The following is a 61,849-nucleotide window of genomic DNA, read 5'->3' on the forward strand; positions in this document are numbered from 1 at the left end:
CAGAGTAATTTAAGAATATAAAATATGAAAATAAAATTTTTATTGGGGACCTCTGTAATACTTTCAACAATAAATATAAATTAAAAAATAAGGGGTTGAAAGTCAATGACAAAAATAATTTTTTATTGGGAAAAGGAAATTTTAGGTACAATTAAGTATAGAGGTGATGAAATGCATTACATTAACCACCTGTGTTTAAGGAGCAACTACAGATTTAGCAAAGGAATAAGTTAAAAGCTTAGAACAGGTTTCCATACACAATTTCCAAGCAGGTCTAAGGAACAAGATCCCAATTTGCATAAATTATACAGATCATTGAGGGAAAAGCTATTGGTGTGTGTCTATTTCCTATGATCAGTTCACTGTGTCTATAGATCTCTTTTACCATGATCCCATCTCTGGTGATGCTGATCCCATCCTAAAGAGATTCTCTTCATCCGTAAGTGCGCACTTACCAAGAGGTCACATTGCAAGTAGGATTTCTTTTTTGCTTTGTGAATTAAACAAATTCCAACATGCTCTTACATGAACGCCATGGTTTTAAAGACAGTTGCTTGAACCAAATCTGGAAGAGCCCTTCCACTTTGAGAAGTGCTTAATTCACATGTATATGTGTGTAGAGAGTTTGAAAATGGCATTGGAATATGTGCACATCTTTGTTAATAGAGTTTCAGGTCTCCTGTAAGCTAATAGAATTTGTAATTCTGGAGGCTATTAAGTGAAAGTATGTATCTGTGTGGTATGGAAACCATTTTCATTTGAAGAGTACTCGTTCTGCTTATCTATCCCCCAAACAGAAAACACCCAACAAGAACAATTTCATCTATATTTATTTCATTATAACAAAAGTAGAACAAGGAATACCAAATGGAAAAAGATATCCGAAAAAGATGATGAAAATGTTTAGAAACATGACTAATTTTGCTGAAGGAATTACCCAGGTGACATTAAAACACATTTGCAACTTATAATTGGTTATCAGTATAAATTAAATTTAGTAACTGAGTCCCAATTCACTAATAAAGGTTATCAAAAAATTTTTAAATGTTACATAAAAAATGACATCCATAAGTATTACATAAATACCAAAAAAAAATCATATAAGAAAAATAAATAAATGTATCCTGAAATAAAATACAAATCACATTTGCCATGCCAGATACACTCCCTTTTCCCTCACATATAATTGTGAGGATTCGGTATTTTGCACATTCCAAGATAAAGTGATGAAAATATATGTTGATGCAAAATTCTGCCATAAAAATAAACTACTTTGTATCTTAAATATTCCTACGATGAAACATCAGGACTCCAGTTTCACTAATAAAAACTTTATGAAGGCACAAATTGCATTTGGTTTGACTCCTCAAATCATGGCTGAAAACTCTCAGCAAAGCATTCTAGGCTTTTTTTTTTTCTCACACCAACTGACCCAGAATATATTTTAAGAAATGTTTATTTTCTGTGCATATTTGTTTTAAAATTATAAATTCCTGAGCACTTTTTCTTCTTTCTCCTCATCACTATCAGTGACGTTGACTTGCTGGATGCTAGAGGGAGCCGATGTAGGGGCCGTTAGGACGTTCTCCAAGACTCCGATGTCCAGCTGAGGCATGGGATTGAGGAATTCCTCCCCACTGTGGCCATGACTGTTATAGTACGAGGTCCCATCCATGCTCTCACAACTCCGAGAATCTTCACTGTGCGTGCGTTCATCTGGGTAGTCTCTGAAAGGATAATCTCTGTTTAAAGCTGAAAACATAGCCTCATGTTTTTGGTATCTGTCTTCATAATAACCAAGGCATTCTGGCATTGAACTTGGAAAATTTCCATAGCCAAAGGGAGGCCGACTATAAGGGCACGTGCTGCAGCAGAAAGACAAAAAAGGAATTAGATCATACCTTGCCTACATGTTGCCTTGCATACAGACTAACTGCTCAGGTTTAACTGCATCCTCTTTGGGGCCTAGAAAGTTCCCAAGACAACTTTCTGCTACCATGTCATGTACTCATTTGCTCCTTTACTACTGCTTAGCCCTAACATAAAATAAATGGCAAAGTAAGCTTGTGACTGACATACTCACTAGATATTATCTATTATCAGCCTTTGGTTTCTTTTTGACAGCCTTGATAAAGAAAAATTTTGCTTATCTAGGCCTTTCTCTCGTGATGCCTGACACTATGTAAGGTTTTGGAAATGCAGGCATGTGTGGTACCGTTTTAAAAATGGACACTTAGTGAGCAGTGCAACAATTGTTCTTATGAATATTTTAAACAAAGCTTATGAGGAAAAATGTATAATTGGTTTGAAATCAAGGGCCCTTAGGGAAGCCCTGAAACAGAGGATAACACCTTAACTTTTTAACTGACATTCAATAATAAAGTAAATTAAAAACAGTTAACACCAGAAAGATTTAGAACTGATATTAAACTGTGGTTTTAAAGATCTTTTCCAAAAAAATTTTTGGAGGTCAGGAATGTGAAGAATTGAAAAATTATCTGATTTATTTTAAAAGGCAAAAACACATAATTTTGTTAAAGGCACATCTAAAATTTCTGCCATTCAAATCCATTTGTCATTAAAAACAATTTTAATTTTAAAGTATTCTCCCTTTCAAAGGCACAGAACAGGAATCCTAGGAAGAGGTATATAGAAAGTCCAACCAAAACTTCCCTGGGCTCATGGACTCCATCTAGTGACAGATAACGTAAACATAATGATCACTCAGCAAAACCTACGACCAGATGGGTGTTTCATTTCATGCTCCCACATTTTAAAAAAAAGTCAACTTTGTTTCCTTCCTTTTAAAGACATAAGTATGATCAACATCCTAGACTATCATCTCAAACTCTTTGAAAATATGGTTATATTCAGTGGATTGGTGTCTCACCCCCACATCTCCAAGTGCTAGGGACCTTGCCCATGTTAAATATCACAAATATGAGGCAAAGTTTCTAAAACGTTTCAGGTTTCTATTCCTACTGCCACATCCTCATTTGGGCATTTTAAATTTAATTCATATGTCCTGAACAATTGTGCTTCCAGCTAGCTACTTGAACTGTTCAACCTTCAGGTCCCTCGATCCAGGGGGTGCTACCTCCTCTACCAAGCATTCACGTCAGCTAGAAACAATTCAACCACTATTTTTTCTAGTCTGAATGTAGGCAAGATACTATGCAAGGCTTGGCAGAGAATTTCTTTAAAACAGGTCTAAAATCTAGGTGTATACTAGGCATGTGCTAAAGTCTAAAATGCAAACATCAGATGGCTATATTGGTGTGTTAGTGTTATACTCAGAGAACAAAAAAAGATCAGTTAAGACAAGGGTAATCCTAGAAGGCTCAATGGATGAAAATGACTACCTATAGAAGCATCATGGTATAGTGGGAAAATCATCAAACAGAATTATCAGAATAATAATATTAGCCAGCATCTAATAAGCATTTACTATATTTTCTAGCAGTGGCTAAGGAGTATATATGTTATCTTAAATATTCCTTAGAACCACTCTATGAGATAGGTACTATAATATCTCCCACCTTACAGATGAGGGAACAGAGCCTTAAAGAGATTAGGCAACTTGCTCCAAGTCATATGATTAGTAAGCAGTGGAACCAAATCAGGCGACCTGACTCCAGAACTTGTTCTCCGAACCCCAAGGCACATTCCCTAGGTGCTAGTACTAGCTGTGCCAAATGCAAACCTGGTAATCTTTAGTAAATCTTAAGTTATCTGAGCCTTATGGCTTCCTTATATAACATAGAGATAATATTGCCTGTTCTGCCAACTTAAAAGGTCCGTTAAAGGAACTTGGAAGATGATGTATATTGAGTACTTTGGAAACTAAAAACACTTTTAATGTATGAATAATTAGCCTTATAAGAAGTTACATTTAATGATGTATTGGTAAATACACACATACATGTACATTTTGCTTTCATTTTCAAAAAGAAAAAATGTAAAGACAAAATAAAATCTAATTAAAATGGTTACCTATAGGAAGAGAGAAGAGGAAAGGAGACAGGAAGAAAAGCTACACTTCTCAACATGTACCTTGTATTTTAGTTTAAAAGGCAAAAAACATGATTTTTTTAAAAAGGCAAATGTAAAATTTCTGACTTTGAAACTATATAAATATGTTATATAATTTTAAACAAATTTAATTTTAAAAAAGTAATCTCTAAAAATTGAATTAATTTCATTGGAATATCTCTGCTTTGAAACTATTGATATTGTTTTGAAATATAGTCTCTATATGTGTATGTATATCAGAAAAAAACATGTTTGGTAGGATAAAGCAAGTAAGTGATGATTTTATTATCATTAAGAACCAAGATTTCTAGGGGGGAAAGATGCTAGGCACATAAAATTAAAGAACTTAATTTGAAACTCTACAATATTACATTTATTCTGGAAATAGCAATATAAACTCAAATTTTTTCACTGAAAAAAAACAAGATACCTTGTTAATTCAGTAGCAATAAGCATCCCTATTTCCCAAATTTATATTTCTAAATATCACTTTCAGTAAAGAAACTTGGACATCTGGGCAAAATGACTGATTCCAGGTCTGGTACAAATAAGGTACAAGTTGAGTCTGGGACATATTGGGCCAGAGAGAAAAAATGCTATCAAATCAAAGATCAAGGACACAGGAGCAAAGATGTAGCCAACTGGACAAAAAAAAAAAAAGGGGGGGGTGGAATTTGAGCATCAAAAGATATAATAAATAATGACTTTAAAGTATTAAAACATAACTAATATATAAAAAAACCCACTTGTTCATAATGATATTCCCAAAACAAAATAAGATTCATTAATATGTGGAAAGAGAAAGAGTTGATCTTATCCTTCCGAATTCTGGAGTAATCAAATAGTCGGTGAGGTAAAGTTTTTCTTCATAAAATAATTCCAGCTAATGAATGAAGGACTATCAAATCAAAAAATCACCAGTTTGCAATCTCATGGGTCTAGGTAAGAATCGTCATAGTTACTAAAATAATTACGCTGGCATTTCTCAACCTTAGGTGACCATTAGAATTACATGGGAAAACTTTTAAACAATACTACTGTACAGGTTCTAATCCCCAAAGGCTCTGATTTGTTTGGTCTGAGGTCTTCTTCAAGTGATACTATACAGAAAAGACTTGAGAAGCACTGCTTTAGGTAGGGAAACTTAAGATCAGGTTGATAATACCTGAACCTACAGATCACTCTAACATCACTAATAAAAAAGACTTTATGCACCTCTTGATGTGATTCAATACAAAGTACAAAGCACCACCTATGAGATATCATTGCAAAAAAACATTGAACCTGAATCTAATCCAGTTACAAGATCTATTATTTTACAGGAAAAAAATGGGTGATGGGGAAACATGTTAAATAATACCCAAAGATGTAATAAGCCAAATCCAGGATGTGGATAATTTCTTGTTTCTTCAATAAATACATGGTATTAAAAAGGCTTAAGAGACATAATCACATCCAATGTGTATTCCTTGCTTGGATCTTGTTTTAGAAAAAGCAATTGTGAAAAGGCAGTTCCGAGACAACGGAGGAAAATTAAACAATAAGGAATTATTAATTTTTTAGGTATGAAAATAGTAGGAGGTCATTTTTTCAAATCCTTAACTAGTAAATATACATACTGATATATTTATAGGTCAAATTATATAACATCTGTAATTCGCTTTAAAATACTTATGACACTTTCTCCCAAACGTAGGAGGAAATAAATAAATGAAGGATAGCTAAAATGTTGGTAATAGATGAAGTTGGGTGATGGGTCCATGGAGATTACTCCATCTGCTTTGCATATGAGAATTTCTATAACAAAATGGTAAATAAGGCAAAAATAAAATATTATGCATGGCTTCTCTGACTTAATAATATGCATGTAAGTTTCCTCCATGTCTTTTCATGGCTTGATAGTTCATTTCTTTTTAGCACTGAATAATATTCCATTGTTTAGATGCACCACAGTTTATCTACTCACCTTATGAATAAAGCTGCTATAAACATTCACACGCAAGTTTTTGTATAGACGTAAGTTCCCAATTCATTTGGATAAGAAATGTGATTGTTGAATCATATGGTAAGAGTATTTTTAGTTTTGTAAGAAACCACCAACCTGTCTTCAAAAGGGGTTGTACTCTTGTGCATTTCACCAGCAATAAATTACAAGTCCCTTTGCTCCACATCCTCACCAGCATTTAGTGTTGCCAGTGTTTTGGATTTTGGCAGTTCTGATACGTGTATATTTAAATTTGCAATTCCCCAATGATATATGTGGGGCATCGTCTCATATACTTAATTGCCATCTGTATATTTTCTTTGGTGAGGTGTCCATTCAGGTCTTTTGTCCATTTTTAATCAGGTTGTTTATTTTCTTACTGTTGAATTTTAAGAGTCCTTTGTATATTTTGGATAACAGTCCTTGGTCAGGTATACCTTTTGCAAATATTTTCTTCCAGTCTGTGGCTTGCCTTCTCATTCTTTGATACCACAGTGTTTGATATTGTAGTTTTGTAGTAAGTTTGAAATCAGGAATTGTGAGTCCTCCAATTTTGTTCTCTGTTTTCCAGATCGTTTCAACTATTGTGGGCCACTTACAATTCCATATGAATTTTAGGATCAACTTTTCCATTTCTGCAAAAAAGCCATTGGGGTTTTAAAAGAGATTGTATTGGTTCTGAAAATCACTTTGGGAAGTACTGCCATCTTAACAATATTAAGTTTTCCAATGCATGAACACAGAAATCTTTCCATTTAGTTAGGTCTTTAATTTCTTTCAGCAATGTTTTACAGTTTTGAGTTTACAAGTCTTGCACCTCCTTGGTTAGATTTATTCCTAAGTATTTTCTTCTTTTTGATGCTGTTGCAAATGAAATTGTTTTCTTAATATCCATTTTGGATTTTGCTCATTGTTAGTGTATAGAAATATAAACGAGCATCCTTGTCTTGCTCCCGATCTTAGGGGGAAAGCTTTGGTCCTTCATCATTGCGTCTGAGTTAAAGTGTGGGCTTTTGATAAATGTCCTTTATCGTGTTGAAGAAGTTCCCTTTTATTCCTAGTTTGCTGAATAAGTTTGAAATTAGGAATTGATTTTTATCATGAAAAAGTGTTGGATTTTATCAGGCGTTTTTTCTGCATCAATTGAAATGATCTGGTGGTCTTGTTCCTTCATTCTATTAATGAAGTCTGTTACGCTGATTGATTTTCAGATATTGAACCACACATATATTCCTGGGGTAAATCTCATTTGTTCCCAGTTTTTAATCCTTTTACTATGCTACTAGATTCAAGGTGCTAATATTTTTTGAGTATATTTTACATCTATATACATAAGATATGTTGGTCTGCAATCTTCTTTCTTGTGATATCTGTGGCTCTGGAAACAGAGTAATGCTGGCCTTAGAAGTGTTTCCTCTTACACTTTTTATAAGAGCATGAGAGCAATGATGTTAATTCCTCTTTAAACGTTTGGTACAATTCACCAGTGAAGCTATCTAGTCCAGGGTTTTTCTTTGTTGGGAGGTTTTTGACTACTGGTTCAGTATCTTCATAGAAGTCTGTCTGTTCAGTTTTCTGTCTTCTTAAGTCAGTTTTGGTAATTCACGTATTTGTCCATTTCATCTTCGTTAACTAGTTGGTGTACAAGTATTCATTATATTCTTCTATAATCATTTTTATTCCTGTAAGGTCAGAAGTAATATAACCAATTTCATAACTAATTTTCATAATTTGTCCTCTTTCTTTTTTTTCTTAGTCTAGCTAAAAGTTTTGTCAATTTCATTGATCTTTCCAAAAGACCAACTTTTGTTTACTTTTCTCTACTTCATTAAATTCCCTATTGTTTTTCTATATTTTATTTATCTCTAATCATTATTATTTCCTTCCTTCTGCTAGCTTTGGATTTTCTTGCTCTTCTTTTTTCAGTTCCTTAAGGTGTCAAGTTAGGTTGTTGATTTGAGACCTTTCTTTTTAAATATAGGCCATTGCAGCTATAAACTACTCTATCAGCACTGCTTTCATTATAAAATCCCTTAAGTTTTTGTATGTTGTATTTTCATTTTCATTCATCTCTAAGTGTTTTCTAATTTCCTTTGTGATGTCTTACTGACCATTGGTTCTTTAAGGGTGTGTTGTTTAATTTCCATATATTTGCGAATTTTCCAGTTTTCTTTCTGTTACTGATTACTAGTTTCATTCCATCATAATTGGAGAAGAAACTTTGTATGATTTCAATCTTTTAAAGATTTTGAGACTTATTGTGTGATTTAACATATGGTCTATCCTACAGAATATTATCACTTGCACTTGAGAAGAATCTATATTTTGCTGTTGGATAAAGTATTTTGTATGTATATATTTGGATCTAGTTGGTTTACAGTGTTGTACAGTCTTCTATTTCCTTACTGATTTTCATTCCATTTTTGGATGTATGGCCTTCTATCCATTATTTAAAGTTAAATATTCACAAATAACATTGAAAAGCTTAAACAAGACAAGGATGCCCACTCTTGTCACTTTTATTCAACATAGTCAGAGTCATTAGGCAAGAAAAAGAAATAAAAGACATCCAAATTGGAAAGGAAGAAGTAAGACTGTCTCTATTAGTAGACGGCATATTTATACAGAAAACCCTAAAGACTCCACCGAAACAGTATTAGAACTAATTAATGAATTCAATAAATTTGCAGGATACAAAATCAATATACAAAAACCAGTTGTATTTCTGTGCACTGACAACAAGCTATTTGAAAAATTAAGAAAACAATCCCATTTACAACTACATCAAAAAAGATAAAATACCTAAGAATAAATTTAACCAAGGAGATGAAAGACCTATACGCTGAAATTATAAGACACTAATGAAAGAAATAGAAGAAAACACAAATAAATGGAAAAATATTCCATGTTAATAGAGTGGAGTGAATAATAGTTAAAATTTCCACATGACTGAAAGTAAGCTACAGATTCAAGGCAATGACTATCAAAGTTCCAATGGCATTTTTTCAGATACAGAGCAAACAACTCTAAAATTTGTATGGAACCACAAAAGACCCCAAATAGCCAAAGCAATCTTGAGAAAGAACAACAAATCTGGAGGCATTACATGCCCTGATTTCAAACTATATTACAAAGCTACAGTAATCAAAACAGTATGGCACTGGCATAAAAACAGACACATGGGTCAATAGAATAAAATAGAGAGCCCTGATGTAAGCCCACATGTATATGATCAATTAACTTATGACAAAGGAGCCAAGAATATATGGGGAAAAATAATATTTCCAATAAATGGAAAACTACCACATGCAAAAGAATGAAACTAGACCCTGGATTAAAGACTTGAACATAAGAACATAAAACTCTTAAGAAGAAAACATAGGCAGTAAGCTCCTTCACATTGGTCTTGGTGATATTTTGGATTTGACACCAAAAGCAAAAATAAGCACATGAGACTACATCAAACTAAAAAGCTTCCACACAGCAAAGGAAATGATGAGTTCAGGTAGGTATTAAATTGTTCATATTTAAATTTCATATTTTTACATAGTTACAGCAGAAGGTATTCCATGTTAGCTAAGTCTATCACGTTTGTTTGGGGCCTTTAAGTTCTCTCCTCCATAAGATTTGGGCAAAATATTGTATATATCTATAGATGTGCATGATTAGGGGAAATCAGTCCACAATTTCAATCAAATTCTTAAATAGGCCTATAACTCAAACAAAAGTAAAGGATAATTGCTTTTAATCTTTGATATGTTGCTTAAAGTTTTACAGTTAACAGTTAAGATGCTCTATATTCTCATAAATCTGGGAATTCTTTGGACTTACCTTCCCAAATATGTGTATGTATGTATGTGTATACAGTATATATACATACATATATATATGATATTTTCTATGTATTTCACTCTAACAAATTCCCATTTGTCTTTCATATCCTTTCTATATACACAAATACAATAGACTTTTAAACATACTTATTTACTCAATGGTCAACAGAATAAAGATCCTAGATATCTCTTTGTAAAACTATAAATACTTCGAGGAAGGGGAGGAAGAGGAGAAAGGTGAGGGGAGAAAAGAAGAACTAAGAATTAACCTAAGAAATAAATGTAGTAGAGGAGAGATGCTTCAATAAGCGCAGTATGAAGATGGTTAGGATCTGAAGGGAGGAAGATGTTAGCTCTCAGAGCTAGGGAGCAGCACTTCCGAGTACATCTGTTTTATAAAATGACTCCTGATTAAACTAGCTAACCTCTTTGATTTTTATTTTAGATATAGAGGGCAAAATGGACTGCTTGAAAATATGTATATTTGATATATATTTATATAGTTGGTATGTATTAAATGTCATTTCAATTATGGTATTGAAATGATTGAATAATTCTACACATGAATGGATTAGATTAGAAGAGTATATTCTTTACAGAAGATTCTGTTATCAGTTGGGAGAAGAGACAATAGGAAAATTGGGAAGGAATCAATTAATTTTATAATTTAGCCAGGCTGAATTTTACTGAAATATATTATCTAATCAAGCATAAATAAGATTATCCATTTCCTTGGGGAAATTATCATCATATACACACAGGTAGAAGTTAGAAAAGCAATCAAACAATATTATAATTTATAAGGCTGGTCTTCTGTTTTGGAAAACTACGTCCGGCTTAATGTTTATAGCTGACAAACTGCTTTGACATTCTTAAATGAAATACACCAGACCTACCATCTCAGAATCTGCATTTTAACAAGACCACATGTGATTCATATACATATAAAATCTGAGAAACACAGCTCTATACAATAAGGGGAGGGTTCATGAGAAATTAATTATAAGGTCCCTTACGAATTTCTCATGAAAAATCAGATCTGGCAACACTGGCAATATTGGCACCCACATTTCATGTGGCAATAGTCAGCTGGAGCTGAATTGCAGTTGCCCCATTAGATGGGGCATGCATTCTCTTTGGCTCCCCCAGTCCTCATCTAGCCCCCTTCGTTTGTTTATGTTAACTGCATGGCCCCTATTCAGCCTCTAAGTTAGATTCCAAGCAGAAATGAGGAAGTCCCTTTTTCAGCAAAAAAGAGATGCCTTCAGAGGTAAAGAGATGTTACATGTTTTTAGGTGAAAGAAAATAAAAGGTCATTTACCTTGATGGGAAGTAGTGAGGTCCAGGTAGGAAGTAAGGATGATGAAAAGAGAATCGCGGCGGTGACCCAAATAGTGTGGCTGGGTGGCCAAGGGGAGGGGTCTGGTAGACGTGTGAGTGTGGAAGAGGAGGAGCCTGGGGGATTGGAGCACTTCTGGGACAAGTGGAAACGGTGGTATACTCCTTGGGAGGCTGGATGGGCGAGGTTGCAAATCTGGCATGGGCAGTACTTGTACTAGTTGGAATCCTATTGGTGCTCTCCGGAGAGACAGGTGTGGGTCTCTTTACAGAGTGATTGGCTCCAGAATGCAGCTGATGAGTGTCCGTTTGGGAGGGCCCAGCAAAGCGCTGGGGTGAGAGTGCTGGGCGGAGGGGCAGACTTGGAGCCTGGACAGCCACCTGGGTAGTACTGGAGACGGCTGCAGGCTGAAAAAGTGTGATGGGGCTCAGGCGCTGGACTGCAGGTGTCGGTAGCTGGATGGCAGGTGGGGCTTCACCTTCAGAAATAGAAAGAGAATAGGTCAGGCATTAATTGAGTCACTCCATGTTTTCCTTTTTTCAGTTGAATTTAATAAACTGTACAACCAGAAGCCTTCAGTAACCGCCTTCCCTAACAGCATCACCAATACTGATCCACTCTTATTTCCTTTATAGCATTTATTAGTCATCTTGTTTACTTATTTTATATTGTTTGGTTTCTTTTTCTCACCTAGATTTTAAGTGCCATGAGAGGAGAGACCTTTTCTGTTTTGTTCCCTGCTATTATCTCCAGGGCTCTAAATTCTGCTAGACACCAAATAGGCGATTGGCACACTGTTTTTGATGAATAAATGAATAAAACTATTGAGTGATGGAATACAAGACAAATAGACACAATGCTGGCATGCATATGTAAATGTTTCTAAAAGAAATAATATGAAACTATTGACAGTGGTTACTTTTAAGGAGTGGTCTTCTGGGAGAGGAGGCAGGGCAGTGGAGCTGTAGGAAAAGCCAGACTTTCATTTTATACCTGTCAGTACTGTTTGAATTTTCTATTATCTAAACATATTCATTCTTTTTAATATTAATAGAGGTTTCAGTGTAGTGGCATGGGTCATTTTAATTTTATTTTGTTGAGTTCTACATATTAAACTAAATTATGGCATTTAATTTTTTAATTGAAAAAAACTAAAGAAACAATTAGTAAAATTATTTCCCTTTATTGCATTCAATGTGAATACAGCAGGAAATTCCAAGTGAGAACAGTACTTGCCACAGGTCAGTTTGTGACAGATATGAAAGGAATATTATTGCAGCAGGGCAGGACAGGTATGGCAGAGTTTTTAAAGACAGGTAAGACAACTCTGTATTTGATCTTTCTGTTCCAGAAGAAGCGAGGACTGCTGATTGAGTTACTAAATTATCCAAATGACACACTTAACCTAAATTTAACTAATCTTTTCCAAAGAAATATGGAAAGAAGCCATAGCAACAGAGTCATGATCTAGTTTATTCCAATGCAGTCAGATCTCTGTTAATACAGAAGATATAGTTCAAGGACAGACTCAATGGTTAGAAATGTCTCTCAGAGGCTAAAAGTAATGTGGATCTCCTCTCAGCCTTGAACTTTCACTCCTTCCTTCTCTCCAGATAAGGCAGATAATATCCGCCTTGAACGTGGAGGTAGGGAATTAAGGGATATATCCATCCATCTGTTTCAAGATAGCCCCTGGCCCAGTGAAGGAGAGGCAACACAGGACCAAGGTATAAGTGAAGCTGTCCTGATTCTCAGCTGATGGGGTTATATGGAGACAGGCCTTAGTCAGGCCTTTCCTGATTAATCAAGAATAAAGTAATTTCCCTCCTCCTTGTTCCCGCAGAACCTGTAAATCTATCCCTTATTAGAAAAATATTATAAATCTTTATTATTATTTACATATCTCCCACCCCAACCACAATCATGAAACTGGGAGCTTGAGAGAGGAAATTGTTTTGTTCATGTTTATGTCACCACTACCTAGCACAGAACCCGATTCATAATTGCTAAGAAAGGTATGACTTGATGAAAGATAGAATAAACTAACAAGTAAGCCTATAGCTGATAGCACTTCTACCACTGATCTGGTATAAGGAGATCTGACCTCCTCTAAACAACTATGAAACCAGGCTGACATAAAATCTCTCAAAGTTGAATTATCACTGCACTCTAGACATCAGCTCCTAAAAGCTACCTTTGATTCAGATTCTTTTCTCTATACTCATTATAAGAAGCTCTTAGTCCTCGGTAAAGTAGAATAGTCTTTCCAGGCAAAGGAAACATAAAATAGTAGCTGCACAGACCACTGCTTTCATCTCAGTTACTGAATAAGGGACTAATCTTTTAGCTGATAACAAATATTCTTTTCTACCAAAGATACTTCTATAACAGAAGGGATACCGATGAGACATGGGTGTTAAATCATACATTTATTTAATTAAACAAATATTCACTAAGTAACTAACATGTGTCAGGCTCTGTTTTGGTCTGAGGTAAAACATTACATAGATAAGAGAATTACATGGAAGTATAATGAAGATGTCCTAAATGTCAAAATTCAGGTTGCTAAGTAAGAGGAAGTGAACATCTGCATCAGTAATCTCTGACAAACTGTCAGTGAGTAGAAAAGACTTCGAGAAAAGGCAGAACCCTAATGTATCAAACTGTAGATAAGGCATGAAAAAAGACTAGCCAGTCACCTGTTTTCTCATCTTCTAGCTCAAGCTAGATTACATTTCCCAGCCTCCCTTGCAATTAGGAGTGGGCATGTAGCTAAGGATTACCCCATGGAATGTAAGTAGAAGTGATGTGCACCACCTCTGAGACTGGTCCATAAAAAGCTCTCAACACATCTGTACACCTAAAATGAACACAATGTTATATGTCAATTAATGAAAAAATAAAGACTCTCACTCATGATCCTCCATGCTCTTTCCCTTTTGCAGGTTCATGTACAATACAGGGGCCTTGGATGCCACATATTAAAGATGGCAGAATCACAGGGTAGAAGTCTGAGTCCATAAACCGCTCCTTGGAAAAGAGCCATCTACCAACCAGAAATACCCGTTTTAGACTTTACATATGTAAAAAGTAAACCATAATTGTGTTTATACTTTGCTGTTTGTGATAACAGCTAGCATTATCTAATCAGTATATGAGGCAAAGAGATGACAAAGACAAAAGAAAAAGTTAAAATTAATAGTTTTCAATAATCCCTGCAAATCTCCTGCTACCCACCCCAAAGAGGTAGAGTCCACTGCCTGTGCTGAATGAATGAAGAGTGCATTATTGGAAAAAACAGCTTTAGCAGAATACACAGTAAAATGAAATAAGCTTGAGTGAGAACCAAATAACGAACATAGGTTACTAGAAAGTACATGAATTTTGCATATGAAATATTAGGCAATAATGATCAACATATTTAAATTTAATATCCTAACAAGAAAAGACAAAAAAAAATTCATCCGGAAGTTATTAGATTTTTGGAAATACAGATATTGGCTGGGGGGGAGGGGAAGGCTGATAGGGATAATTAAAATTAAAAATTCATAAAAAAATGGAGGTCACTATAATGCCAAAAACCCAGAAGGAAAAAAAAAAAGTACCTCAAAATCATCTTTTTTAAATGAGAAGCTTGTCCAAATGTATAAGACAGAGAAGCCAGTGTGTAAGTTAGATGCAAATGGAAATTAGGCCATCCAAAGGGAACTTGAAGGAGCCACATCTGAGGGACCTCGAAGGCAATACTAATTGATTCTTTAAATACTTTTACAGAAAGAAGAGAATCAGTGAAATAGTCATTACAATAAGAAAGGGAACTGAAAGAACAGACTCAATAAACTCCTTCCTACTAAAGACCTTAAGAATATTTCTCAACCCTAATTCATATTCTTAGCATAGGTTTAGAATATTAGATCAACGGCAGCATAATGGTAAACTCACAGGTTCTAATCCAAATTGACAAAGTGAATATAACTAGATCTTAGGTGGCATTTACCTAAGAACTGGGTCAATACATAGTGAGAGAAACTCAAAGTTAGAACTAAGAAATATTAGATAAAGGAGATACAAATGGTCTCTCTGCCAGAGCACGTTTAGAAAGTCAACACTACTCCCAGCTATTAGAAATGGTGGCCTGAAGAACTATAGCTTGGCGAGTCTATTTTCCACATCTGAAAAGCTGGAAAAATCTATACAATATCTTAATGCACAAAGCTTGCTAGAAAAAAAGAAAGCTCCTTGTTTCTGTAAGAGGGAAATCATGCTTCACTGGCTTGATGACTTGGTGTCTTTCCTTTGTTTAGTCCTCACCCAAGTATATTTTTCCCACTGCTTTTCAGAGTGGAAGGGGGAAAGCGGGGGAGAGACACACAGATATGAGACACACACAATTAGTTGCCTCCCGCTCATGCCCGGACCAGGGCTGGGGATCGAACCTGCAACCGAGGTACCTGCCCTTGGCCGAAACCAAACCCAGGACCCTTCAGTCCAGGGGTCAGTGCTCTAACCACTTAGCAAACCGGCCAGAGCTTGATATCTTTCTTCCATTAGAATAAAGCAAACAAGGTTGACAAACAATATTAGCATTGCTTTATATTTAGAATATAATATAAAATTAGTTAAAGAAAGGGAAGGTATAAAAATTCACAGAAGGTAAGAGATTAAAAGTATGATTCCCTTTGGGATTTGTACTATATTTGTTCATATTTAAGTTTTATAAATGACTTAGAATATGATATATACAGTGAAATTTCCAAATATGCAAGTGATACCAACTCCTCTAATACAATGCCAAGCTGATGAGAACAAATTAAAAGAATATATTTCAAGGCTGTAAAACTAGGCAGCAGAGTAACAGATAAATCTCGACAAAAACTATTAAGATATATATCTGGGGAAACAATTCCCAAATTATGCTTACAAGATAATGATCTCTATCATTTGAGTTTCAATAAAGGAATCTTTACTGATACTATACATCACCAAAAATAAGATATTATGGGGAGAAAAGCAAACAAACAAAGATTACCTTACCTTAGATTTAATTACTGTTGTGTATGGCTCTGAAATGCTTCCTATAATTCTGTCTGCCATACTTAAATACAACATCATGGATGCAAGAACTCTGACAATATTAGAAGAAAATCTTCCAGTTTCTATCTACCCCATAGCTTTACTCAGAATTTTGCATAAAATTAATATAGTCTACCCTCGGTATCTGATGAAGACTGGTTCCAGGACCCCGTGAATACCCAAGTCTCAGGATGCTCTAGTTTCTTATATAAAATGGGGTAGAGCTATGCATACAGTTGACCCTCCATATCCACAGATTGAAAACAGTATTTGCTATTGTTTGAATCCTGGATGCAAAACCAGCTGATAAAGAGGGCCCACCGTATTTATTAAAAAAAAAAAAATCTGCATATAAGTGGATGTATGCAGTTCAAACCTATGTTGTTCAAAGGTCAACTGTACATTATATAAAACTGATAAGAACAGATACTACAGTTGATTTTAGCCAAAAGGCCGAGAAGCGACTGTACATTATATAAAACTGTCAGCTGCCTCAAATAAGAACACTGCTAAATCTGTCCCTGGGCAAACATATAGCAATTAACAGTGAAGAAAAGCAGATGGAAGGGGGAGGTCTTAGAAAAAGAGATTAAGAGAAGATAGATTGTGAGAGCAAAATCATAAATAAGTAAGTTAACAAAAGCATAGTTAAGCCAAGGCTTAGAGAAGATACTGCAAATAGTGAAGGGTAAAAGTGCCTGGCAGGGTTGGGAAAGAATAGGGATATAGGATCAGCACTTTCTGCATCTTTCTTTTCAACCTACACATCTTGAATGTGGCTTTGTTGCTATCAATTGCTAAAATGTTATATTTTTTTAAAGGTGAAAATGCATAAGATTCTAATAAGTCAACTTTCAAGATATCTAAACCTCTTAGCACATAGGGGTGGCTTTATTACCAGAAGGTTCTGAGCAAGTAGCTTTAGGTAGTGAATGTATAAAGCTCTACCTAAGATGTAGTTAAAATAGGTTTTGGAAAACAAACCAATGATGGATAACAAGTTGTTAAGATACTAGATATTGGATTCTTTTTTAAAAATATGTTTTTATTGATTTTAGAGAGAGAGAAGGGGAGAGGGATAGACAGAAACATTGATGTGAGAGCGAATCATTGATTGGCTGCCTCCTGCACAACCCCTACTGGGGATCGAGCCCACAACCAGGGCATGTGCCCTGACTGGGAATCGATCCGGTGACCTCTTGGTTCATGGGTCCACACTCAACCACTGAGCCCCACCAGCTGGGCAAGATACTAGATTCTGAATTTGGGGTTCTTAAATGCAACAGGTAAAAATGTTGTAAAGAACTGATTAAAAAGGAGAAATTTAGGGAAAGCCAATATAATGAACCAAATATTTGGTAGAAAATAGACTAGTTCCATTCCTTTTCTAAAGCAGCAAGCTAAATTCCAGGACAGGGTGCCTCATACCCCATTAGTAAGGCATTCTTTTATGCTGGTAGTAAAAAGACACTCTGATTTCCCACTGAATGACCTCAGTCATTTCCTGCATTATCTGCCTCATCTATGGGCTCATCCTAATTTGCTTAAAAGGTCTGAGGTTTTACACATGGGATATTTGCTGGCAAACCAAGTTTCTTGATATCTACTGAAAATTGTCCTCCAATTTAATGTTTTTACTCCCCCCCCCTTAATACTGTTTGTCTAAATTCTTTAGCTAACAGAAACAAAATTTCAACTTGAGGCAAAATTGTCACAAAGCTATTTAAAAATTCATAATCTACAATAAAGCCAACTCACCAACTGGATGAATGATGGTGTTCTGCAGGCTGGGAATCACCACAGAGTAGGCAGGTGAGCGATAAGGGTAAACTGCTGCAGGATTTGTCGAGGTGATATTCTGTGTGGTACCAGAAAATACATTGGAAACACTGAGAGGGAAGCGTTTTCGCTTCCCTGGCCGAGGCTGATAAACCCAACCTATAGAAGAAGATAAACTATTTTAAATTTGAACATATAGACCCTATTTAGCCTTTAAATAGTTCTTTATATACAGGGTAGGGCAAAAGTAGGTTTACAGTTGTGGGTATGTGAAGCAGTTCACTCTTGTATTATTATTTATTAATTATTGTATTATTTTCCATACCAACAACTGTAAATCTACTTTTGCCCCACCCTGTATTAAAAGTCCGTAACACTTCTAAGATTTAAAAAAATAAGTTATTGTATAAAGTATATTTTCCAGCTCTATGATACTATTTCTATGCATTTTAGCATATATATCCACATAGCTCCTAACCAGTGTAAGCGGTAATTCAAAGAGTAAAGTCAAATGTCTTACATCAAACACATGGAATCTTAGTAAAATCAACATTAAAGGCATTGAGTTTGAATCCCAAAGCTTTTCCTCTACCTATAAAACAATGCCCCAGTAAGACAATATTCATCTCCTTCTGTTTCCTTACTTTCTCTAAGATACAATTGTCTGTATCTTACACTAAAACGGTGACTAATGAGCAATCACTAGTTTTATGCCTAGTTTAGGAAGAGTCCCTCACTTAGACTTGGCAGTCTCCAAGTCTACAATCTAATTTCCTTCCAAAGTCAGAAGAGTGGAGTTATGTCAGTTATAGCTACAGTATAACCAGGAGAATCATCACTGCCTCTGACACCCCACCCCCAGAACCGCTTTGCTCATACTTTAGAAAAAAATAATTACTTTTCTACCATGCATAGTCATACTGGCTGCTATTCACTGTGCATTTACCCAAGCTTAATCTTAATGTCCTCACTGCTGGGGAAGAAATCAGAAATCATTTCAAACTACATTGTGGTGAGGATAAATCTATCGATCAGAAAGCAGGACTATGTTGATAATCATATAATATTTTGAAAAAGCATGGTGTTAATCCCTGCATTCTCATTGTCTTTAAGTGTGCACTGCATTTTTTTCTACTGCTACAGTTTTAAAACTTTGTCTTCTAGTATGTTTACAAAATTATAGCCTAGAACTCTGGAACTTTTACCTTCATAAGTTTATATTTATATATTTAATCAAAACCACAGTAAAACTGTATGTCTCCTGGCTTGTATTAGTTAACAAATAAGAGACCAGATATCCCTCTAATTGGTTTTGTTTAAGGAAACTTATGCCCAGTATCAATTTAATCATTAGTATAGTTAGCCATGGTTCTTTACTGTACGTATCAGATTTTAAAAAAAGATTACATACTTTGTCTTTCAATCTCAGCCTAACCTAATCTTTACCTAAATAAATTAATTTAAAAGAAATTAGAAGCTTTGTTCATTTGATTACCAGGAAATTCCTCTCTGTGCTTTTCTTTAATCTTTTGCGCTTCATCATAATAAGGTTTCTTTTGCTCTTCACTAAGTTTGTTCCACTCTAACCCGAGCTGGACACTGATTTCTGCATTGTTGGCTGCTGGGTTAGCTTTGGCTAGTGCTGGCCGGTGGATCCTTGCCCAAACCATAAATGCATTCATGGGTCGCTTCACATGACCATTTCTGTCCTTACTGAAGGGAGTATCTGGTATTCCTACATGACAAAAATTAAGAGACTAAATTAATGTGTTTCACACACACACATGCAATTTTAAAGTGAAATGCACCTCCATTTATATTTATTTTTTAATATCTAGAGAAAATATACACTTGAATATAGTCAAAGAACTGCCTGTGTTCCAGAACTCCTCACTACCCCTGAACTCAGCATTCTAAACTGTAGTTTAGAATGACTCTTCTTTTCCTCATAATAATATTGTTTAAGATATTATGGAATAATGTTGAAGGCAGTAAACTGCTGGCTTATTACTTCTTTGAACTTTATCAATACCTCTAACAATCAGTAACATTTAGTTTATATCCCACTAAAAATATTCTATTAATGGGGGACAAGAACTATGACTTATTGATGACTAAAATCCCAGCACTAGGTAGGTGTTCCCAAGATATTTAAAGGAACTCATTTACATGCCACTGTAGTGCCCATTCAAGTAAAATATTTATAATATTATAATATTTATATATTAGTTGTATTTCATTATGAAAGTGAAGCTCCTGCCAAGATGGATCATCAACGCTAGTCCCATGTCCTGGGAGAAAAATAAGAAAAATGCTTTTGAAGAGCCACAGATCCAGCTGAAATTACAACAAAGTAAGTTGACCGAATTCATATCTCTTACATAATTCATCAAAAACCACCATCTACAAACTTTTTATACTATTTCTCTTTTAGGGTTACTTGATGTATAAAAAAATTTAAATGCACAAAGGATGAAATAAGTATTATAAAGAAAGCTTTCCCTTTCATTAGAAAATAAAAATAACATTTAAAAACTACTGAAGATTAAAGCAAGAGGGTGAAGTAAGGAGAAAGAATCAGTAAAGAAAATAACAAAAAAATATATAAAAGTTAATGAAAACATGAAGATTAATATGACTTCTCATGACATTCATTGGCATAGTGTTTCGTCTGAATTAAACCTTAAAATAATAATTTTCTAACTATATATTTGGAAATAATGGATAGAATAAAATATCTACTTGTAGTTACCACTGTAACTATAGTCACTTCTTTGAAAACAATTTTTCTAGCTTATTCTACAGTATTTTCATTCTCCAAGTTTCTCTAAGTCCTCAGGTTTCATTATACTAAAATGTTACTTAATCATGTACTGTTTTCCCCCAGAAAAATGTTTACTATTCATTTTTAAAGAAAAACCACCTCTAAATTCAGTAAAACTTTCCTTTTTAATAACCATTTTTTCATCAAACTCTATTTCTTTTGCTTCTTGATACACGTAAAAATATTGAGTTCCTATAGTAATTTAAAATGTTATCTGTAGCATCTAAACTGAGGGCTTTGTATTATCTAACAAAAATATTTCTTTTTGTGTGTGTGTAAACATTAGTCACATAGAAATCTCAACTTCACAGGGCCTTAAAACAGATTTTTAAAAAAATGTTTGGTAATCTTGAACATGTTAGTCTATTTTACTGGTATATGTACACGTCAATCGGAAGTGATACCTGTGCAGACTTTGCCCTGAAAAGAATCAGTTCCATGATTTTATTTTTCTATTTTTAGGCTTCTGAACTGCTGACATGTCAGCTATGGGGCAACACAGACGAAATCTGAAAACCACATTCCCCTGCCGTCTAATACCTGCATCTGAGGGAAGCACGGTGAGCGGGACATCTTTGGTTTCAATTTTTACGGAAGGCTCCAGTAGGGATTGCATTTTAATAGGCACTGGTGTCAAGGGGACCTTGGTCAATCGTATCAGCTCTGAAGGTGGAGGTCCCTGAAATTGGATCTGGGCCCCAGGGGAGACCGTGTGGAGAGTCAAAGGGATCCTGAGATCCTGCTGGTGCGGCCCAAAGGCGCTGGACGGCTGGGCCAGGAGGACCTCCTTGCTGCCGTGGACCAGCCCATTAGACGCGGGCTCCCGGTCCAGTCTGCAGTCCTCGTGGAGTCGCTCGGGCTCCTCCGTTTTGATGATTCTTTCTCTAATGGCCGTCAGGCTTTTGCCTTCCCCGCCTTTCTCCGCGTCCCTCATGACCTCCTCCGCCTCCAACTTGCCCTTCTTCGGGTCCCCTCGGCGACTCTCCAGGGCCGACGCAGCGCCTTCCCCCTTGGCCGTCCTGGAGGCCCGCGGGCTCGCCTCGACGGCCCTCCGAGGTCCCACCGAGGGATCCAAGCCGGGCCCCAGCTCCTGCTTCTCTGTCTTGACCTGCAGCGCCCGGGTCTGCACCGGGTGCAACTCGGGCCTGCAGGGGGCGCCCTCGGAGGCGGGCGGTGGCGGCAGCAGCAGCAGCTCGGGCCTCAACTGCAGCAGCCGCGCCTGCGCGGGCGAGGCGGCGGGGTCTTCGTCCCTGGCCTGAGGCGGCGGTGGCCCTGGCGGCAGCAGCAGCACCTGCTCTGGCTTCACCTGTAGCAGCCGCAGTGCCGATGGCTGTAGGCTCGACGCCGGTACCTCCCCGCACGGCGAAGCCACGGTCGCAATGGCGGCCGCGCAGGGGGCTGGGGGCGACGGAGGGGCCTCCGCGGCCGCTGCCCGAAAGGGGGTGCCCTCGACCAGCAGCTGGGGCGGAGCGGGGCGCAGTGGACGCGGCGGGGTCGCCCGCGGCAGTTGGCGTGGCTGAGGCGGCGGCTCGGGCCTGGCTCTCTCCATGGGCGCAGGGGAACGCCCCGGCCTGGTCCCGGACCGGATTGTGATCTCAGCCGTTTGTTGGCGACCTTCCCCCTCCCTCTTTCGGTTAAGACCCTTCCAAGGCCTTTGCTACCCAGAACCCCGCGCGGTTCAAAAAGCAGACTTTGTCGGTGCCTCGCCCAATCACAAGCGTCCCTGTTCCGCTGTACCGCCAATCACAGGCGCGCTCTCCGGCTCCTCCCGCCCTCCACTCTGGCCTTGTGCGGAGCCGTCGAATCACCCGCGATGGCGGCGGCCGTGGCACGTGCTGCCCATTTTCCCCATTTTCCCGACTCTCCCTTTCATCTGCAGTTCTCTTGTGGCCGTTGCCCTTGGTTACCCCTCCCCCGCTCCGAGCGCCCGGACAATGGTGTCGCCCAGGTAACTGCGGGGTTCTGCGCCGCTGACCTCCCAGGGGGTAAAGTCGCCTGAGCCCCCTACGTGGTCTGGGGAACCGAGCCTGGTACGTGCGGTTTGTTTGCGCTGCCAGGATACACGACAGACCCCGAGGGTCATGGGGGCCTTTGGATCTATGCCAAGAGGAAAAGGGGGAAATTTTGCAAGGTCTCAGTAACTCCATTAGTTGATCCCCTTGCTGGGAAGGGTGTTCGGCTCTGTGCCATTGTGCTAAACGATCGTCACCAGCCCTGTAGGCCCGACTTGCACATCTCAAGTTCATCCACTTCTTTCGGTTTCCTCGCCATTGCTCTGTTCCCAGGTCCCATCACCTTCTCCCTGGATACGGCTATAGCCCTGTAAATAGTCTCCCTGGGTTTCACTCTTGGCCCCTATACTCCAGGGATCTTACAAAAATACAAATCTAGTGCTGTCGCACACCCCTCTCCTAAATCTTTCCATGGCTCCCCATTGACCAGCTGATAAAGGGCTAAGATAAAGACCTTTACTTGGCAAAGTCTATAAAGCCCCAAATAGCTTGGACTCTAGTACGACTCCTACTCACCATGGTAGCTCTGGCCCCGGGGGGGTCCAGCCACACAGGCTTCTCATCGTTCTCTCTCCTCCCTCAAAGGCCTTTGGATATGTCCCCGGTGCTAGTCCTCCCCTAACTCCTCCAGCTCATCTTTCATACTGAGCTCAGCTGGCGCATCCTGAGAGAAGCATTCTCTGACTCTGAAAATCAGGTCAAATCCTTATGTAGTCATACCTCCGTCACTTCTTTTAAAGTTCTTACCACAATTCGTAAGTGTATATATATATATATAAAATCACCAAGGAAAAGGAAAAAAATCTTCCATTAACATTTGCTGCATTTCTAAGTGATATCCCAACTAAAAGCTACAAATTTATCTTGAAGCAGGTGATACTTTTTAACCAAGACAAGTTATCTCTGAAGGAAGACCTGCCCCAATTCTATTTCTAATCTCTGCTGTTAAATGTGGCAAACAGGAGTTCTTAGACCTGGCAGGTACACAAGGGCAGTGGTTCTCAAACTTTTCTGTCGCAGGAAACTTTTATACCCACCAAAATGATTGAAGAGTACAAAGAGCTTTTACTTATGTGGTTTTATCTATCAATATTTGCCATGTTATAAATAAAAACTGACAACTTTAAAAAATATTTAGCGATCAATTAGTTTAAGATATCAATATTAAACCCATGACATGTTAAGATAGTTTGATACTAAAACTATATTTTCCCCCAAATTAGAAGAGTCACATTGTGAATCTAATGTCTGGCTTAATTAAAAACAAAACCAGTTATATTTTCATGTCTGTTTCTGCTTTCAATCTGTTGTGATTCACGTGTGTGTAGGCTCTAGAAAGCTTCATTGTACATTCATGAGCGATTACAGTGAAAAAGGCAAATATTGTCTTAGAATTATTATGAAAATTGTATTAACCTAGCAGATTCTCTGAGTCAGTCCCTGAACCACACTTTGAGAACTGCTGAACTGGGGTTTAACTGATGAAGCCAAGTATGGGCATAAACAAAGGCTGATAAAAGAGGCGGAGAAATAAATCAAGTTGGTGTTGATTTCATGCAAGATCAGTTAATCCAATCTGAATTAGTAATTCAAAAAAAGTGCTATGACAATCCTCTGTGACCGCAGTGCAAACAGCATATGGGGAGTATGTTTTCAGCAGAAAGCAATCTTTTTCTTAATCAAAAACAGCTTTATTGAAGTTTGATTTATATGTCATAATGCATAATTATGCATTAATAAGTTATATGTCATAATTTATTAAAATTCAGTGAGTTTTAATAAATTTATAAGGTGGTGTAACCAGCACTATAGTCCAGTTCCAGAACATTCTTTTTCTTGACAATGTTTTGTAATTCCCAGTGAACAGTTCTACACTTCTTTTGTTAAATTTATTCCTAAATATTTTTTATGCTGTTGTGAATGTAACTATTTTTAACTTCATATCTAGTTGGTTGTATATTGATACTATGGTTATATTTTTGTTCCTTGTTGCACTGTATAGAAGCTCCAGTTCAATGTTGAATAGAAGTGGTGAGAGAGTGGACATCCTTGTTTTGTACTCAATGTTAGGGGAAAAGCATTGTCTTTGATCTTTAAGTTTGATGACAGTTGTAGGTTTTATGTAGCAGTTTCCTTCTGTTCCTAGTTTGTGTAGAGCTTGGTCATGTATGTTTGTTGGATTTTATCAAATGCTTTTTCTACATCTATTGAGATGATCAAATGGCTTTCTACTTTATTCCAGGGGTCAGCAACATTTTCCGGAAAGGGCCACATAATAAATATTTTCTGGTTTGGTGAGCTATGTGATCTCTGTTGCAACCAGTAAACTCTGTTGTAGAGTGAAAGCAATTATAGACCACATGTCAATGAATGGGCATGATTGTGTTTCAATAAAACGTAATTTACAAACACAAAAGGCATGCCAGATTTGGCCTGTGGGCCATGGTTTGCTGACACCTGCGTTAGTCTATTAATAGGTTTATTACATTATTAGACATTCAGATGTTAAGCTAACGTGCATTCCTGTATAAACTTCACTCCCTCATGACATGTAATACTTTGTATGCATACTGGATCCAATTGCCATTCCTTTAAGAGTTTTAGCATTTATATATAGGAAAAGGCCAGCAAACAACAAACAAACTCTGAAGGAGATGGGTAGCAAGCTTCCCCAGAATCACAGAAATCCCCTTGAAAATGAGGGAAACATTTCTGCCAGGAACTGAAAACAGATCCTTATCTTTCTGGGAAGCTTGCCCCCAGGAGAGTTATGGCCTTAAGAACAAGTGTGAAGCATTAGCACAAAACAAAGCCATTTGTTCTTGCGCATTTTATGGTTTCTACTGATCACCATCTTTCACACCTGCCTTTCTGTAGCTCACAATAAAAATCCCTGGATGGTGAGGAGGGTTGTTGTAGCTTCTCCAGAGCCTCAACACTCTGCATCTCCACCTAAATTCTACATTCTTTGTGTCTCGAGTTTTCTTCGCGTCCCGCGAGGACAGCATTTATATTCATGAAAGGTATTGGTCTGTAGTTTCTTGTGATGTCTTTGCAGTTTTGGTATCAGGGTAAAATAAGCTTGAAAATATTCCTTTCTCTTCTATTTTTGAAAGGGTTTGCGTTTGTGGGTGTGTGTTTTTTTAAGGGAAACTAACATTTATTTAGTGCCTACTGTACATGACTGGCCTTGTGCAAGGAGTTTTCATCTACAGCGTTCCATTTAATCCTCACACCAACCTTGTGAGGTAGGTATTATCCTCATTTTTGTCAGACAAGAAGTATGAGGCTCAGAAAGGTTAGGTAGTTTGTCCAAGGTCACACTACTAGTTAGAATGTTTCCTCTTTCATTCCTAATCTCGGTAGTTTGTATCTTTTCTCTTTCTTTCTTGATCATTTTAATAAAATTTCATCAACTGCATAGATCTTTTCAAAGAGCCAACTATCAGTTTCCCTGATTTTAATTGTTTTGCTGGTTTTAAAAAAGTTGTTTCTGCTATGGTCTTTGAACTTGAATTAGGAAATAATTCTCCCCAAGCAAATTTTTACTCAAAAATTAATAGGCTCTGACCCTAGTGGCTCAGCTGGTTGAGCATAGTCCCATGCAGCAAGAGGGTCACTGGTTCGACTCCAGATCAAGGCGCATGCCCAGGTTTCAGTCTCAATCCCCAGTAGGGGGCATCCAGGAGGCAGCGCATTGATGGTTCTCTCTCATCAATGTTTCTCCTTTTCCTTTCTTCTCTCTCTAAAATCCATACGAACTTTTTTTTTTTAAATCCTCACCTTTACATAGGCAGGCTCTTCCCTCTTGAAGGCAATGTGTCCACCAGTGTAATGATTGTAAGAGGAAAAAAGACTGTTTTCCCCAGTCGTTCTAGCAGAGTGTCAGACTGTCTCATTGACCTGGTGTGGATCTGGTGCACATCTCTGAACCGGACTGGCCAGGTCTCGGTCATTGGGAGGCCACCAAAAATATTTGTGCACGTGTTCAATGCAAAGAGGACAAGCAGGGGCTGAAATCCAGTGCAGGGCATACTTACCATTCCTTTGACTGGTACATGCTTATGTCTGCAGGAGAGGGAGGCCGTTTTGTAATTCACACTGAGACACTACAGTGGTCTTGATCATGTGCTCGCTTCAGAGCAAAGGTGAGATGGGGTTATCCCCCATGAACCAAATGGTCTGGGGCTGGGGAAAGGACAGTTGGGTACCATTTCCAGAAGACAGAAAAAGGGATGCTGGGCAGGCAAAACTACAACTTCAGAACCATGCCAGAACTAGGCAGTTTATTCCTGGAAACAATACTGAACATTACTTCCAGCCAGAAATTTGATTAGAGTGGTTTAGGGTGGGGAAGGAGACTTTAGAGACAAATTATTCCTTCTTCTTGTCCCTTCCACCGTGAATTTCATTTGCATAATACAGCTCTTAGTGCAAATGAAATGAGTCAGCATCAGGGAAGACAAACTGAAATATGACATCTATAACAAAGGCAATTACTTTTCTTCCTGTCAGCCTCAGTGAGTGATCTCCTAAGTATAAATTAAAAAACAACAGAGGTCAGCCCTGGCCGGTTTTACACAGTGGTTAGAGCACCAGCCTGTGGACTTAAGGGTCTCGGGTTCAGTTTCAGTCAAGGGCAAGTACCTCAGTTGCAGGCTTGATCCTCAGCCCTGTGCCATCAATGTCGCTCTCACATTGATGGTTCTCTCTCTCTTCTCCCCCTTCCACTCTCTCTGAAAAGCAAATGAAAAAAAATATCCTCAGTGAGGATAAAAAAAAAAATAGACATTAATGTCCAGTTAGATCATAAATATCTGTTGTATGCAGGTTTGTTTTTTTAAATTATGGTAAAATACATATAACATACAATTTACCATCTTAACCCTTTTAAGTGTACAGTTCAGTAAAGTACATTCATATTGTTGTACAACCAATCTCTAGAACTTTTTTCATCTTTTACAGAATTGAAATTCTACACCCATTAAACAATTCACCCTTCCCCACTTCCCTTACCCCCTAGCAACCATCATTCTACTTTCTTTCTCTATGAATTTGTTTACTCTAAGCATGTCATTGAGTACCCAGAATCATACGGTATTTGTCTTTTTGTGACAAGCATCCTTACTCCCTTCCCCGTCCCTGGGCCCAGCACAGGCCAGGCTTATTACTAAAGGGACTTGGAGTGGGAGGCCCTGGGTCTGCTCTTTCACTCTGCCCAGACTCCAACAACCTAGGATGGAGGTGGGAGGCATGGTCTGATTCTGAAACCCTCCGGATCATCTCCTTTTCAAGGTTTATTCCTATCCCATTGAGGGGTGTACTGGGGTGTAGGTGAGGCAGAGGCCTCCTTATGTAATTGGCCTTCAACGTGGTGGTGGGAAATCTTCTCTCTTCCTGCTTTGGCATGGTACATGGTTGAGGCCATTCTTAGCATCAGCTGGATCCTTCTAGGATCTGTTGAAGAGGAGTAGCCATAGCTCCTTTTGGCTCTTCCAGCTCTGTCTCCAAACTCTTCAGGAGGGGTGACTACATAGGCAGTTCCCAGCTTCTGCCTTCCCCTGTAACCTCTGAGCTCCTTCTGATGGGGCTAATGGTGATGATCTTTTCCAGGCCTCAGTGGCTGGGGAAAACTGCAATGAGGTATCCCTATCCTTTCCTTAGCACATCACATTGCTGCTCCTTCTCATCTGTTGGCCTAGACTGCTCCAAAACCTCTGAGTGTGATGTAATCAGTGGTCTCTACATTCACACACCCTCCCCAAACTTAAAGGGGACAGGAGAGATGACACCTATCAGGATCTTCCAGTGATTCTTTTGGTGCCCTCCTGCAGTGGCAGCACTTGGCAAGCTCTGCAGCTTTCCACCTGGCAAGTGAGGAAGCAGTCCTCTCTTCTTGCCTGCCCTTGAAGGCTCCCCATACCTGCCACTACTTGTCCTGGGGGCAGGGTAGGTGCTCCCAGCACCTCATGGAAGAGGGATGTATGGGCAGGGAAGGAAGTAACATCCTGTTGCTTTGATATATATGTATCAAAAGTGTGTATGTATATATATACACACACATATATATATATTTACACATATATAATATGTACTTATTTATGTATCTGTATCTTTTCCTGGATGGATATACAAGAAACTGGTGATAGTAACTGCCTAAAGTATGGAGTTAGGAGTTAGCAAGAGACTTACTTTTCACCATATATCCTTTTATATTGTTTGAATAATTTTCTTGAGGATAAAAACAATAATGTAAGTAATGAATTCAAAAGGGCTTTATAAATCATCAAACGTAATACAAATAATAGGGTTTGTTACTATTATAGATTACACATTTTGTGTGTTCCCTGTGTAAACACACAAAGAGAAAAGACACTGGAAGGAAACTCCAACGCTTTGACATGGAGAGGGGAGATATGAAGTATTAATTTTCTTAATTATATTTTTCTGTATATATACAGAAAATGGTATTTTACATTTTCTACAACAAATCAATAATTGCTATTTAGAAAGAGAAAAATCACAAAACTTTAAACTTAGAAGAAAATTTTTTTAAACTTCATTAGAGTGATTTGCTGTAGGACGGGAGACAAGCCAGCAACTGTGGGTCGTGCATAGGGAAGACTGAAACTCTCCTTCCAGGCCGGGAAGTGGATTGAGGACTACAAGGAGAGGCGAGAAAGATGCGGACCTCCAGTGAGGCTAGAGCGGCTACGAAAAGACAAGGGCACTTCCGGGGCGGGGCTCTCTGGGCCTTTGCCCTCTGCGCGGCGGGGTAGGGGCGGGAATGTGGGCCGCTTGCTACAGGAAGATTCGCGATTGCTTGGCTTCCACTTCCGTCACTCTGAAACGGTGCCTGAAGTTGCGGGCGACCATGGCAAAGAGCAAGTTCGAGTACGTGCGGGAATTCGAGACTGAGGACACCTGCCTGCCCCACTGCTGGGTGGTGGTGCGGCTAGATGGCAGGAATTTCCACCGGTGAGTGCGCTCGGCTTCGGGCCACGCGTCCCGGCGGCGCTTCCGGGGATGTCCTGGACCTCGGATCGCAGGCCCGGGCTCTTTGTCACCGGAGTAACGCGGGAGCCAATGAGCGCACGGCATTGAGCATCATTCTACGTGCTGGCTGCTATGTGGTTGGACGTCCGGGTAGTTAAATGGGACATGGTGCTCCCCTCGTGAGAAGCCGGGCCGGGTTGTCTGAGAGCGGAGACCTGTTAGCAAAAACCTTGTGGGAAAAGTCCCTCTCGGACACAGTACTTCAGGTCTTCAGCCAGTTGCCCCGCTATTTTGTTTGAGTCCTTGCTGTCGGCAACTCTTTACAGTATATTCTTTCATTGTCAATAACAGGCCACGTGGCCTGGGCTCAGAAGGAAAAAAAGGTCAGAAAAAAGGCAGAAGTGTAACAGAAAGATGGGAATTTAATTTTTTAAAGTGCCATTTTAGTAATCGTTATTATAATTAACATTGAACACTTCTAGGGAGCCAGGCATAATTACATTTGTTATTTTCCCCTAATCTCTAGGACAATTGTATAAACATTTGCTCTCCCCATTTGGTAGAAAAGGGAATTGAGGCTTAGCAATTATGTCCCCTTTTTTCAGTGGGTCAGGACAGAAAAACCTAAATTCTTAATGGAATGGATTAGGTTGTGGCTAGTGGAATGTTTGGACTCACAGCACTAGTACAGTACCTTCCTCTTTAAACAGTCTCTTTGATCCCTAGTGTTAAAGCAAGCTCTCTGCATTTATGCTCTTTCCCCCTTCTCTTTCTCTCATGAAGGTTTTCTGAGAAGCACAACTTTGCAAAACCTAATGACAGCCGTGCTCTCCACCTAATGACGAAATGTGCCCAGACAGTAATGGAAGAACTAGAGGATATTGTGATTGCATATGGACAGAGTGATGAGTACAGCTTTGTGTTCAAGCGGAAAAGCAATTGGTTTAAAAGAAGAGCCAGGTAATTCCATAGCCCTGCTCCATCAGAATATTTCCTGTCAGCATCTGATTTCTGCTTTTCTTAAACACAGACTCGTAGTCCACAATATGTCTGTAGTATTTGCAACTGCGGAATGTATGTATATTCCTGTTTGGACTGTTGTACTTCCATCTGATATCTGAGCATTTCATATCTGATTCTTTCCATTCCATTCCCCATCACCTTCTAGACTGATTTGGCATTGAACATTAAGACTAGAAAAATAGACCATGGAATATAATATTAATGATTCATAGGTTGGCTTTAGCCAGTGACAGGCATTTATATGGGCATTGCAGTATTGCTTAAACCTTTAATGTAGGAGAATTTCAGTATTTTAGTACAAAATAGACAAATCTCATATCTGAGCATTTTGAAACTCTTGCAGGAAACAAATTGTATAATCAGTTGGTATGTTTTTAAAATAATAGTTCCTCTTCTTTTAAGACTTAAAAAAAACCCTCTCTAACCGTAAATTCACATTACATACTACAGAAAAAGAAGTTGGTATTAGTAAATTACTTAGAGTACTAAAAAGAGAGGCAGGCTACATTTTAAGTATGTAACTGAAATATTAAAATAGTTTTTCTTGGCCTAGCATATTTTATCTCTAGGTTTGCTGGCCAGTTTGTGTAATCTCTCTGTTTTACCCACAGGGCCCATCTCACTGTTGAATTCATGTCATGTATTTTCTCTTTTCTTGCTCCACCCAATGTGCCTTACACTTGCAAGTAAGTTCATGACTCATGTGGCCTCCCAGTTCGCCTCCAGCTTCGTGTTTTATTGGCGGGATTACTTTGAGGATCAGCCCCTTTGGTATCCCCCAGGCTTTGATGGAAGAGTTGTGGTGTATCCTAACAACCAGACCTTAAAGGACTACCTCAGCTGGCGGCAAGCAGATTGTAAGTGAAAGGAATTAAGCAGATGTGATTTAAATCACCAACTCCATACTTTAGAGGTGGTGGTCTGGTACAAGTTTTGCTCACATGTATTTTGTTTGGAATGAAATACTCCCTCCCAAAATTTTTTTTTTAAAGTCAGAAGATCTAGCAGTACTAGGTCTGTATTCCCACTTGTAGTGGACAGAACCTGTGCAGTGACTGCTTCCTTTACACACACACACACCAGTATGCCACAGTCTCTACTATTCCCTGTTCCCCGGGGAAGGGGATGTGGTAGGGAAGGTCACCTCTCAGTGGGTTTGAGTTGTGACTCCTGCCTTATATGACTGTGATGAAATGTTTGTGAAACTTTTCATTTGGTGTATCTTGATTTTGTCAGAACTGGAAAAGGGGTAGGAGTAATCTGAATCACATAACATGGAAAGTATTTCTAATTTCGGTGCACAAGTTAACAGATATGTGTAAAATATAACTAAAATGGCAGAATAAAAAACTGTTAGGAAATACCTTTGTTTCTGGCTGCCCACTTCCCCCCATATCTCCTGTGTATGGTTTTGGGTGGGTAACTAAATAGCCCTTGAGATCTTTTTACTTTAAAGAGGAGAGAGGTGGGGCTCTAGTACTCATTGAAACATGGATACTGAATAAAGATTATGTATGTTTAAACAGTGCTACTTTGTTCTCCTCACAGGTCATATCAATAATCTTTATAACACAGTTTTCTGGGCACTCATACAGCACTCTGGACTAACACCAGTACAAGCCCAAGAGAGATTACAGGTATAAAGATCTTACTGCATTAATGCTTAATTGGGAACAGTTTTCTGTAGGCTCTCCCATAATATTTTGCATTCTTTCCAATTTCTCTTTACAGCTTTGTTTTGAAAGCGTATAAAAAATCACTAGTCGCAGCTCTGCTGTTTGCTTGCTCTGTGACGCTATATGAGTTACTACTTCTCCCTGAGCCTCAGTGTCCTCAGATGGAAAATGGGATCAGTGACCTTGGCTCTGCATTCCCACGTAGTAATGCTTGGCCAGAACTGAGTATTGGCTGCCCTCTTTAGACAGGGCATGTGCTCTTTTTCTGTCAGTCCCACCTGGCCTATTTTCTCATTGCAATTCCCTGCTGGGCACCTTTAGATTTTTGGGGTCTATGACCCTTATGAATTATAAAGAGTCTAGACTCTGGGAGTCAATCATACTCAGATCATGCTTCTTAATTTTATCTTCTCTGCCTAGTTTTTTATAGGTAAAATGAGGAAAATAATAGTTCCTACTTCATAGGTTTACTTTGAGAATTAAATGGCATGATACATGTAAAACATAGGATGGGACAAAGCACATTGTAAGTACTTAATAAACACTGGCTTTTATTATTAGATGACAGTGCTACTTATAGGATGATTAACTCTGAAATGAGATGATGTGTTATAGCAACTAATACAATGCCTGGTACTTTATAATTATTCAGTAAATGACTGTCATTATCAACAGCGATGATGAGGATTTATATATAGCAGTGATAGGAATAAGAATAGGTCTATCCCGTTTGGAAGAGCCAAGTTAAGATTTTGGTTCTAGACAAATAAGAGCAACCTATAGTCTTGGGCAATTTATATAAACTTTCTAAGCTTCAGAGTTCTCATCTGTAAAATGGAGATGGTTATCAGAGTCAAATAAGAATGTATACATAAAGAATCTAGTACAGAATAGGTAATCTCACTATTAATTCCTGTCACCCCATCACATTCATGACTTGTGAAGCCATTGTTTGCTACAGAAGAGAACTTGTTTTTACATTCAATATTATTTTGTATTAGTTTCAGGTATATAGAATAGTGGTTAGCAGAAGAGAATTTTATGAATTTACACATGTAAAGATTTGAACTGCTCTTAAAATTATGCAAATTCTTTAGTATCAAAAGATACTTGATAAAACACTTCCACTTGATTTGTTTGTGGAAGTTTAGGTAGAGGGTGAACTGGTCAGGTTAGGGGAGAGATAAGGCATAACTAAGGTTTGTATGTCTCTTTTTATTTTCTCAGGGAACTCTTGCAGCAGACAAGAACGAGATTTTGTTTTCTGAATTCAACGTCAACTACAATAATGAGCCATTGATGTATAGGAAAGGGACTGTGTTGATATGGCAAAAGGTAATGCTGTTGTATCCCAAGAAAAATGGAGGTCAAAAAAGAAGAGAGTCTGTACCCATCCCAAGTTTGTCTTGCCTGCTAGCTCTATGCTGATATGACTGCAGGTGCTAATACGAATTAGCTCCTTTCCAAAACGAGATGCTATAGGTTACTATCTCAATGCCTTTTTTTTTTTTTTGTCAGACCATGCTCATTGTATCAGTTTGTCAGTGAACTTTGTTATCTTGAATCTCCCCTATAAGTAGAAACACAGATCTTTAGAACTATTACACTTATTTTTCTGTGTCATAAGCTCTCCTCAAATCAAATGAAACCCTGTTATAGGGTTACAGCGCAGGTATGAGGATTGCGTTCGTAGAACATTTGTAGAAATACTTTCTCCCACACTGGATAATACCATTAAATGGTCTATCCATCCTGTGACAACTGTAATATGAGTCCCTAAGAGATGTTGATATGAGGGTTCTGACATTTGCAGAATATTCGTGAGATTCCCCAGACACTCATACTTAATGTTCTGTAATGAGTCTACATTTACCTAAATCCTTAATTCTACCAAAATTTTCTCTCTTGTTTCAGCTCCTGGGGCATAATGATTTCTCTAAACCTCTTTCCTTCCATCCAAAGTAGTTTTTCTGAAATGAGTGTTTTTAAGTATTACGGGGGAATCTTGAGAGCTAGTCATTTCACTAGCAACTTCAGCTCTTTTATTAGTGTTTTTAAAGCACATTTGTTCTTTGGCACAGACTTGGATACTTCTTGGGAGAGCAGAAATGCCATTAATTCTATAGTTATTGCTAACAAGGAACAAGAAATCTCTTCTTTATTCCTAAGATGTTCTTTCAGAATATAGCAACATAACTTCTTTTAAGTGTTTTTAAAATTTTTTTTATTTTTATTCATTTCAGAGGGAGGAAGGGAGAGAGAGAAAAACATCAATGATGAGAGTCATTGATCAGCTGCCTCCTGCACATCCCCTGCTGGTGATCAAGCCCACAACCCAGGCATGTGCCCTGACCAGGAATCGAACCATGATTTCCTGGATCATAGGTTGATGCTCAACCTTGAACCATGCTGGCTGGGCAACATAACTCTTTTTTAAAAGCATTGTTAATTGTAAAGAAATTCATGTATGGTGAGAGAGGTGTGTGTGTATCTGTGTATTTTCTAAAAAATATATATGTCTCAGAAGTATATAAAGTAAGAAAATGAACCTCCCTCACATCTCCCCCTCCTCTCTCAAATCCACTCTCAAGTTAACCATGTCAATATTTTAACTTACCTGTAGGTGGATGAAGTCACAACCAAAGAAGTTAAGCTGCCAGCAGAAATGGAAGGGAAAAAGATGTCAGTGACCCGATCCAGGACTAAGCCAGTGCCCTTGCACTGTGATATCATCGGGGATGCTTTCTGGAAGGAACACCCAGAGATCCTAGATGAAGACAGCTGACCCTTTACTTTTCTGTCCTGCTGTGCTTAACCACAGAAGCCCCCCCCCCCCCCAAGTATTCTGGTCTTAGGTGGCCCAGGCATCCCTACTACCCAGAACAGTGTCCCAGGAGTGACATGACTGGCTGGGAGGGGAACAGGGAAGGAAGGCATGGATGAGGTGATGTATCGTGTTCTGCTTTAAGTGGCTATGTATCGTGTTCTGCTTTAAGTGGCTCACCCTTTTTTGCAGTGTTGGAACATGCTTCCTTTGGTAGAAGTGCATTTTTTTAAAAATTGTGGTACTATTTTTATAAAGTGAGAATTATTTTATGCCTTGCAGAATGAATCATTTTTAGATTGTGGCATAAGTCTTACAAAAACCTGCCAAACTCTTTTCACCTATGATGGAAGATGAGCCCAGGGTTTATTCTTGTGCACCTGTTCCTAACTAGAGAATCCAGTGACCTTAAATCTCACCTTCCCACCCCCCACCTGCTTGCATTCATCTTTGGCAGACCTGGAGATAAATATAGCTTGATGCCTGCAGGATGTCTCTGAATTCAAGAATTCCAGGAAAAACTCAGGGCTTTGTGTTAATCTCCAATCTGGCAACGTTGGCTGAACAAATGAGTAGTTTGGATGTTCTTCTTAAACATTCCATAGATTGATTTTGTAGAGTTAATTAGCGTGATCATCATGGTCTTGCCAGGGGCATTGCTTGCAAGGCCAATGATCTCTTTCTAAGAAGAATTATGTGTATGAGAGAAAGAAAATGTGTGACAATGAGTGAACGAGGAGGGAGAAACATTCACTCTGTGTCCTTTAGATACTTAAAAGTCACCTTGTCACCTCTTGGACTTCCTGAAAAAGATTCTCAGGTAGCCTCTGTATAATCAGAACAATGACATTTGAATTGGAGAGCAGAGGGGTCAACACTCCCCTTGGGGTTACAGGTGGCAGGTGTCAAAGGAGTCCTAATAGCTCCACCTGCTGATGACCAGTAGAGATGGGTTAGTTGAAGTGCCCAGAGAGCCGCAGCAGTAATTTCATGTTGCCAAGCTCTTGGCCTCTGAAAAGGGGGAGGTAGTGGAGACAGGTGGTGAGAGAACTCACATTGCCTCTTGTCCTCATTTCATGTTTTAGAAGAAAGAAGTTATTTGGCTCTATTAAGAATTAAGAGACAGCCCATGTCCCAGTGCCTGGTCTTGCATTGCAGAATTTACAGCCAAGAAGATGTATTTTTGAAAGAGTGACGGCTGGTCGCATCCCTTACCAATTGATACCCCATCTGTCGATGCCATATTTTCCCTTCCTGTCTTCCACAGGAATAGGAGATGTTTTGTAATTGATAAAATCTCTTTGAGAGGAAAAATAAAGGTTTCAACTCCCTTGGGCTAAATTTTCATTTATTTTTCTTATACAAATGCAGTATATGGATCCAATTTTTGTATGTGTTTGTATGTCTACATAAGCCAGAATACATGTACCTTTCATTACAGCAGTGGTTTACAGACTTCTGGATGCAAAAATTTACTTGAAATGCTTGTTTAAAAGGCCAGTTCCATATTCCCCCATAAAACTCAGAGTTCAGTAATACGGTTTATAACCCCAAAGGCTTCTGATGTCTGTGGTCATTGATATACTGCATTTTGGGCCACAAGGTATACTGTGATAGGCCAAATGAGGCAATAAGATAATGTAGCTGTTGGCTGGGAAATGTAATTTAGAGCATTTCATATAAAAATAAATATATAGGCATTAAAATACAAGTTTTCAAGACAAAACCATCTGAAGAAATGTGCTATGTAATACTACAAAGGCTATTACTTGATTTTGTCATAAGATAACGGAGACAGGCACTTGTTCCTTTGAATTTCCAGCAGTTTGCAGCTTTGAGTTTTGTCACAAAGTATTGAGCAAATGAATATCCTAGGCTTAATACTCAAACACTATAACTAAATCTGTAGTGCTGTTACTTAGAAGCCGCATGCTTGATGGGTTTTGTTGTATGTATTCATTCTAATGTATATTGCAGTTTTATATTCATTTTCATTTTGCTCTCTAAAAGAATAGTATTAGGGGCTTTCCTTTCTGAATCTAAAGAAACTAAGATATGCACAAAAGCAGCTGGTATAGTTAATACTAGTTGACAGTTTTGGGGAGTGGTGGCAGTTAGATTTTTGTGGCCTGTAGGTGACTGGAATATCTTACCTCTGCTGGATAAGGGAATAATACCTGGGCCTTTGGTACAGACTATCATTTTAATATCAAAAAACAAAAAATGTTTTGCAGAGCAGAGGCTATTCTAATCCTGTTTTACAAGAGCTGAATCTTTTCCTCCAGTTGCTTAGCAGTGCTTAGAAAATCAGTGATATAATGAATTTTCTTTAATACTAAGGTTTCTTGTGTTAGTGCAAATTACTTTTTTTATAGGATGTAGGAAATGGGAGAACTGGGATCTACCCACTGTAAATTATTTCACCAATATTAGCTAACATTCACAGAGCACTTATTATGCACTCTGCATGCACTATATCTTCATTCTTATATAAAGACCAGGAAAAGCTCAAGTAATTGGAGCCCAGGTAGGGTAACTCCCAGTGGTAACTCCGCGGGAAAGCCGACTGGGACGTTCCTTGCCCCCTTTCCCAGCCTGCTGGCGCTGGGAGCAGACCGCAGCCCCAGAGAGCAGGGAAACGCCGGGGGAGTTTGTTGCCATGCTGGTTCCGGCCTCGACCCCGGGGAATCTGGAGTATTAACAGACACCCTAAGTGATAATGACATAGATGAGGAAACCCTGCATTAAAGCAGGTTAACCTGTCACCCGTGCGCTGGGGCCCTGGGGGGCGGGGGGAGGCTGACCCGCCGCAGCCGAGCGCCCCGCCCCCGGCTGAGCAGACCACGGGCAGGTGCTGCCCTCCGGCGGCCGCGCCGGCGCAGTGCGTCCCTGCCCCGCGGCTGCGCAGTGCCGCCCTCTGGCGGCCCCGCTCCTCCTTCCCATCGGCCTCAGCTTGCGGGCCTTTCAAACATGGAGGAGCGGGAGCGGGAGTGGGGGGCGAGGTCGCCCGGCGCCGGCAGCCCCGCGCGCCCGCCCAGCCCGCGCCTGGACGTCAACTCTGACAGCTTCGACCCGCTGCTGGCCCTGTACGCGCCCCGCCTGCCCCCCATCCCCTACCCCAACGCGCCCTGCTTCAACAACGTGGCCGCCTACGAGACCTTCCTCAGGACCGGGGGCCGCGGCGGCGGGCGCGGGCGGGCGCGGGGCGCGGACCCGGGCTCAGGAGCCCCCGCCGCCGCCGCCGCCGGGCCCTCGGGCAGGACCCGCCGCCGCCCGGACGCCCCCGCCCCGGACCCCGAGCGCATCGAGCGCCTCCGCCGCCTCATGGTGGTGCGGAAGGAAGGGGACGAGGCCGCCGGGGGCAGCCGCCGCGCGCCCGCCCGGAGCCGGAGGGCGCCGCGCAACGTGCTCACGCGAATGCCCCGTGAGTGCCGCGGGCGGGCGCGCGGGCGGGGACGCGGGGGGCGGCGGGGGGCCTCGGAGGAGTGACGGGGCGCGGCGTGTGAGGGGAGGGTCGCGGCGCAGGTTCGCGGGGAGGGGGCGCTCGGGGAGCGTGGGACGTGGGGCGGCCGTGTTCAGTCAGGAGGGGTCGGCCTGAGCCGGGGGGAGAGGAGGAAGCTGTAGGGGGCGGTGCGGAGCCGCGGGGGGCCTGCGGAGCCATGGGCGTGTCGGCCTGCGGAGGCGGCGGGGACGGTGGAAGCGGCCGCCGGGGCGGGGTGACGAGGGGCCCGCGGAGAGGACCCGCGGGAGTGGCGGGGTCTGCAGAGGCGGCCGTGCCCGCGCGTCACGGGGAGAGTTTGCAGGGCGATGGCAGGTCCTGGGGACCGCGGGCGGAGGCGCTGGCGCGGAGCCGGTGTTGGGGGAGTGCTTGGTCGGTCGGTGGGATTTGGAGAGGACGGGGTGGAGTGTGGGGAAACCTGTCCAGCCAGCACACCGAGTGACGGCTCGTCCTCGGGGCGCCCTAAGCAGGAGAAGGTCGCAGGGTGCTGATACACACATGTTCGCATCGCCACATCCCAGGCGCCGAGCGTGCCCCAGGCACAGGCTCCACGAAGACGGGCATGTTTTACAGCCCCTCTGCCAGGCTGGGTGCAGGACTGTCCGTCAGGCTCGGGTTACCATGTGCACAGGTTATTTAAAGTTCTGAAGTGGAAATAGCTCAGGGGAATTCCTCAGGGCCTCCTAATACATCCTTAGAGTGAAGCTGTAAACAGCAGAGGTTGCCCATGCGATGCGTGAGTTAGGTCTTGTATAAACGGAACACAAACAGCCCAGGGTTATGTGTTTTGTCGTCTGGCAACCAGTTCTCACATCTGCCCCGCAAAGGCAGTGACCTACTTAGCCGTTCAGAGCATCTGTATCCTGATCGCTACGTTGTGACATTATTAAGTCACCACTGCCTTTGGAGTGGAGGGTTGTGCTAAGCAAGGGTATATTTTGTTTCATTCCTAGAAATGTGTTTGTTAAGAGAGAAGCATCCTGAAAAGCTGTGCGCTGTTAGGGGTGCGTTTGTGAGATGACTCACCATGCCCCAATGTCCCTGCCCAAGCTTAGGGTTCACCCCGGCTTGCTTGTCCAGCAGTAACAGAGATGGAGTATCATGTTCCTAAAATAAGACCAGTTTGGAGGACCTGACTTTGGCTCTACTCTTTGCCACATCAGACTCAGAATGCAGCATTCATTTTCATTTCATCAGTTATTGCTTTGCTAGTGAGATTGTCCAGGAAAAGAAATATTTGTGCGGTGGGTGGCGTTACCTTTATCTATGGAGCACTTTGCTGTATTGTTCTGACAGAGTGTGAAGACCAGCTTTGTCGACTTCCCAGGGTAAAATATATGCCTGGAATCGAGGTCTCAGAGAATATGCCCTAGGCACTGAAAATTTTAGCCACACCACTGGAAACAGTGGAATGTATATGATAGAGATGGGTAGACATCACAGAGTTGATGACCTTCAGAAAGCAAGAAAGAAAAAAAAACAGCATGGGTGAGGATTAGATTCATTCAAGAAAGAGTTACTATAAAAGGTAAGCTTTAGGTCTTGAAGTTAAGGAGGAGCATGACTGTGGATAACAAGTAATTATTTGAAAATCAGGCTATCGAGGTGTAATTTACACATAGCAGAATACAGCCTTTTATTTTTATTTTATCTTTATTGTTGAGAGTATTATAGATGTCTCCCCTCCTTTTATCCCCTCCACCCCACATCCAGTGAGTTTTGAAATCACTACCGCAATCAAGATACCGAACAATTCCATCAGCCAGAAAGTTTTCTCATGCAGCCCTTTATAAGTCAGGTGATAATTTCAGTGTTGCTAATTATAGCTACTGTAATTGAACACATATGTGCTGTACACTTTGCTAAGCCCTTTAGATGCATTATATCTCATTTTGCCCTTAGATACAACTTGATAGATGAAGGAAGATACTGAAGCTTAGTTATTAACTGTTATTGCCCAGGGTCACATAACTGGTTACTTTGCAGCTGAGAATACTGGTTTTGTCCAACTCCAGGGCATATGTGCTTAACCCATTATGCTAGTCTCAGGAGAGGGAAGAGGAGAGTACACTGTAATGGTTGCTTGTTTTGGGGGTGTGGAGGGTGCTGCATATATGAGGCAGAGGGTTTGTGTCCAAAGCAATGAGAATGGAATTTGGGTCCAGAGAGGGATTTGTTGCTAGAATGTGTTGAAGAGCCAAACCAAAAAGTTTCTTTTGACTTTGTGATGATAGAGAACGGTGTGCTATTTTTTTATTTTTTTTAAATATATCTTTATTGATTTCAGAGAGAGGAAAGGAGAGGGGGAGAGAGAGATAGAAACATCAATGATGAGAGAGTCATTAATCAGCTGCCTAGCCCGTAACCTGGGCATGTGCCCTGACCTGGAATTGAACCCCGATTGCCTGGATCCTAGGTCGATGCTCAACCTCTGAGCCACAGCCGGCCGGGCTAGTGTGTCTATTCGTAAGCAAAAGCACTTTTAGGGCAAATGTTTCTAGGAGCTAAGTTTCTAGTAGTAAAATTATTTAGGGGTAGAGCAGAACACAGTTTGACTATCTACGTTTGAATACTGGCTCCTCTACTTTCTAGCTATTTTAGTTTAGGCAAGTTACTTAAACTCTTTAGGGCCTCAATTTCCTCATCTGTGATATGAGGACAATGATAGAATCTACATATTGTTGTGAGGTTTAAATTAATTAACACATTTAAAGCACTTAAAACAGTAATCATCCTTAGCATATAGGGAAATTCTCAGTGAATGTTAAATGTCACTGTTAGACTGTCATAATTAAAAGCTGTAGGTCAAGATGCATGTGACCTGACATTGACTGTTGGCTCAGCTGTTTACTAAGTAAGTAACTTAGAGCAAATTATTTAAACTTTTCTGAGCCTTGGTTTCCTCATTTATAGAATGAGGGGAAATAAGAGTGTTAGCTGTAAGGATTAATGAAAATAATGTACATAAAGTTAAACTTACCACAGGGCGTGGCCCATACTGAGGGCTCAGTAATTGGTGATAATGATGGTGACAGTGATGATGATGATATGGTTAGTTGTGGAAGGAGACAGGTATTAGTTATTGAAAATCTGTTGTCTGAATTTTGTGATTGCCATGAGCAAGGAGAAGTAAGAGTGGAGTAAAGATGACCTGGACTTGGAAGGGTGTGACCCAAGCATAATGGCAATGCAAGGGGGATTGAGAAGAAAAAGTTTCTGCAAAGATGAGGCTTTTTTTTCCTCTCCCTTTGGTCATATTAAGTTTTTATAAGCTTAGCTTATATCTACTTGGAATTTGTCAGAGACCGCTGGAAAGAGATTCAGAATGTGCATTCTGATTCAGAATGGGGAGCTCATTTTTGCCTTGGCAGTTTGCTCTGGTAGGTGGTGCTAGTGTCGTACCTTTGATCACAGGAGAGAAATGCTTCCTGGAATTACACCTTATTAAATTTTTGGAAGAAAAAAAATCAAGAGAAAGGCACAGATGTGAGAATTGAAAGACCTGAGTTTGCCACTTGCCATTAGAATAAGAGACTGTTGTTAAGATACCTGCTTTTCCTTTCTCTTTGATTTGGGGTGTGGGGGAGAAGTGGTGCCCTGTTTTTTCCCCAAGTTAGAAGAAAGAATGGTCTATCTACTCTTTGAGGGAACACATGTGTGTATGGGGGTGAGGTGGGGGCAGCGTATGTATATAGGCAAAAGGAATAATCCAGGCATTATAATCAGTTTCTAAGACATTGAATTATAGAGATTTATTCCTGAATCTAGAAGCTGACTAATCATCTAACTTTATTTTATGAATAAGGAAACTTGGACTTGTAGAGAGAAAGTTACCACCAAGGTCACACAACCAGTGATAATGACCTAAATGGTGTTTACGGTGCTGGATTTAACACAGTCTGTAACATACCCAGGTACATATACACATACATGCACACCCTTATATGTCAAAGGTTCAGAGAATTTTAGAATATTGCTAGAGGAAGGGTAGGTGATGAAGGTCAGACCAAGCTCTCATGTTCCTTTCCAAGGCTGCTGTTTCTGCCACTCTGCCCCACCTATGTCTTCTTGCCGAATCTCCAGTCTGACATAAGCTCCTACTTCTTATCTGTTAAGTCACTTTCTTCCAAGAGTACTTTTCATCTGTTAATTTATCACCACTATAATTTATAAGCCCACCCACGCCTGAAGAATAAGGAGGTCAAGGGTACCCATCCTAGTTATCCAAGCTGTAGCGTGGGACTGTCGTTCTATTTTATGTCACTAGGAAGAAAGCAGAAAGCGACTTTTTTGTTTGTTTACTATCAGTGGCATTAATCCCCAAAGAATTTTGCCTTGCAAACTTGGGAGGGAGGGAAAGACTGAGACTGTGTATGCCTGAGTGTGAGAGTGTGTGTGTGTATGTGCGAGAGAATATGTGTATGTGTGTGATTTAGTTGTTCATGCTATGTGACTATTCTTTTCTCATTTCAGTGCACGAAGGCAGCCCTCTGGGTGAACTCCATCGTTGTATTCGGGAGGGGGTGAAGGTGAACGTTCACATCCGCACTTTCAAGGGACTTCGGGGTGTCTGTACAGGCTTCCTCGTTGCATTTGACAAGTTCTGGAATATGGTAATTAAGCCTTCTTCAGGGGCTGGAGAACCTCTTGGGGATTAGATCTTTTACAAGTCTAAAGGTCCTGAGTAACCTTATTCAGCGAAGCCTACAGAATAACTTCCCAGAAGAACTCGAATCTTTATACCCTCCTGAGAAACAACAAAAAAGTTCCTTTTATTGCTTCCTTTTCATTGAGGCAGTGGCTGTCAGCAGGGTGGTTTTTCCCTTCTCCTCCTTCCTAGGGACATTTGGCAATGTCGGGACATGTTTTTGATTGTTGCAACTGTGGAACAGGGTGCTACTGGCATCTAGTGGTTGGAGGCAAAGGATTCTGCTGCATGTCCTACAGTACACACATGGCCCCCAACAACAAAAAATTACTCAATGCAGAATGTTTTTAATGCCAAGGTTAAGAAAACCAACCTTAAGGAATGATTACTTATTTCAACTGTTTAGTATTTTTATATTGATTTCCTATTAAAAATATTTATTGACGTCCCACTTTGGCTGGATATAGTGCTAAGTATAGAAGTTTCAGAAAGGAACTTTCACTCTACTGTTTTTGGAAAGATAGATAAGGAGGATGGGGGAGCAGACATATTAATAAGTAAGATAGTTTGCATGGTGTTTCTTTATGGAATGTACCCCCTCCAACCTTCTAGAGTCTACTGTTTACTAGATATTTAAAGAAAAGAAGGGGTATATTACAGCACAGCTATAATGTGGGGCAGTTCAAATAGGAGCCACCAGGACTTTGTAGTGTTTCTTTTCCATATGGTTGTTCATCTCCAGCTTTTCTTCTCCCTGAGCTTTATCTCCATCACACATTCCCCTGGGTAATAGTAGTAGTTGCTAATATTTACTAAGCACTTGTTATGTGCCACATACTATGTTAAGGACTTCATATTATTACAATGAATGAGTCGTAGGTCTATTACTGTTCCATTTCACAAATGAAGGAATTGAGGCTACAGATTTTAGAAGATTGGTTCAGATCACTCTCTCAGTAAGTGGAAGTACCAGGACTTTATTACAGGTCTTTCTGACTTTTCTAACCATTATGGAATCAGAAAACCTGAATTTGAATCCTAGCTTTACTACTTCGTTACTGTGTGACTCTGAGGCTCAGTTTTCTCGCCTCTAAAATGTAAGAAATTTTTTATTATTATTATAATTTTATTTTTGAAGGAAAAGGACTTAAGATAACATATGTAATGACAGTGCTGGTAATAATAACACTGTCAGCTTATACTTGCATGGTGATTTACACTTTTCAAAGTAATTTCTCATATACAGTCTCGTTTGATCCTAACAGCTGTCCTGTGAAATTATCTCTCAGTGACGAGAATTCACCATAATTCATGTGTAACTCTGGTCAGTCTCTGTTAATTGCTGTCACAAAACATAGAAACTGGAAAGGGAAAAGAAGCAGCAGCGTTTCTCAAAGCATTGACCAAGGCTGTCCTGCATCAGAATCACCTGGGGTTTCTGGTTAAAACAAAGTTCCTGGGCTTCATCCCAGACCTACTGAATCTGAATCTCTAAGGGAGTAGTAGCTTTGGATTCATACTTTAATAAGCTTCCTGGGTATTTATGCACAGTGAAATATAAGAACCTCTGTGCAGTTGTAAGGGCCCTTTACCACAGAAGAAATTCATCTTACATGGTTGTAGCCTCTTGGAAATCCTACTCAGAGGGTGCCAGGTATTACCTTTTTTTTTTCTGCCCAAGAGCTGAGTCACCTGTTAAGTTTAATTCTGCTACAATTAGATGTTATTTTGTCTTTAAAATTTTTTTTCTGAAAGCCATAAAATAATATTTTTAACTTTGCCTCCTTTTTCCCCCTTTGGGCTGTTTCTCTAGGCACTTACTGACGTGGATGAGACCTACCGAAAGCCTGTTCTAGGCAAAGCATATGAGCGGGATTCTTCATTGACTCTCACGAGGGTAGGCAATTTCTCCCGACTTCCTGAGTACCCAGCATGCTTTCAGGCTTAGGAATTAAGATCACTGAGCCCAGAGCCCAGGGTTTCCTAGTGGGAAAGCCTGGTGCTGTCAACCAGGTATGCCTGGGCCAAGGTCTTCATTAGTGTCTATTCTTATGCATCCAGCTAATCTCAGATGAGCTGCTGCTTTGGACCTGCATATTTGAGCAACAGGTTACCTCTTATAAGCCTTAAAAATCTTTCTGTTTTACCCAGTAGAAATAAGCAGGTGCCTTTTCTCTTTACACACTTAGTGATTTATCTGAGTTATGGGTAAAAATAGAAAATTCATTACTAACTTTTTAAAACTTGCGAAGCAAGTTATCCACAGAGCATAATTGAGGAATCTGGTCTTTTCCCCCCCTGTATATTGAAAGAGGGATGTTAAAGGCTAATATTTGTCATTGTTTACCTTATAGCTATTTGATCGACTAAAACTTCAAGATTCCTCCAAGAAGGAGGCAGATTCTAAGTCTGCAGTTGAAGACTCCACTCTGTCCAGATACTCCCAGACATCCACTTGGAAGGTAGCTTCAGTGTGGGGAAGAGGAGATACTGACCGGGGTTCACGCAAACATTCCCGCTCCGTCCCTTCTTCCCTGCAGGCATCTACAAGGGAGGAGTCCAGGTCAGAGCTGTCAGGGAGGACTATGCGGACAGAAGGGTCTAGTGTGGGAGGTACCTTTTCCAGAGCTACTACCCTTTCTAGGGGCCAGTCCCGTAAGAAAAAGAGAAAGCCCAAGGTAGATTACCAGCAGGTATTCACTAGACACATAAACCAGATTTTCATCCGAGGTGAGAATGTCTTACTGGTTCATCTTGCACAGTGAACAGCTCAGCCTCACTTGAGCTTTGGTTTTTAGAAATAAAGTGCATGAATTGCTGCTATGCTATATCCTAGTATCCCAGTGAAGCCCTGAGTTGGAATGATTCCTTCTGGTACTGCATGTGTTGAGAAGAGAGCCAGGCTTGGTTTCTCTGGGAGATGAGCTCCCTCAAGGGGAGAAAAGCCTTGGGAGGGTGGGTGCTTGCATTAATATCAAGGCAATAATATCAAGCTGCACATGGGTACACACATCTGATTTGGTATGCTGTACCTCAGACACTCAGACCAAATATAAGATCTTCCATTTGAATCAGGGGTTGTAGTATGAATTAAATTCACTCTATGGACTCTATAGTGTGGAGGAGAAAGACTCATCTCAAAAAGAATGATCTCATTTTAAAAGCTAGTGCCTGGGTACTCATGAATTTGATTCTAAGAGTAGCAGTATAAATTTCCCTGGAGCCCTGTACCCACATCTTGAAACGACTGTTGAATTTTGCTCTACACCATTCTCTCTTAATCAAGAAATGTAATCTATTATCTTTGGATATATATAAGATCTAAGAAAGTTACCAGCTTATGTAAGGGTAAAATTTGAATAGTTGGTATATTCAAAGCAGCCGGCAGTGAATGCCCTGTTTGTATCCCTCTCCTTATTATGGGAAGGAATATGGGACCTCAGTGGTCTTCCCTTACCAGAAGTAACTTCTGTGAATGGCATACCAGATGGGACTGTAAGATGCTCCTGTGGTGGCTTATTGTCCTTTTCTCTAACTTCTGTGGCATGGTGCTAGTGCATGTACCCTGTGTAATTGCCCCTCTGTGACCTGTCCTGTGAGCTTTATGGCAAGGGACTGTGACCTTCATGTCTGGCTTCAAAGAGTGCTGCATGAACTTAGTAATATACATGCATCATACAGCTGGAAATCCCCTTTCCAGGCAGGGCTGGCCCTGTGTAGAATATCTTTCAGAATGGTTTTCATGAGACGGCAGTGGTAGTTTTAATTCCCTTGTATCAGGCCAAAGAGGTTCTCACAAACTATAGTGGGTAGTGTCTGTAAAGGACAGTTCATTCACAGCCTGGCTGCAGTAGCAGAAATACCATAGCACTCTCCAGTACTGCCTGAATCATGTTTTATGCTTTTTCAGTCACCAGTGCAGAATAGGCTATATCTTGACACAGACTGTTAGGCAACATTGATTTTTGTTTTGTTTATATTTGGTTTTATTTTAGATTACTCATGTTCACAGTACAAATAAGAAACAGCTAACTAGTTAAAATGCTTGAAAAGAAGATTTTCCCCTGCTGCATTTGTTGTGTAACTTAGGTAAGCCTTCTGAGAAGCAGGACAAATAAAGGTTATGGAGCTGGGGTGCCTGGTCCTTCTGCTGGCTGGGTCATTGGCTCATCATATAATGAAAGGAGAGCAGACTTAACCCCTCTGTGCCTCAGATTTTCCCCATCAGACACCTACCTCACAGGAGCACTAAGACAAAAGAAATTTAGGAAGGCATTCTAAAGTCTCTGAACTTGTTTAAGTGCCATGAGTAATTTTTGCTAACTGCATTTCATAGTTTGGTTAGAATTCTTATGAGCAAGGCAGGTAATCTCTGTAGGTGTCATAATTATGATCTTGCTGTGATCAGAAGGCCGTAATGTCTTCAGGAACTATTTTCCATATTCCATTCCTTTCTCCTTTGGGATAGTGGAAGTTTCAGAAGAATATCGTCAGTAAAAGGAGAGTAACATTTCTTTGCTGCTCCTCCTACATCCTAGTCCCCACCCTTCTCTGATCCTTATCAGAAAGTATGCCCCTAAACTTCTTAGTGATTTATATGATAATACCAAAGGGAGAATGAGCATCTAAAAATGACACATCCCTAAAAGGGAATTTGTAGAGATTGTTTTGTTTTGTTTGTTTATTTTTATTTTAAAATGCATTTTAAATACGTTTTTTAGAGTCAGAGCAGATGCACTAAACATTTAGAGAGGTTCCAGGTCACAAACTTGAACAGTCATCTTTGGAATCTTCCAGTCAAATCTCTTCTAAATAGTGTGTATAAAATCTCAGTTTCCCAATTAATAGTTGTCTTGTTTAATTATCAGGCATCCCTGCCTCTACCTCTTTACCAATCTCCCCTGTTTGGCTGTCCCATCTTTCTGCCCTCTCATTCCTCAGCTAAAAGCTGTAATGGATACTAGATTTTTCCAGTAAAGTAGAAAATTGGCATCAAAAGGAATATAATCAATTTCTATTTCAGCCTAGTGCCTGATTAAATCTAACCAATGCTGGTTTTCATGTTTGTATGTAATTTTTATATATCCATATAAAGATTGATTTACTGCTTTTCTGCCCAGCTTAACAATTCTGGCTCTGAAGATTATTTTAAAATTGTGTGATCCGTCTTATGTGCCTATTTATTTGTTTGGTTTGGACAGTGATCCTGGAATGAATGAACTATCTAGTATTGTGGTATTTTCTACAAAGCATAATACTTTTTTAGAGAAGTCAGTTTTTAAAAGTCATTGCCTTTTTTTTTATTATTGGAGAAATTTTTCATAAGTAAGAAAAAAATAGGTCCTAACAATGTATATACTGCTCAAAAAATGTCATCACCTGGGACATTATAGTAAGTTGCTATGGAAACAACTGAAGCCTTCCTCAGGAGGAGAGAAAAGGGGGCAGTAACAGCTAGAATGGTAGAGTCCTGGAGGCCTCCCACCAGCTCACCTGAAGGGGCTCTAAGCAGCTGCAGTGTAGCAAAAGTGGTTTCTAGTATTCTCCAGATATTTGGATTTGGGAAACTTGGTAAGAATAGTACTTATTTATGAACATCCAACTTTGGTTCTTCAAAGTAATTTCTAAACATGGGAATGTGTTTTCTGGACATTTCACAGGGCATACCTGTGTAGTTGTTGAGGTCCTTTCAGCAGTTTCCAGCTTTGTTAGGTAAGAACAAGGGATTGAGAAATAGAAGATATGGTTTCACACCCAGAATGATTTCATGTGCCATTCTTTGTACATAGAGGTGATTCTACTGCTCTGCCACGAGGAGAACTTGCACTTTAGGTTGTTTGTTCTAGTATCTGGGAAGCATTTATGCTTCCTTTCAGAGACCATCTTATGACAGAGGTGGGCCATTGTTGGTCAGATGGTTAGCCAGAGTTAGCAGTGCCTAATCAGTACCCTGCTCTCTGCATAGTGCATGTCAAATCCGAAATCCTAGAATCCATTAGTATTAAAGTCTAGGTGCATAGGAATCCCTGCTATGAGTTGTTAGTGGATCAAGAGGGGGTTATCTGTTTTCATGGTGAAATAGTCCAGAAGCACCTTTAGAGATTGTCAGGTCACGAGCTATGAGCTGCTCTTAATCCTCAGAAGCCTTATAGAAAGTAGGTGTACTGCTTCTATCCCTTGAGAAGAAATAGAAACCTAGCTTGATGAAGAATAGATATTTTTATTCCTGTTTGCACTGTAGCAGCTGGAATGGGTAAAATCATGAAATAGAATCGGTTCTGAAAATTACATCTTTAAATTTTGTCTAAATTTTATTTTTAGGAAAAAATTTAAATTAATCAAAGACAGCTAGCTGTCACTGGTGCTGCCCTAAAGTTTTTCAACCCTTTGTATATTTTTTTTGAATGAAATGATTTCTTTGGGCAGGTCAAGGTTTATGTAAGTGTATCATGGTATAAATATAGTGGTTTGCAACTGTTTTAATTTTTCTTTTCCTGTGCCAGATACAGAATGCAGTTGACCTCTTTTCACTAACTTCTCTTCATGAGCCTGTGTTTTTCTGGGCAGTAATTCCCAGAAGGCTTTTCTTAGTGATTGTAAAGCAAGAATATTTTATCTGGGCCTGTGTTGCAAAGGTGGGTGGTCTGTCATTGTTTTCTGGCAAACTGAGTGATGGATTTAAGATAAGCCTTTGGGGTTCCTGTCACAGTTTCCTGGGCTCCAAGGAAGGGTTGGGCCTTCTGTATTCCCAGTGTTTTGAGTATTTTTCAAATGTTTGTAAGTTCTCTTGCACTCCTCTAATAAAAATGAAAGCTCTCTGTCAAGAAATGGCTTTGGATGGTTCAGAGATCTAGGGGGAAAAATAAGTACACCTGAGACCTTCAGTTGGTCTTTTATTTTTTTAGAATGAAAAGTAGTTTGATAAGCAACCAGACTTAGTGCTCCTTTAAAAACATTCTCTGAAAAGAAGGGAACTCTCCCTCAGGAAAGCTATAAAAGCTATTCCCAATACATAGCAAATGCTTTTGATTTTTAGTCCTTTGAGCAAACATCTGGTGTTATGTCTGATGTTATGTTTTTAGAGCTGTGGGGGGAAAATGTCTAAAAAATTTTAAGGGATATTATTTAAACAATGATTATCTGACTGAATTATGTGTGAGCTAGGTTCTAGGGCAGCTGTCCAGCTCTTTTTCTGTTGTCCTGACGGTAAAGCAGATAGTAAGTGATGTCTTGAAAAGTGATTTACTTATTTCATACTGGTATCTAAAGACATTAGCCTTCTGGGCTACCCTGGGGATACCCCTCTGCACCGTGACTTATTAATGTTTTTTTAGACAAGGCTAAACCTGGATGACTCTATGAATTTGTAGTTTTTCTATTCATATACCAGCTGCTAAAAGAAAAACCATGACTTGTAACCTTGTCTCAAAATTACTCCTAATTGTTAAATTCACCTAACCTCTTTCTGTTTAGGGAGAATTGCTGCTAGTAACGTCAGTTTGCAATGTTCTGCTTTAGATATGTGTCATATGGGAGTCTGGAAACTGTAATAAATATGATTGTATTAATGTACTGGCTGCTTTGTCTCTGCTGATTTTGGGGGTAGGGGAGAGGAGGCAGGGTAGTCTGTTACCAAGTGAAGATACTGACCTAGAAAGTTAAAACATTTCCAGCAGTGTCATTGTTGTAACCTTGCGCCTTTTTTTTTAACCAAAGCACACACATCTAGATTTCTATCCTTGAGGTAGCTTTATTCTTCCAAGTTTATTTGAAGTTCATGCTTAGAAAAGAAATTTGGCCTACATTGTGAATTATCTCTGCTAAGCCCCAAGCAATGGTAATTGCCCTGTGAATTCATTCTACCTAATAGCTCACTGGCATTAATCCACTGTCTTCACGATCTGCTGAGGTCACCATTGACTGTTTTACCACACTTGACTAATTGATCCTCACTGCTTCCAGAAATGTCTGAATTTGCCACCAGCTTTTCTCTGTGCATGCATAGAAAGTTGAACTGCGCAAAGATTTGCCACATTGAATACTTGATCTCCTCGGTATGCTTCTAGAACTGAGTCACCTTGGGAAGATAGACAAACAAAAATCATATTGATTCTTAGAGAGGGAAACCTCAAGTTAACTGTCAAGACCCAGTTCCCCACTTTCAAAGCATATGTTATTAAGTTGGGCTCAGTTGACATACAGGAAATTTCTAACTTCTGAAGAAGTGGAGGAAAGGGAGGCAAGATCCAAATGCTCCAGTTCTGGCCCTTGCTTGCTTGTTTTGTATCTCAAAGAGTTCTGATTAAATGAGAAGTCCTCATTAATGAAAATAAAGGCAGAAGAATCAGCTAGTTTGACATTTAAAATACACAGTGACAGTTAAATATTGGCCTGGGAATGGAGGCCAGTGAAATGAGGTATATCTGTCACTCTTTCCCTCTACTTTCTGGATAGGAGTGTCAAAGAAAGAGTTCCTTGCCCAGCTACGTTCTCTCCTTTAGTGAAGCGTTTTTCAGTCTGCTAAGTTACCACTAGGTGGCAGTGGGTTAAAGAGAATGGCTTAACTAGAGGTCCCAGAAGGACCTGCCTCTCCAGATCTCCAGTCACTGCTTCAATTAATTGTTAAGTGCTCACAAATCTGGCTGAGATAACCAAGGAAAATCAAGCTATAACCAACTCGTGGCAATATAAACGTTTCTTACCAATATTGAATTTACTGAAAGCTTAGGAAGCCTGACCGATGGCAATCAGCCAGTGAATGTGCTTGGGGGAGAGTGTTTAAGAGAGAGGTTGCCTAGTGTCCATTGTTTTAGAGAATCTCACATCATGTGGTGTATCAGTTCATCATGGAATACTGTCAGCTCCACGCAGCGTCTTCCTACCTGCTGGCCAAGGATCACCTGGGAAAACTATCCTGATGCCCTTATTTCTCAGCAGCTATTTCAATTTTGGAAACAATTCAGTTCCACCCAGTGTTGATGCCTGAGAGCCCATTTATGAGAACGGCTGCAGCTGTCTTGTGATTTGACGACCAGAACTGAGCCTCCAAAACTGCAAGCAAATAATGCTGACAAGTCAGAAGAAAATTTATAATAGACACAGAAAAGTCTATAGTTTTAAGCTGGGCACTGGGGAAGGAGTGGGTAGACAGTGCTAGGAAGTCTCAGGACTTCATGCTCACTCCTTCAAAAGACCTTTCCCTCTCTACCTCAAGGAATAATTTCCCAGCAGCCTCTGGTGAGGAGGAATACAGTATGTGAAATAATAAACAGATACTGCCTTCAAATGAGTAACTGAAAATGAGATTACAGTAAAGAGCTTTGTCTCGTGCTTTTGGACCTTGGTAGCTTGTACCACTCTTCACTCAGTCACACTGTGGTCAGGAAAGAGGACAGGGCATACAATAAGAAGTACTGCCTGTCATTTTTGAGCATTCCAACTCTGTGCTAAGCATATTACATACATGCATTATCTGGTTCAGAAACCACCATGAGAGGAAGACTTTTGTCCCTATCATGTATAGGAGGGAACTGAAACAGAGGTTAAGTAACTTGCCAATATCTCTCTGCTAATAAATGGTGAATTAGCAATTCTATCTAGATCTCTAGTCAGTTGCACCTTAAAAATACTAAATTCCTTAGGCATTTGACCAGCAAATTTTAAGGGCAAGCTGAATTATCCCTTTAGACTAATCAGATACCGGAGGACTGAGTATTGCTTGTTGGTTTGCATAAGTGTCTCTAGTCTCTTCTGATTTGTACTGTCTGTCCTTTGACGTGAAGTGGACGTGCACTCAGGCCTTCATGGCTTCCAGGGAGAACCAGGACAGTGGGGACCCCAGGGCAGTGGGCCAGCTGTGGCTCCGGGAAGGGTAGCTGCCAAGTGAGCACCAGAAGGTATTTCACCCACCAGTTAGTTTGGCCGTCAGAGGGGTATCCATCCAACAGTCTTTTTAAAAAGATGATGGAGTGACTCATGGCTTTTCCCAACTCTTCAGTATGCATTCAGAAAGCCTGCCATCCCTTCATTTCCAGTGTTCTCCAGCATGTGGGAAGAAGGCTTTTTCTCAGTCTTGACTATAAATTCATCTTATTCAAACAACTCTTCTCAAGGCTAAATTATGGATGTGCTAAAGCTACAGAAAAATAAAGAACCTATCGTCTTTCTCCTGAGACCTAAAAGGGGGCACAAGCAGAAAGGTTTGGCCAGTTGTCCATATTGTGAAATTTCCCATCAACTTGACTATTTGTTAATTTCCAGAATATCACAATCCTGGGAAGAGCCCACAGTCCTAGACTCTTTGACTAGTTACCTCAGAGTCTCAGTTTCTGAATCTCTAAAATAGGGATAATAACACCTGCCTCATGGGGTTGGTGATCAAATGTACTCATTCCAGACAACAAAGACTTGATGTTATTCCTGCTGTGATGAATTTGCTACGTGATGCTCAGCAGCTTTCTTCACCTCCCTGTGCTTGCATTTCATGTCCTGAGACCAGGCCTGGCAAACAAATGGACACAGCAGCATGTTGCCATCTTTTAGTCTTGCACACAGGTGTTCGAAAGATTGTTTCCAGGCTGCCTGAGTTCTCCCCACTTCTTCAATTGGCTCTCCCCAGGTTAAAACTTGAGAATATCATCCGCTTTCCCACTGCTGGGAGAGCTGTGTGCTCCCCCAGGAATGACATTAGGCTCCTCGGGACATTCATTAGTTGAGGTTACGAAAGGACTACAGGGCACTGGAATGGTAATTTCCTACATGGGACCCCAGTGACCCAGAGTGAGCTAGCTCAGCTGGTCTAAGCATGTGGCTAATGAGGGAAGGGTCATGGTTTCACTTCTGTGTGGGCCAATTAGTGTCACGTGGAAAAGCACGCTCCTGGGGCATCAGACAGCAGCCTTGCGTGTGTGTGGCACTGCTCACCGATATGGCTCAGTGTAGCCATCATCACTATTGAAAAACCAACCCAAAGCCTGCATTTTCTTTCTTATTACATGGCCTGTTGCTTCCAAAACTTGGGTCATTTTTGGAGCACCTTCATGATTTTTGCTTAGTAGACCACCACATTTTTTATTTATTCAGTATTTTTCTATGAATTCATTCACTCTTTAGCTTACACTTAAAAGTGATGGTGCATCACTACCATCAATGGAAAATTGGGAAATTCACCCTAAATGTAAAGTGCACATTAAATATACAACTATTGAAATTAAAATGTTTATCTTCATACAATCTGCAAACACCTCCTGAACCACAAGTGATCAGTGTATAGTGTGTTAATAAACGTTGCAGGTATGTAAGCTGCATGTGTTATATAATACATTTTCTGTAATAAAATGGTCACATCAGCAAAAACAATGTCATAAAGCAATTGCTTTAGTGGGAAGAGTTAGGATCAGTGGCTGGAGGGTTTCACACTTTTATTCTTGCAGGAATTTTAACACAGATATCTTCCTAATAGCCATAAATATGTAGCTATAAGACCTGAATTCTGAACAAACCTAGGGTTTAATTTACATCTAGCTTTAACTCCAGAGTCGCGGCTTTTGTTCGCACTCCCGGCTGGTATTGTCATTAACACTGTGTTTCTTACACATCCTTATCATTATCGCCCGTTTGTGATAAACAAAGCACAAGCATACAAAGTAAATGTGTTGTCTTCACAAATCCTCATTCCCCTCCAGTTATGAGCCAGTTCATGCTAATCTCCCCAGCTGGCCAGTTCCTTATGGAGATCGAGACACAACCAATAGTGGCATTGATAATAAAAATGTATTCCCTAGTTAATTGAGCATGTGACATCCAGTCCAGTTATGAAAATGTGCACTGGAAGACAAATACACGTAAAAAAGCAGACACACACACACACACACACACACCCCGCTTCAGGGCAGAGAGAGCGCTCAACCCCTTCCGTTTTTGAGGTTCCCAATACATTAAAAAATGAAGAAATGTCAAAGCAGTATATATTTTACAAATTCAGGTTGAGTGATGTACAGCTTTCAGTCCTCTCTGTGTACCTGTCAGTGGAGGTTTAGCCTCATTTGGAGGTCTGGATGTGAGGTCCAAAGGGTCCTCCCTCCTTGCCCCCAGGTCAGGAGATGAGCCCTTCCAGGAGCACTGACTTATATAAAGACCTGAGTTCAAATATACCATAAGGCAAAGCATGACATTTTAGCAGTGTGGAAACACAAAGTCGTCTGAGGGGTAGAAGGGTGAGAAGGTGAATGGCTTTCACTTCTCTTCTCACGCTCCCCTTCCCTTGTGGATTCTTGCTGCAGTCACTCCTGCTCTTTCAGCGCTGCTTGGGTTTTCCCGCATCTATAGCTTTCTCAGCTTGGAAAGTCATTAATTGGCAGCAAGAGGGCCAGGCCATTTTATAAGTGCCAAAAGACGTACTTAGACCAGAAAATCAAAATATTAAGAGGCATAAATGCAATTATAGCTTTCTTCCGTTGCACGTGGACCTGATGAGTACTTTAACCACGAGAAATACTTCGAGTAACTGTGGTCACACACACCCCCCCCACACACACACGGTAAAGAGCAGGGAAAGGACTTCATGCTGTTAACATCTACAATGTTCTTATTGCACAATACTTGCTGGAATAGTAAGATTGTGTACTTGGGGAGTGTGGTGTATGTATTTATATAAAACAGTATAAAATCATTTACTTAAGAATGACCTATTAGGATTCTGTTTGTATGGCCTTGTTCTAAGACTGATACATACTTGTGATCGCTGCCTCTGAGGGCAGAAAGCGATTAGTTCATTTGGTATTCTGTGTGAGGAGTCTGCGGCTGGCATTAAGGCCTCTTCCCTACCCTTGCCAACTCCAATTATGCCTCAGCAAGGCCTCTCATTCCCTCCTCCCCTGTCCCCAGAGTTCATCTGAACACATCTGTTGCTCTGTGAAAAGTATTTTGGCAAAAGCTTCCTTCCCCTGTGCTGGAAGTCATCTGTCCTGACTGGCTTAGAACTTTTTACTTTGTGTGTGTGTATGTGTGTGTGTGTGTGTGTGTGTGTGTGTGTGTGTGTGTGTGTGTGTAGAGGCATTTATATACCTTTATATATTAATATATGTCATTTTAATAGAGAGATCAACGTTATGACATCAAACCAAGTGTAATATAGAGATTTCAGTTCCGAAATGGTTGGGAGAAACTGATTTAAACCCTCAAGTGCCAGAGGAAGAGCACAGGATTCTGAATGTGTCCTTCCCGCTCTACCTTTCATGTCGGTCCTTCCAGGATATATACCTCAGTAATCATACCTCAAATCTGGGCTCTCTTGCACTGAGTGGGTATTTAAAAATTAATACTGACTCTTCATTTTGAAAGATATTACCAATGACCTACTAGACTTAGTTTTGGTCACAGAGATCTTACCAGAAAGTACCATCCCTGGGAACTCATCCTGCACAGAACTGGTAAATGGTAAGCCATGGCATCTTGAATTATATAACTGATGCCTCAGTTCGTGGGTAGCTGGGCAAGTCACCTCTAACCACAAGCATCAATGGCTTCCTCAGGGTCCCTTGGGGGAGGCTGAATGAAACAAGCTAGGAAGGTGTGGCCCAGGGTTATGCAAACATCAAACCTGACAAGCCTGACATCCAGATTATTTGTTCCATGTCCGCGAGGTGAGTGCAGCAGCTGAGAAGTTGCTTCACATCTCAAAGCCAGGGGTAACATATGCTCGGGCCCATCATGGGCAAAGGCACAGGGTGGCCACCAAAGGAGTTCGTGTCCCAGGTGCCCCAGATGCCAGCACTGCCTACATAATTTGCAGCGCCCATGAAAAATGAAAATGCAAGGCCATTTGTTCAAAAACCATTTCAAGATGACCATTGAACCAGGCATGGGGTCCTTCTAGGCGTCCATGAAGCTGGTCCTGCAAGAAGCACACCACCAGGCCAAAGTGGAGCCAGTTCGAAGTTCAACGGGGCGGGGAGAGGGGTAGGGGGCTTCTTGGCAGGCCCAGTGCCAAATCTGTCTTTACACATATTGGATTCTTTCCTCTGTTTGTGATTGACATGCCCTTTCAGTGATGTCCAAGCCGGCTGTGCTTAGCAACTACTCTATGCATGAGTGGTCTACGGATTAAAGCATTACCATTATTTTGAAATACTTTAAGAAAGTTCCCAAAGATTTGAAATCCATTCACACAACCTCAAAAAATGTCACTAGTGCAATTGTCAATGAAAGAAAAGGAAGAACTGTTAGATTCTTTAACTATGACCCAAATGTAAAACTCAGGATGGTTTTAAAAATGTGATTTTTTTAAAAAATGTGACTTATTTGTGTGAACAAAGTTTAAAGTTAGTGATGACTATCAAGAATTTGAAGAGACCATCATTAAAAAGTCATGATTGGATTTAAAAATCTTCATTGGGAATTACTATTTCAAGCATAAAATCTGATATTAAAAAGCTATATTCATAAAAAGCAAATGCAAATTTCTCGTTAAAAATTAAAGAGATTATTTTTTAGAATTTTTATGCAAATTTAGTATTTAATATCCTCCCTAAATTTTGAATTTTGTTTCTCATAATTATATAATAAAAAGAAAGAGTAATGAAGGCTTTTTCTAAGCCCCCATAGATGCCCCAAGTCCCCTCCAGTTGACTCCAGTGTGGACCTTAGACTATTACCATTTTTTATGTGCTACAAAGTGAAAATGTTGGAAGCAGCAGTCCAGCCAGCAGCTTTCTGAAGGAGTCTGAAAGAACTACTGCTTTCACCCACTGGTGGTGGCAGACTGTTGAGTTTGGCTTAGGAAATCAAGGCATGACTGAAACAGGATTCAGTCATGGTGGCAATTAATAGTACTGCATAGGGCTGTTCAAATGATTGCATGAGATACTGCATGTAAAATGCACAGAACAATGCCTGAAGTATAGGAAATACTCAATAAATGGCAGTTATTTACTATTACCTGACACCTTGGATAGCCAATGAGTTAACAAATTCTGTTGATGCTGTGTCTACAGTGCCTCAGCTCTGTTCTTGGCCTTACTTTCCATTCCTCCTATCCCACCCCACCACAATTTAGCATTTTATCACTGCTCATCTGACAGTTATATTAGCCTCTTAATTTGTCTTTCAGGCTCCAGTGTCTTTATTTTAAACCCCTCTGGTTCAATGAAGACACTTTAGGTGGCAAGTAACAGAATATCCAATTTAAATTTATTTTTTTAAATTAAGTTTTATTTTTTTTATCATCATTTATCTCCTCTATGCCCACTTCTACCTCCACCCATCCCCCTCCACCCCCGCAATCACCACACTGTTGTCCATGTCTGGGAGTTTTCTCTTTTTTTTTCTTTTCTGCTCAATCCATCGCCCTTCCCCCCTCCCCCCAGCTGCCTGCCTGCTCAACCTTCTTTCATACATTAAGACATTCAAAGTTCAGGGAGTGTGTGCACACACACATGTGTGCTGTTTTGTTTGTTTTTGCCTTCCCCCTCATGGTCTCAATATGGCTGCTATAGCTCCAAGTATCACCTCCACTCATGATGACATCTAAAAGCATGGAGGAAAGGGATGTTTTTCTTGTGTATCTCCTTTTATTAGAGTGGAAAATTCTTCCAGAAAGCCTCTTAGCGTCCCTCAGAACACATTTACCTTTAAGCAGTCATAAGCAAAGAGTAACGGGATCACGATAATTGGTTTAGGTGACTCATCATTTATCCTTGGGTCTGGGCCGACATCCCCTGAGCATAGTACTGGTCCCATACCCAAACAGAATTGGGATTCTGCTAGCCAGGAAAGAGTGATGGCTGTTGGGGTAAACAACCAAAAATTCAGCCAGTCCTATCTACACACCGTTTACAGATTCACCAAGCATTTCTCCCTTGAACAAGAATTCAGTCTGTTGGGTCCCCTCACCTGGAGTTAAGTGTTTGGCCCCTAATCTGGCATATCCTCTTGGGGCATCCTATACTTCTGCTTCATAGCTCCTTATCACACTTTGTAATTCTACATGAATTTAGTGCATGACTAGTATCTCTACTCAACTAACTCTAGAATGTAAACGTCATTATTATTGTATCTGTTTTGTTCATTATTACACTCAACACCTGACACAGTCGGTATTCATAAATATTTGTTGAGTGACTGAATGTCTATACCTGTCAAAGGAAGCAAGCAGAATTTCAACAGTTAGATATTTAATCTAGCAAAAGCAGTTTTCTATGTAGGTAACAAAAAGGTTGAAAGAATTTGGTGCCTCAACATCACCAACATTTTGTTAAAGAACTAATTGCCAATCCCTGTGTGCACATGGGACCATTAGTAATTCTGTAGCTATGCAAATTAAAACAGTGATGTATGATTTATAGCTTTAATAACATTCTGAAGGCTCTTAAATTTTAATCACTTGCAACATCCTTTTTAATATTCAATTACTTTATTAACTAATTAGGTCACTTGCTGAAAAAGCACATAAGGTTGGTGCTATTTTAATATCAGCTGAGCCTCACAAAATACCTTTGAAATGGTGCAAATGGTTTATTTATTTTAAACAGATCATTAAGATGCTATAATTAATAAACCAATTACGAAAAAAGGCCCGATAGTGATAGATGCACAAATACAATACCAGTGTCCGATATATTAGTCATTTTTACACACATACATCAAGGGGCAAAACTTAAATGAAAACCCACTGTAAAAAGTGCTTTCCTAAATAATTAATTTGTGTGATGACTGATAACCCTATCACGGCAAACCTAACTTGAGGCTCGTTCATTATGCAAACCTGTAATATGTACTTTCGTTTCATCTAATGACACTCACGATGGAAAATCCATGGCACGCTAAACTCGGTGCGCCTTGATTACTTACAAGAGCCTTAATTTGCAGACCGAGTTGGGCACTTCACGACTTATCAGTGCGTTGGAGTGAGCCAAGCCTCCCAGAGGAGGATCAGGAGACACATGTGGGTCAGCAGCAGCCTTGCTTTATTGATTTCCCAGCACCGAGTTAAGGTCTTTAAAGCAAACAAAGTGAACAAAGAAAGCTAAGGCCAAGCCTGTGGGGATTTTTCACCCAATATCCTCAAAGGAAACTGGATCATAGCATTAAGCCCACATTGCCAATACACAGAGATGTTGGAACTAGGGCTGAGCATGGGTAGGGTGCAGTTCTTAGGCTTGGAGTAGAATTTTATTTCTAGGATCAGGGTGAGGGGAGAGGAACCAAATCGTTTTGCTGGGCTGGGAAATAATGCTATCAAATCCTGGAGGCCAAGTAATTTTTCTGGGCAAAAATATAATGAAAACAATAGCCACCATTTATCGAGTGTTTAGTACCGCTAGACAGTGTTGACCGCCTGAGTTATCTTCTTGGATAGTTCATGGTACTCATTTAGTTGACATTTATTTACTGAGTACCTCTGAGACCGGGCACTGTTCTAGGCACTGGAGATACTGAGGGTGAACTAGATAGACAAGTGTCTTGCTCTCAAGGTGTTTGCATTCTGTTGGGGAAGAGGGACAAAAATCATACGTTGCATGGAAGCAAAATATAAGCAACAGCTTTAGGCAACGCCGAGTGCCAGGAAAAAATTCAAACAGGAAAAGGGAAGACTGATGGACGGTGACTGGGGCAGCTCTTTGCGATTGCGTTGTGGTCAGAGAAGGCCTCTTGGAGGAGAGGAGTGATGCTTGCAAATGGGCAGGAGGGTCTTGAACAACGTAGAGTCTGTTCTTACCTCAGCGTCACCAGTTGTTTTCTGCTTTGTGTCCTTTTGAAGTTAGCGGAGCTGAACGGGGAAGGTGACTAGGGAGAGAGCCGGGGAGGCGGGCTGGGGGTGAGAGTGGCGGGTAGGGGAGAGGCTGAGGGAAAATGGTAGGTGGCATCATTATTATTCTTTTGCAAGGGTGGTCACTTTTTTTGCAGTCAGACTCCAGCACGGACTTGCATGCATCTGGTGGTTCATGTGCTTGCTGGTGGGTTCAAAACTGCAGAGAGCAGTTTCTCACCCCTCCTTCCTCCTGCCACTGCCACGTTCTGCAAGTGGTTACAGCTATGTTTTATATATTTCCAGTCTGTTTCAGCACCTTCATGATGTGCTGATGAAACTTTAAAATATTTATGAATTTCCACATTGTCCCACGGATGCTGAGTTCTTTGGGAAGAGCAAGTAGCCCCAACAAGAAATCTAATGTGGGTGCTACTCAAATACATAGGGAAAATAATCATTTTGCCTAATGGAAATAATCAGAGAGAGCCCCCATCATCTCTGTCAATTGTGAAACAAACTGCAGTCCAGCAAATTGTGCCCCTCCCCTCCCTGGCCCCT

General features: G+C 40.2%; 3 protein-coding genes across 6 annotated transcripts; 2 read left to right on the plus strand and 1 right to left on the minus strand.

The window, feature by feature from the left end:
* Positions 1 to 1,483: 1,483 nt before the first annotated feature.
* Positions 1,484 to 22,413, minus strand: SOX30 (SRY-box transcription factor 30; the record flags this gene model as incomplete). 2 transcript variants are annotated; one of them, XM_081134735.1, is made up of 5 exons in its annotated part: positions 1,484 to 1,865; positions 11,171 to 11,666; positions 18,020 to 18,199; positions 19,536 to 19,775; positions 21,405 to 22,413. In XM_081134735.1, 5 exons carry the CDS (start codon positions 22,411 to 22,413, stop codon positions 1,484 to 1,486), a joined length of 2,307 nt encoding a protein of 768 aa, XP_080990861.1. The 2 variants fall into 2 exon arrangements, with proteins under 2 accessions (XP_080990861.1, XP_080990862.1); XM_081134736.1 differs by lacking the exon at positions 11,171 to 11,666 and having other exon boundaries at positions 1,747 to 1,865.
* A 7,209-nt stretch (positions 22,414 to 29,622) lies between these two features.
* THG1L (tRNA-histidine guanylyltransferase 1 like) lies at positions 29,623 to 36,730 on the plus strand. 3 transcript variants are annotated; one of them, XM_081134713.1, is made up of 6 exons: positions 29,623 to 29,854; positions 30,656 to 30,832; positions 31,583 to 31,752; positions 32,444 to 32,532; positions 33,799 to 33,906; positions 35,195 to 36,730. In XM_081134713.1, the coding sequence occupies exons 1-6, from the start codon at positions 29,664 to 29,666 to the stop codon at positions 35,354 to 35,356; spliced, it is 897 nt and encodes a 298-aa protein (XP_080990839.1). In that variant the 5' UTR covers positions 29,623 to 29,663; the 3' UTR covers positions 35,357 to 36,730. The 3 variants fall into 3 exon arrangements, with proteins under 3 accessions (XP_080990839.1, XP_080990840.1, XP_080990841.1); XM_081134714.1 differs by lacking the exon at positions 29,623 to 29,854 and adding an exon at positions 30,071 to 30,138; XM_081134715.1 differs by lacking the exon at positions 29,623 to 29,854 and having other exon boundaries at positions 30,665 to 30,832; positions 31,678 to 31,752.
* A 1,627-nt stretch (positions 36,731 to 38,357) lies between these two features.
* On the plus strand, positions 38,358 to 46,410 carry LSM11 (LSM11, U7 small nuclear RNA associated). The gene is made up of 4 exons (XM_081135066.1): positions 38,358 to 38,819; positions 43,368 to 43,507; positions 45,356 to 45,439; positions 45,897 to 46,410. Exons 1-4 carry the CDS (start codon positions 38,366 to 38,368, stop codon positions 46,305 to 46,307), a joined length of 1,089 nt encoding a protein of 362 aa, XP_080991192.1. The 5' UTR covers positions 38,358 to 38,365; the 3' UTR covers positions 46,308 to 46,410.
* Positions 46,411 to 61,849: the final 15,439 nt, after the last annotated feature.

This window comes from Miniopterus schreibersii (assembly GCF_964146895.1).
Source record: "Miniopterus schreibersii genome assembly, chromosome: 4".
Taxonomy (NCBI): Eukaryota; Metazoa; Chordata; class Mammalia; order Chiroptera; family Miniopteridae; genus Miniopterus; species Miniopterus schreibersii.

What these genes read in the sequence shown, in the direction of transcription:
- THG1L (XM_081134713.1), top strand. Translation starts at nt 29,664, where the DNA reads ATGTGGGCCGCTTGCTACAGGAAGATTCGCGATTGCTTGGCTTCCACT. An exon ending in TGGTTTAAAAGAAGAGCCAG is followed by an intron (nt 30,833 to 31,582) that starts GTAATTCCATAG and finishes TACACTTGCAAG; the next exon opens with TAAGTTCATGACTCATGTGG. An exon ending in AAGCCCAAGAGAGATTACAG is followed by an intron (nt 32,533 to 33,798) that starts GTATAAAGATCT and finishes TTATTTTCTCAG; the next exon opens with GGAACTCTTGCAGCAGACAA.
- LSM11 (XM_081135066.1), top strand. Translation starts at nt 38,366, where the DNA reads ATGGAGGAGCGGGAGCGGGAGTGGGGGGCGAGGTCGCCCGGCGCCGGC. An exon ending in CGTGCTCACGCGAATGCCCC is followed by an intron (nt 38,820 to 43,367) that starts GTGAGTGCCGCG and finishes TTCTCATTTCAG; the next exon opens with TGCACGAAGGCAGCCCTCTG. An exon ending in TTGACAAGTTCTGGAATATG is followed by an intron (nt 43,508 to 45,355) that starts GTAATTAAGCCT and finishes CTGTTTCTCTAG; the next exon opens with GCACTTACTGACGTGGATGA.